At 46.1% G+C, this 55,626-nt stretch overlaps 2 protein-coding genes and 1 long non-coding RNA gene across 5 annotated transcripts; 1 reads left to right on the forward strand and 2 right to left on the reverse strand.

Annotated features, from left to right (window-relative positions):
• Positions 1 to 2,449: 2,449 nt before the first annotated feature.
• On the reverse strand, positions 2,450 to 4,367 carry LOC134159310 (uncharacterized). The gene is made up of 2 exons (XR_009963115.1): positions 2,856 to 4,367; positions 2,450 to 2,726 (listed from the first exon to the last, which is right to left on the reverse strand). It is a non-coding gene; the product is annotated as an uncharacterized LOC134159310 (long non-coding RNA).
• Positions 4,368 to 16,101: 11,734 nt separating this feature from the next.
• ACTR5 (actin related protein 5) lies at positions 16,102 to 27,557 on the reverse strand. 2 transcript variants are annotated; one of them, XM_062610094.1, is made up of 9 exons: positions 27,106 to 27,555; positions 25,582 to 25,811; positions 24,114 to 24,283; positions 23,073 to 23,290; positions 22,322 to 22,504; positions 19,680 to 19,802; positions 19,020 to 19,159; positions 17,986 to 18,118; positions 16,102 to 16,694 (listed from the first exon to the last, which is right to left on the reverse strand). In XM_062610094.1, the coding sequence occupies exons 1-9, from the start codon at positions 27,487 to 27,489 to the stop codon at positions 16,443 to 16,445; spliced, it is 1,833 nt and encodes a 610-aa protein (XP_062466078.1). In that variant the 5' UTR covers positions 27,490 to 27,555; the 3' UTR covers positions 16,102 to 16,442. The 2 variants fall into 2 exon arrangements, with proteins under 2 accessions (XP_062466078.1, XP_062466079.1); XM_062610095.1 differs by lacking the exon at positions 22,322 to 22,504 and having other exon boundaries at positions 27,106 to 27,557.
• Positions 27,558 to 27,733: 176 nt separating this feature from the next.
• ADIG (adipogenin) lies at positions 27,734 to 33,212 on the forward strand. Of its 2 annotated transcripts, XM_062610096.1 has the most exons (3): positions 27,734 to 28,964; positions 30,624 to 30,913; positions 32,136 to 33,212. In XM_062610096.1, exons 1-3 carry the CDS (start codon positions 28,838 to 28,840, stop codon positions 32,388 to 32,390), a joined length of 672 nt encoding a protein of 223 aa, XP_062466080.1. In that variant the 5' UTR covers positions 27,734 to 28,837; the 3' UTR covers positions 32,391 to 33,212. The 2 variants fall into 2 exon arrangements, 1 of the variants encoding a protein (XP_062466080.1); XR_009963116.1 differs by lacking the exons at positions 27,734 to 28,964; positions 30,624 to 30,913 and adding an exon at positions 31,125 to 31,622 and having other exon boundaries at positions 32,136 to 32,182.
• The last annotated feature ends 22,414 nt before the right edge of the window (positions 33,213 to 55,626 follow it).

Here is a 55,626-nt window from a genome sequence, read left to right on the forward strand (position 1 = left end):
CTGAAGATATGGAAAGGCTGCTCTCAGACATCTTACAGAAGGGCACGTAACCAGGGGCTGAAGGAAAAAAGAAAATTAGGTGAAGGAAATCAGTAAGCGAGAAAAGGACACAGAAGGGTACCAAGGGAAAGCTGAAAGCAGCAGCAGAAATATGGGACTAAAAGAGATGAGGGGTGTACCTGGGATCTTCATTTCAGTAGAAGGCTATGAAAGGAAATCAAAGATTAGATGAAGAATAAGCTAGGAGGCAAAGAGAGAGGGTACAACAGATCTGGCTCAAATCAGCAGAACAACAAAGTGCTGCAGCAAGAGAAGTCAAGAGTAACTCATCTTTCATTCTTGGGCATGGAATCAGTACAATAACAACTTTGCAAACGTTGGCAGGAGGGGCCTTGGCCTTGGGGACTGTTACTCCATCTGAGCTAAGAAAGTCTACACCAGCCTGGGCAGGAGGCACTAAACTGGCACGATGACTTCCCAACGCTCCAACAAGTTATCAAAGTGTATCCTCACCACCACAAAAACCAGCAAGACTTGGGGTGGTGCCGGTGGCAGTTTGTACCTTGTAAACACAGCGAAAGAAAAAAGATAATTGATCAACACCCACTGTTTGCACAGCTCACCCTTACCAAAGGCTGCTGTTCCTTCCTCCTCTTTCCTGGAAGCACAAAGGCAGCTCTCTGGAGGAAGGGTTGCTTTGGTGGCGGTTTCCTCCTCCCAGCTCCTCACACAGTGCAGCAGTTCAGAGTCCACTGGAGCAGCAGCAGCACCTTCAGTAACAAGGGCTTTAATCACAGAATTAATCCCTCCATTTTCTGTAGCGCTTCAAGTCCCCTGCCATGGCTCCTGCAGAGAAACCTGTGGGGTTGGTGCCACCTCCACAGGCTCTGGGGAAGAGCCTCTCAACAGCACAGCATTTCCTTCTGCCTGCAGTGTGGGGGCTGAAAATCGTTTCTGTTCTCACGGCTCTGCATCGCGTTTCTCTCCTCCAGCCCTGGGGTGGCAGCTGGTGCCTGGTGCTCCCCTTCCTCACAGCAGGTGGGGGAGATTCATCAGAAAGGTTGTCTCAAGGTGCAAACTTTGCATCTGGCTGCAGATGTTGAAGGTCAGAATTAAGCCGCTTTAACTCAACACCTTTGCACCTGTGGGAACCTTTGAGAAGATGTTCTGAGGCCTAGATGCAACTCGCATGCAAAACATAAAAGCACGGCACACTTCTGGTACCGCACAAGCTCCTTGCACTAACACATTATCAAGAGATGCTGTCTTAGTGAGTTTAGAAGTGACAGCAACTCAAGAAGAGGGGACCCTCAAAAAACAGCGTCCAAATGACTTTGAATCAGAAGTGAGACCCTCTGGCTACCTGAAAACAGGCGCTCATGGTCAGTCCTTGGGTCAGTGCTGAAGGCTTTTAGGAAATGATCGCATTAGGCAAAGTAAGAGTATCCTAAAAGATCTAAGCACTGGACTAAAGAATTGTTTAGCTTTTAGATAAGATGATGCTATTTCATTTGCAGTCACATCCACTTTCTTCTCTTTACGGAAATAAACCATCACTTCTGATAGTGTCCTTGAATTTGTTAATTTCTGGCCTTGAAGAAGTCATAGAATCCCAGGCTGGTTTGTGTTGAAAGAGACCTTGAAGCTCTTCCAGTTCCAACCCCTGCCACGGGCAGGGACCCCTTCCACTGGAGCAGGTTGCTCCGAGCCCCTGTGTCCAACCTGGCCTTGAACACTGCCAGCCCGTAATTCACCTGTGGAACAGGGGCTTCCTTCACATTGTATTTCACAAAGCTGAGAGAAATCTGGGAAATTCTTGCCATGCTCCTGCTGTCCAGCCTGGGCAGAGACCTGCACAGAAACCCAGATTGGAGCTGTGCTGGCAGGTCTGGTACAGCTGCAAAATGGGGTCTCCTGCATCCTAAGAGACACCCGCACCACGACATGTTTCTCTGGCCTCTGGTTTCTTCAATCCATTAAAAAAAGTAAATGTACGGAAATAGCCCAGACCCAAGAACATAGGCCCAGATCACAGGAGCCTGCGGTAAATACAGAAAGCAACACTTTTTGATTTTGATTTTGAAGGCAAATGCCAGTTTTTCAGAAGTCTGCAGCAGTTAGAGGGAAGGTCAGAGCACTACCAAAGGAGAAACATGACATTTTCTACCCACTATCACACACTGATCCCATTAAAGGGCCTTCTACCTTCTGTTGGACAGTCATTGGTTGGCGGCTAATTAAAATATCTCCTGTTGCCCTCCACTTGAAACTCATCAGTGACCGATCATCATCAGAGAGCTTTCTCCCAAGTTTAAGAAAATATTGTGCAATAATCTGGCTTACACCAAGTACACAGGGTATGTAGCCAAACAATCCTCTGTGCCATTCAGGTATTTGACAAGCTGAAGTGTTTAAGGGTGCACCTGGCGTTTCTGTTCAGATCCACAAGAGTTTAGTGTAGTTTTGAATCCAATCTCAGACAGAAACTTGGCCTCAGAGCCCTTTGGTACAGAAAAACTGGAGGCAGGTTTCCTGAATCCCAGGCACAAGCCCCTGGTTTGGTCTGACACTTGCATCACACAATCCTTGAGTTGAACCTGCCCTGCTACATCCTGAAGCCTGTTTAGTTCCCGGTTCTGCTGCCTAAGGAGCTTCATCTTCCATTTTCCAGATGAGTTTATTCATGGGGAGTTTCTCTCCATCTGTTCCCATGGCTGCAGTGCTTTCTTGCAGGTCCTGCTCCTCTCCTAAGGGTGACCACACACTGTTAGTTCCTTGGACCAGCACCCCAGTGAGCAGCCCATACCCAGCATAACCCCTGCTTGTCTCTGAGTCCTTCCATCAGTGTACCAGACAGCTGTACCTGGAAGGTCTGACTTCAGAGATGCTCCAAATTCATCAGGTCTTGTTTGTCAATGAAGTGAAAGAGCACAAGGCGATTGTTAATGCTGGAATTGCTGCTCAGAGCCCTGGGCAGAACATGTGCCTGCCCTGTCAGGAAACAGAGACACTGACGGCTCATGCATCTTTAATGATGCTGCTCAGCACAGTACACATTTGATAGCTGAAGGCATAAAAGACTCACCAGGAGCAGGAGTGTTAGAAGTCTTTGTCCATCTTTCAGGGCCGGATCTAGTTTCTACAGTTAATGAAAGTCCTTCCCATTAGTTTTAGCAGGGCTGGACCCAGAGCTGAGCAGCTACACACAAGGACAGCTATAGCTCAGACATAGAGCTGTGGGAATCAAGGACTGGGTTATAGGGATTTAAACACAGACGTTTCATGTTTAGGGCTTTCTCCTCCCTCAAAAGGGCAGCCTCAGTGTCAGGTGCCCTCACCGTGGTGTTACTCTACAGATGAAAGAGACTGGTGCAGCGGCACTCAGGTAACCAGGATTATGTTGTCAGCAGTATCAGTCTGTCCCATCACACATGCCCAGTTCCAAGTGAGGTTAAAATGCTTTTCCTCTTTAAACCCGTAAGTGAACATTTAAATAATCAGCAATTAGGAACAGTGGGAGCTAAGCAACACTAACGGAAACATCAGGAGACATGAGCAACTCAGCCCCTTATCAAAGTTACCTGACATTAGAAACGCAGACTCAAGGTTAAGGTATCTGGCCTTAACTGCATATTCCTTATTACACAACTCACATAACATCGGGATTTCTTTTTTTCCCTAGGCTGTTGAGAGCTGGTTTAATGATGTAGCAAGACAACAAACAGCAGAACACACTCAGAACAAGCCGTGTGTATAAACAGTTGGGGGAATGCACAGTCACTCCTACCACAAACCTGGGTTTTATTTTTGCAGCATCCCAGACTGTTCCCACTTTTAGTGAGCTTTTAGCAGAGCAGATGAATGTTTTCTCCTTGCTTAACGCATTGAGCAGTCAGTCCAGGCATGGCTCTACATCTGTTGCAGGCCAAGATCCTTCATATGTATTCCAGTTAATCAGCTTTGTTAATGACAGAGAATAAATGAAAGACCATCTTTCCATTGAGATCCAAGGGTAGACAAGACTGAAGATGACAGCTGTAACCAGAGAAGTGCTGCTGATGATGTACACTGTGCTGGAGTATTTACAATGAAAAAAAATGTTTCTAATCACTATTAATTGGGAGTTTCCTGTTCTGGGAGCTCGAGTGCTTATTAAGTGTGGCAGCAGCCAGCCTGATAACAGACATGACTCTCCTACAGTTTGTCTTTCTAATTTCTTTTGACACAAGGATAAACTTAGAGGAAAAATATATACTAAGAGAAAAAAGGAGCAAAGACCAAGACAATGCTGTTCACAGGTGAGTTCAGTTCACACACTCCTCCATTTCCTAAGAAAAAAGCTGTTATGTCCTAGTTCCAGATGAACGGTTTGCTGACTGATCAGGGAGACCACAGAGGGCTTCATTCCGTTTTTACCAATGTACCACGGCCCCTGTCCCTGAAGGGCACTTTGCTATTGCTGTTTACACAGTAACAGAGTTAGTATTGACCAGAGTTACTGTTGAGCAGAGCTGATACAAATGTGCCTGCATGGGTGAAAACTCACACCACTGCAGAGAAACACCCCAAACCCAAGCCTTTGCCACTTACATTACATAAACATCTGCAACATAAATGCCCATTTCAGTCTGAAAAAGTTCGAGGTGTTGGCTCAATAGCAAGGAAACAAGGAGGGAGCCATCACACTACTCAAGTTCCAGGAAGAGAGAAATGTAGAAGGATAGATGCATTATGAAAATATAAAAGGATATCGGGTGCAGTTATTGCAAAGCACATGAGAACTCTACATGTTGGTAACTGCTTAGCATTTAATTGCTCTTGCTTTTAATTCCACCCACAGGTAAAGGAATAAAGCCCAGTTTTTGAAATAAGTCCTCTCTGAAACACGCTGTGCAGAATCCCAGCAGAATTAATGGTGTAAGGACTCGGTGCTGGTTACCAGGACTTGACCTGGGGACTCAAGGCACTAAACACACCCAAAGGAAAGTGTGCCCAAGTAGTACCTGGTTGCCCCCTGTGCTCTGCAAGCCTAATGGAACCACCACCCCTAAACCCACTCATTTTCTAAGTGTTTTCAAGAAGGATTATTCTCGAGAGCCAGTGACTGTTTCTCATGGGCTTGGTGCCAGGAGGTCAGGGACCTGTTTGCTGGTAGTGCAGGTATGTTAAGGCTTGGGCTGAAACAGAGTATTTGGGACAAACAGGTTTAGTCAAGAATGCCAGTGACCTGAGCACGTCCCTTTAGAGTCCTGCCAGTTTTGGTGGGGACTCACAGAGCTGCATCTTGGTGGTGGAGGGACTGTCACTTTCCCTGGATGTGTGTGGAACCGGATGAGCTTTAAGGTCCCCTCCAGCCCAAACCATCCTCTGATGCTATGATTTTCCCCATGCTCAAACCCATCCCACTGAGCTGACCTCCTTCCTGCCCACGGCCAAGAGCTCAAACCCAGCAGACCATCAGACACCCAGAACAGCCAGAGCTGCACAGAATCACTTTTATTCGGCAAGGATTAGAACTGCTCCAGTCAAACGGGCCATGTAATTGCTGCAGTACTGTTAGAAAGCAAAGTGGAGGTGGGGAATAGCTCATGCACCATAGTTAGCGGCAGGTGATTAAGTTGCAGTGAAGTCACAGGGCTTTTTCTTCCTCTTTTTCTGTGAAAAATTCAATTTGCCTTCAGGCAGCTTTGGGAGCTGATACTGATCTAATCCCCCCACAGCCCAGACCTGCCCTGCTGCAAATTTCCACCTCTATCAAGAGCACAAAACCACATTCCTCTCCCCAACAATGCAATGGCCCTGGATCCACTTACCTCAGCCCCCGCTTAAACCCGGGCTGCAAAACACGTTATACAATTGTGAATCCGAAGTCAAATCCCTGTGAGGCCGCAGGTACAAACGCTGGAATGCTCTTTGCTGCTTTGACAAGCCCTAAAAAGCATCATCAATATTTTCTATAGTTCTATCTCTAAAGGCTCACAGCTTTTCCTTCTCCTCCCTGCTCTGCTGGGCTCTGGAACCCTTCCTGCTCAGTTTTCTTTTGTCCTGCTGGTGCTGAAATTGACATCTCTGTTCATGGCTCTTCCTCCCCTCCCAGCACACCTGAGTGACCACTGTTGGTAATAATGGCACAGAGATCCAGGAGGGAAACTTAATACCAAGTGCTTCTGGGGAATCAGCTCAGGGAGCAACCGGAGGCAGAAATTAGCCCGTATTTCCCCTGTCAGCACACATGCAGACGGCTGGAAGTGCACTCTCCTCCCTCTACATTCAGGAGTTTAAGCAAATAATTTGAAGGTCACATTTCTGAGCACGAGTTGTTTCAACAGCCTCTTGGTGACGCTTTGCTCGGCTGTGCTCTCCTGAGGGTACAACCTGAGTGTCAAAGTGGCCTTTTCCTCTGGAGGGGTGGAGGGTGGGTGTCAGCTGCAGCCACAAAGAAGGAAAAAAAACACAAACACATCTGTGTTGCACCAAAGACTGGGGATGGAGGCTGAGGGCTCAGTCATGAACCACTGATGTGAGGACAAGGCTATGGCACATCATATCAGGGTACGGATGAAGTATGTTCCAGCTGTGTAACTCTGCTCATACTGAATTTCAGGAGAAGATAAACGCTGTCAGGCTCAAGGCCTTGGTTGCAGAGGATGTGCTGTTCAGAAGATAAAGGGATGGGACACCATTACTGGGATTGTGAACTCTCTGGGATATACCAGGGCGTTGCAGGGATGGGCAATATTGCCAGCTGCGTGGGATGCTTCACCCATGGGCAGGGAAGTTGCCATGGAGGATGTCCCTGGCTTGTGCAAGTGCACATTATAAAGATGCACCAATGCACCTTTCCAGAGCATCCCCCATTTAGATGGCACCACTGGTGTGCTCAGCGCTGACAGGCAAGTACATTGAGGTGGGTGAGGATGGCTCTGTGCGCTCAGGCTCCCAACTTGTACATTCCTTTGCTGAGATGGTGCCACTCACACCAGCGATGAGCCCCTCTGAAAAGAACAAGCCATTGGACTGAGCGGGACAGCAGGGAGATTTCTACTTCTATACAGAGTTTCTGCTTCCCAAAGCGGTGAGTAAATGGAGCTTAGCCAAAAAAATGCGAGAGGTCAGTAAAAAACGGAGCATGTCTTCTGGAGAGCTCTGACAATCAAAGGCTTTTCTGTGTTTTCCATGAAACGGTGCTGGGAGAAGGAAAAGAAGCCACTCAGGAAACTCCCATTGCTTCTCCTGTGTCGTGTCTGCAAGGTGTGCTGATTTCGGCTAGAGTAGAGCTGGTTTTCTTCATAGTAGCTACTGTGGGGCTATGTTTTGGATCTGTGCTGAAGACAGTGTTGATAACACAGGGATGTGTTTGTTACTGCAAAGCAGTGCTCACACAGACAGAGCCAAGGCCTTTTCTGCTCCTCACCCCACCGCACAAGAGAGCAGGCTGGGGGGGCACAAGGAGCTGGGGGGACACAGCCCGAGCAGCTGGCCCTGACTGACCCCAGGGATATCCCACACCATATGGGGTCATGCTCAGTGTATAGAGCTTGGGAGGAGAAGAAGGAAGAAGGGATGTTGGGAGTGATGGCCTTTGTCTTCCCAAGTCACCCTTTTGTGTTATGGAGCCCTGGTGTCCTGGTGGCTGAACTCCTCCCTGACCATGGGAAGCGTGCACGGCATTTGCTTTACCTATCATCATAGAATTAGACTGGTGTGTGCTGGAAGGGACATAAAGCTCACCCAATTCAAACCCCTGCCATGGGCAGGGACCCCTTCCACCAGAGCAGCTTGCTCCAAGCCCCTGTGTCCAACCTGGCCTTGAACACTGCCAGGGATGGGGCAGCCACAGCTTCTCTGGGCACCCTGGGCCAGCGCCTCAGCACCCTCCCAGGGAAGAGCTTCTGCCTAAGAGCTCATCTCAGTCTCCCCTCTGGCAGGTTAAAGCCATTTCCCTTGGTCTGTCCCTACAGGCCCTTGTCCAAAGCCCCTCTCCAGGTTTCTTGTCTTAAAGTGCCTTTATCTCACCCCATGAGTTTTCCCACTTTTATGCTTCCAGTTCTCTCCCCCATCCCACCATGGGGGAGAGAAGTGGCTCAGTTGTGTGGGAGTCAGTTGCTAGCTGGGGTTAACCCACAATGGCAAAGGGCAATGGTGCAGGCACAGACCAACACTCCCTGGGATTCTCTCCCTGCATCACAAGCAATGCAGTTTGCATTCCATACATCCTGCTTTGATCCCAGCCAATGGCTTAAGCTTCTTTTTCCAAACCCAAAATTATTTAAAAACTCTTCCTGTTCAGTTATTTGAGGGAACTCCCTTTTCTCTGGAGAAATTATTTTACCTTATGATCAGTAAGGAAGAAATTAAACATGATCATATTAATTATGGTTCATCATATAAGATAAAACTGTAATCAAGTGGCTTATATGTCTAAAAAGTTGGGGCAGCAGTATTAAGAAATTAAGACATTAAAGGCCTCCACTGATTTTAAAATGTTTAAATTATACATCTCAGAAGAAACTGATGCCACATTTAGGGAGCTCCAACCCTTTTATTTTTGAAGTAGGAGCTGAAGGATGAAAACACTTTCAAAACAGACATAGTTTCATTTTTATTTCAAGAAAGCCTTAGGATGCTTATGGAAAAAACCCAAGGGGGAGCTGAGGGGAAGTTGGTTTCGGTTTGGGGTTGGTTTTGCCTAGATTTAAGCCAAGGTACCTTCTTTAAAAAGGAAGGGGCAGCCTGGCTTAAAATCCTCTAACAGAGCCCACGGAGCAAAAATATGCCAAGGAATGCAATCCGCCAAGCTGGAGCAAGAGAAATTGTCCGTTCTGGCAGGACCTGACTGCTGGGTTTCCACCAGCCTGGTGGGGACTGCTGGGATCTGTGGTTCCATGAAGTCAGGCTCAGGTCTGAGGACCCATGTCCTGAGCCAGAAAACCCTGGAGAATTCCTGTTTGCATTTCAGGAAAACACTTCCCCAGTTCAGGACCGGGAGCTGCTGAAACACGCTTCCAGGAAGGATTAAAATAGGGAATTGTCAGTGTAGCTTCTCAGAACACGGGGGGGGTGTTGTCCTCTGGAAACACCAGAGCGCTGTTCTGGATTCAAAATCAGAACAGTGGGATTTGGGGGGATACTTTTATGTTGCTGCTGTTTTCTCACTATCTGCTTCTCCCAGAACAGGGATGTTCACATCTGAACGAGCTCCACATTCCGCGTGGCTCAGTGGAGCAGTGTAGCTCGGTCCTGCTGCTGCTGCCCCGTGCAGGGAGGTATTGGAGGGCACTTGAGAGTTAAAGTTCTCCTTGAAACTGTGACCATCTACTTAAACGTTCCCTAAAGCCTAGAGTTTGAGATAAAACCCCTCTCAATGAGCCCTGCTTCCCCAGTTGTCAGGTTGTACTTTGATACCTGGCAGTCAGTTGTTCATGACTGCTGGCTCCTGTGACTCAAATGATGTCTGCTTGTAAAAATTGCCATCCATTGCTCACCCAGCTTGCAATTAAAGACTCATTTCCAAACCCTGTGAGGCACAACCAGTGCTTATACGTATATCAGATGCCAGCATGGAAGACAGCAGGATAGGTTGAAGGTGGTATCAGACCATCACAGAGTGGGCTGGGCTGGAAGGGACCTTAAAGCTCATCTAGTTCCAACTCCGTGCCACAGACAGGGATGCCTTCCACTAGAGCAGGTTTGTGGCCTCCTCTGGCCTCACTCCAACAGCTCCACGACCCTCTTGTGCTGTTGCCCCAGAGGTGGATCAGGACTGCAGGCGGGTCTCCCCAGAGTGCAGCAGAGGGGCAGGATCCCCTCCCTAAGCTGCTGCTCACGCTCTGGGGGTGCAGCCCAGGACACAGTATAATATTATAAAGTGCATTTTGAGTTGGGTAAACATTCTCAGGGGGGTTACAGCTCCTGGGAACAGTCTGCTGTCTGGGGAACCTGCTGTGCTGTGAAATACAGTATTTACTGTGATTTTTAAAATGCGTTTAAGAGAATAGGCTCAGGGGTATTGCGAACAGAAACTATCCTCTCCATTCCTGCATCCTTATTGAAGTTGTTTGCTTTCAATACCCAGAAGGATTTGGGCAGTGAAGGGCAGAAACAAAGCCTCCTGTGAATAGGATCTATTGCAAAAGGCATGGATATGTAAGTTTTACAGTACACTGGGAAGTGAAGCCCTCAGAAGCTCGGAATCATTCCTTCCTCAGTTGAGCCCAACAAGGCACTGGTGGAGCAGCCAGCAAACCCCCAGGATGCCAGGGGCAGGAAGATTGGGCAAAGCTCCCCAGATCACACGCTGGGCATCTCCCAGCTCTAACAGACACAGTTCTGCAGCCTGAACCCCATACAAAACCTCTGCAACCTCCTGGTTGCTCCCTTAGAAAAACATGACAAATCCCCACAAATGCCAGATTCTTCTTTGCATCTTTTCCACCCACTGGCAGTGCAGCACCATCCACTGCTCCAGCCTGGCCATAACCGCTGCTCACATGAGATGCTGCTGTGAAGGGGAAGAGGGCACAAGCCATCAGCCTGGCGACAGTCCATCATAGCATGTGACTGACTCATCTTCCCCAGGTGATGGGAAGTCGCATCCCAGCACGCTGCCACCATGGCAGGGCACCAGCCCTTCTTCTTCCCAGGCTGGAGCGCACTGGTATTCAGCCGGGCTCAACTCTTCCTGTTTCCAGCCAGAAGACGCCCCCGGGGCTGTGCATCAAAGTCCTCCTGCAAGCAATGTCAGCCAAAGTGCATAAACAAACGCTCAAGAGAGGTCGTGGCAGTTCTCACAACAAGAAGCTACCAGCTGTTAACAAAGGATAAAAGCAAAAAAAAAACGGAGCCCTGGCCTCCAGTTCCTTCCATCTGCACCACCCCTGAGCAGGAGGGTGTCCATCACTGAGGAAATCAAAGCCTTCCTCTCCATTGTTTCCCCAGCAGCAAGAATAGCCCGTGGCTATTTGCCACCATGGAGCTGGATGAAAGCAGCCTGGGGCTGTCATACAATAGGCCCAGAGCTGCTGCTGCCTTTGCACCTGCCCTGGGGGCTGCAGGGAAGCCCCTCTCCCAGAGCAGAGGCAGGGCTGGGCTTACCGGCCAGATGCAAGAGTCCTGTCCCAGCCCTTCTGGAGCACAGCTCGGGGCTATCACACCTGACCCACAATATCCACAGCACAGTGCTTCGAAGGGATGGTCACAGTCCAGCATGGTTTTGCTACTGAAAAATCCACATCAATGTGGACCTCTTGTAATTTGGATACCTTAACTTGTCCATTCAACACAACGAAGTCCTGCAATAGTGATGGATCCCATGGAAACAGGGGCTCCAGGAGGACCACATTCACATTTCACATGCCTTCCTGGGTATGCGGTGTTAACCAACTGGAATTATTTACAACCTTCTTCCTGGTTTACACACATGATCACTACTGCTCCTATTCTTATACTTCTCCCTCAACATCTCCTGGAGGTCACTACCAGGACAAGGCCAGAAGAACGTTTGATCCAACCAGGCAGCTTTGTGTTTATTAGTGTCAATTAATGACTGAGACTGAAGAAAACTATTTTGACTTAACAACCTTGCCTTGTCTATGGAGAGTGTGTCCACACTGTAGTGACTGGTAAAATCTCAAGTGCCAACAGCCCAGGAGTTCCGCTGGTGTCCCTACCTGTATTTGCAAGGATCTAAGCCTCTTCTGCTTCATCCACACTCTCAGGAGCTTGTTCCAACATGGTCTCCATCAACAGCAATACTTACAACAGGGCTGAAGAAGAATCAATGAACCATGGAATGGTTTGTGTTGGAAAGGACCTTAAAGCTCATTCAGTTCCAATCCCTGCCACGGGCAGGGACACCTTCCACTAGAGCAGCTTGCTCCAAGCCCCTGTGTCCAACCTGGCCTTGAACACTGCCAGGGATGGGGCAGCCACAGCTCCTCTGGGCACCCTGTGCCAGGCTGCTATTGGCATATATTTCATTTATGTTATATATATATATTGCAAAATGTTATGTTATATATATATTCCAAAATAGCTATTAAATGAGGACCTAAAAACTTTGTTCACCATTACCAGCTAAAGCAAGGTTTGCCATATGGGGACTCTCTTTCAGGGAGATTTGTATCCTAAATGGGGCTTTTCATGATAAATCCACTTAGTATTCCTCCAAAATTCCAGGAAGGCGAAATCCCCCACTCCATTTCATTAAGGATGAAGGAATGCCAGGTATGTGGCAGGAATGTGGGGTGAGAGGAGGAGTGGGGTGTATTTTAACTAAGCTGTAGTGTGGTAAAAAAAAAAAAAAAAAAAAGGACAATCTATGGATCAGGATTTGAAATGTATTTGTTCTTGTATTGCTTCCTGAGAAGCTACACCAGCCATGGCAATGCACATGCTTAACCCGAGGGAGACAAAACTCAGTTTAAAGATGCAAAAAAACCCAACCCTACCACATCCAGAAATCAGAGGTGCTTTCCTCAGGGCTAGCGAAGCTATGCAAGGTCTTATGCCAAGAAGCTCACTAATAGCTCAAGTGCACTGCCGGCAGATGGCATCTAGCTTGTGACAGCCCTCCTGTGCCCATGGTGGGTTCTCATGAACACTTCACTGTGGATACACCTAAGAAAGCAGTTTGTGACCTTCTTAAGGCTCATTTGTTGAGCCAGACCCGGCGAAAACAGTGCACTGAGCTTCCACAGGGGCGAGCTTCCTCTTGGTAAAACAGCCTGACTATGGCTACTGTGAGTCCAGGGAACTGGGTGCCCTCACAGAATCTCACTGGCAACATAAAAGATGCTGTCCCCATCAGCACAACGCATTTATTTCCAGACAGATGAAGAGAGAAGATGCTTCATACTTCATCTCAGCCCTGAAATAAATAAAAAGCTAAAAAACTAGCCCTGCTTAAACCCAGGAATTTTAACAGAGAGTACAAGCTTCTGAGTCAGACTATAAATCCAGCTTGCTTCATATTCTGACAGTGGTCAACAGCAACTGCTCCAAAAGAAAAGCACACCTGCATGGAGTGATACTGACCCTCCTATACACTTCTTCCACCTTCAGACACCTTCCACTTGGCCCATTGTGCATTAAGCATAGATGGGTCTATTCGCCTTCGTTTTACTTGACCTCCCCTCCTAACCCACAAGCCCCTTTCCAGCCTTCCCACCATCCTTAATGTCCTCTACAGTTAACTACACATTCTGCTAGTAGCACTCTTGGATTAGCTCTGCTGTTCCAGATGCTGAGGCACAGAACTGAGGTCAGAGCAAACAGCCACAATCTGTCACGAGTGAACAGACACAAAAATGGATGAAGGTCTCCTGACTCTGGGTGCAGTGCTCTCATCACAGTCTCTGCTGCATTAAGAAATGGAAACTGAGCCCACTGCTCAAAAAGTGGAAGGAAAGATCCTGAAGGAGGGAGCAAAAGGAGCCTGAAGAACTGGCAAACCATGTCAGGGGTTAAAACCAAGCAGCTTTGTTGAGGCTGATGCTCGGGGAGCAGCTTGCTGTCTGCACGAAGCAGTGGGAGTGAGCAATGGGAATCAGCACAGCTGCTTCATGCCTGACGTATGGAACCAGAGTAGAAATCCTACCATATGACTTTAGGGATAATGTTAAACCTGCTACAGCATTCTCCCCTCCCCTGCTCATCCCACACAAGCTTCAAAACTTCTGGTTTATGACTGCTAGAGGATCATTGCAGACTGTCTCTGGAGGGATAATCTTAAATTTCAAGTGACAGTTCATGGGCATCTTTTCTTTCTTCTGGAATGCTGCCTTACACAGCACATTAAGTATTTTGGAGATTAGTAACTGGAGCAAAGCATTCTAATCTTGGTGTCCTAGTGGAGATTTAGAAAAGAACAGTTCATGTTTGAAGTTGCTGTGGCACAGGAAACAGAAGAAGCCTTGAAGACCAAAAGCAAGGTTCGAATGCAGCTCAAATGGAAATCTGGGACATTAAACATGTGATCCATGTTTAGTCTCCAGGGCTTCTCTCTGACGTGGTGTTTCCACTCAGAGCAGGTCTTAGGGACACTGAAAGGTGGAACCCAATTTGAGCTCTCTTTCAGAATAAATAGACCAATGGCTGTTAAACTGAAAACTTGTACTTTTGTATTCTTTGACCTGAATTAGGTGATAAGTGAATTGTATAATAAGGTTACAAGTTGCTTTGAACTTAATATACTGAGGCTCAAATGGGAACCACTTGACTATCTCTGAACTGGCCTCTGCACGTTGCAGCTTTTAGGACACCAGCCACAATAAACACAGCACAGGCTCTGGAGCTGCCTGCACAGCAGCTCACTCAACAGCAGTCCTACCATCACCTGGCAAAGGCCCTCACAGCATCAGTTTAAGCTTTCTGTCCACAGAATAATCTTTGTGACAACTCCTCCTACTGCTCCTCACACAGCCTGAAGTCCCATTAAAAAGAGGCCAAGTATGGGCCTTAACTGGCCTGCTTCCCTCTCCCCCCTTCCTTTCTCTTTCCTTTTTTCTCCTTCCAGCACCAATGCTCAGGTAGCAAATCCTATGGGGCACCTGAACTTAAATGGCTAAAATTAATCCTGCAATGTTCACGCTTCTCATGGTGCTAATCCAAGGAACTGAATGACCACCAGCTCCTTCAGAACAGCCTGTGACTGATGACATTGTCCAAGTTCATTAGTTACTCCAGCTATTGTGGGGATAAAGTAACATACTAACAGCTAATATTTAGGAGATTATACAATTATGCTTCCTTGAAGCTGTTTAAGCAGCTGATCTGGCATCTCTGTACAGAATTATACAGCTCTGCTTTGAGTTAATGCAAGTGAAGTGATTGGCTCAATTTGGCTAAACATTTAAAAGTAATATAACCATTTGCAACAGATGCCCTTTTAGGCCTTCATTTTGGAACAGTTTTATGCACAACACCCTCTGATCTATTCAGCAACCAACACCAAGAATCCAGGTTTCTGTATCCCGAGTAGCCACTTGTGGCAATAGTTAAAGATGTGTCAGAAAGGGGTCAAACAACAATGGGATATCACATACTCCAGGCCACTGGTATTAGCAAAGACATGCTGGTGTTTCAGTACAGCATGTTTTTCCACATTCTTTACTACCCACAGAATTGTCGTAACAGTCCTGAAGGTTAGTATGCCTCCACGTAGGATCATTAGTCCAAAATTAAGGTTACCTGAAGGTAGCAAGCGGCCTTCTCCTCCTCTGCCCCTGCCCAGCAGCCTATTAGGACCAGGGCAGACATCCACCAAGACCTCTATACCTCCTGAGAGACAACTTACGTTGATGCTCTGCAGCCCCTGGAGACAGTAAGCCACCACCTCTTCACCTTTTTTATACAGTTATGGTCTGGGTATTTTCCCCATGTCCAGCCTAACAGTTCACAGCTTTTGCCAAAGTGATAAGAGTCTGCTCAGATTTCAGCTCACCATTTGGCACTGATTATTCTTCTGGGAAAGCAAGCAAGTTGTTCAGTGCACTAAATGAATCCTCAGTCAAATTTCAGCTCCAGTATGCTGTGCAGCAGGACTGGGGCCTGGCTGCAAACCTGCAAGGTACAACCCATCAAATACATCCATATTACTGGGGTCTGTAAAGAAGTCAAATCACTGAAACAGTAAGAGTAAAAAGTAAAGCAGAAAGTTTACTTAATTGCTAATGCAAATTTTGATCTAAAAGTCCCATCAGTCAAGAACTGCCTTGCTTAGCCACCACTTCTGTAAAGCCACTTAATGACTAACTGCACTTGGCCTGCACCTTATGGAGCATCCTGTCGTTACAGCTGGACAGTGCTTCACGTGACCAGCTCTACAGTTTCAACCAAGGCATCAATATTACTGACTTAATTTAAGTCAAAAGTATCTGAAATCACTGCTGATTCAGGGGTGGTTTAGCAGAAAGCCCGTAGCAGGCAGGAAATCAAAGCAGACAGGAGTGCAGGAGGCCTCACAAGGAAGGGATAGCTCAGCCCCACCAGCCTTCAGCAGCACCACATGTCCTGACAAACACCTGCTGGGTCAGGCACGGGGGCGCCTGCTGGGCTGACCGCTTGAGATGAGCACAGCTTCTGAATCATCCATGAAAGCACTATAAAACCAGAACATTTTAATTGAAAAAAAAAAGCTGTAAAACAGACTCTCAAAAAAAAAAACCCAACCTGGGTCTTGCTGTGAAAGTTTCTCAGATGGTGTTTCTCTCTGGAATGCACTTCTGGGGTGCTCCTCCTTGCTCTGTGCTGAGCATTGCAAGTGCCAGAACCACGCAGCTGACACCTCAGTGTGGCTCGTCCTCCTTGTTGAAGGGACTGGATGAGATGCTTGGGGCTCTCTGAGCTGCTGAGGCCTGTGCTTCATGCCGCACACCAGTAACTTCCTTTCCCAGTGCTGCTATCTCTGTCCAAGGGTCCATGACCAAGGCATGGTGCTAGGCCTACTCACAGGCATTGCCTGTGCTGGACGTCAGCACTCTGCTAGGTGCTAATGCCTCTGTTGTCCGTGGGGCCTGCTTTGGAAGGCGAATAGGCACATAAACATTTGAAGCACAGTGTTCCTTGAGGTATTCCCCCCCTTTTTCTTCGTAGTCTTTTCTGGTTATCCAGCCTTCATCACGAGTCATATATTCCACTGCCCAATCCCTAGCTCCATACCAGGCATCTAAAACAGGATTGGAAGCAAGGTGAACCTGGATGGAAGGAAAACAGAACAAAACTGATGTCAATTTAACACAGGAGAGAAAAGTCCTTTCTCTCCTACACCTGAGTATAGTGGTATACAACACAGACCACTGAATTTCAGAAGTCTGAGCTGATTATTCAGTGCCTCTGGGTAACAGTAATATTAGGAATGGGTTTGAAGTGTATTGTGACCTTGAGATCAATTCTCTATGAGGCTGTTTTGCTCCTACAGGTAGAGAAAGCAAATGGGCATATCACATTCCCAACCCACAGTTCTCTGGCAGCATTCAAGGCCCAGCTGGACAGAGCCTTGGGCAAAAGGGTCTAGGGTGAGGCATCACTGCCCATGGCAGGAGGGTTGGATCTGGATCATCTTAAGGTTCCTTCTAACCCAAACCAGTCTGTGAATCTATGATCCTAAGGCAAAGGTTAAGGAAAGCTACAGGTGCTCTTTCTGAAGACATCTGAGAGAGCAGGGTAGATGTCTTGGAAAAGGAAAACCTGCTTCAGTTAAAGGACCATGCATACACAGGTATGTTAGGGTAGAAATGTGCAGATTGGAACAGTTCCTATCTGGAACAAGTGACCTTTGTTAGGAGCAGGATCATCTCCTTCAACCTGCCAGTCATGCTCCTTTTAATTCAGCCCAGCAGACGGGTCAAGCGCATGCTGAAGTGGCTCATGTTCAGTTTCTCCTCACCCAACACCCCCAAGACCTTCTCCACCCAACCTGTAGCTGTGCCTGGGATTGCCTCGACCCAGGCATAAGACCTTGCACTTGGCTTGGTTAAACTTCATGAGGTTGGCATTGGCCATCTCTCTAGCATGTCCAGGTCCCTCTGCATCTTATCCCTTCCCTCCAGTGTATCAACCAAACCACACAGCTTGGTGTCATCAGCAGACTTTGCTGAGTGCTCGGTCCCGCTGTCCATGTCACCAACAAAGATGTTTAACAAGATCAGCCCCAACACCAACCCCTGAGGGACACCACTCATCCCTGGTCTCCAACAGGACATTGAGCCGCTGGCCACAACTCTCTGCCTCAGATGGAGTTTACCTCCTGCTTTGAGCTGCATTCCCAAGCAACGTGACTTTGAGAAGCCATAAGTCCAGCATGCCGGAGGGCTGGCCTCCCACCATCTGCCTTCTCAGGTCAAAAAAGCCGTTTGCAGCGTCTCATCATAAAACACTCTCCATTCCCATGCTCCAAGTCCACCTGCTCTGTACCTCTCCCAACCCAAACTACTTTTGAACACAGATGAACCGCGGTTCACACAAACATTGCGTCAATACACATACCTGAAAAGATGACTGGAATGGTCTCATCTCAAGGAGCTCCTTCTGGACCCTGGCTTTCAGTCCAGGGTACATTGTATTTCCACCAGTGAGAAAAACATTCTGGACAAGAATAGCTTGTTGTTCCTTTGGATACCTACCAGGAACAAAAATAAATGTTAGTCTCAGTCCCCCTCAAGGACATCTCTCCTAGGAACTGAACAGCTATCAGGAATGCCAATACCTTGTCTTCAGGATTCATTTTCAGAAACTTCCTTCACTTTGCTAGCATGGAAACCTGTGTTCATCTGTTTTGTGAAAAATCTGGGGTGGCAGGAGAAAATCCTTAAACACTCTGTGCACTGTGCGCCATAAATCGACAGCTCAGTAGAGCTGCAATTCTCACAGTTTAGAAAATGCAATCTCTATGTTCCCACAGCTCAGGAGGGACATTTTGCAAGTGCTAAGTTGTCTGGAAACAGCTGTCCAGCAAGCATGCTTATATCGTAACTTAACCCCCCCCCCCCCCCCGATTTTGGTCTCAGAAATGCAGAGGCTGCCAGCTCATTGTTTCGTTAGATGGATAATTACGAGGGTTTGCTGTCTCCCTCTGTAACAAATTTGGACCAGGGGTCTCCAAAGTGGGGTGTGGACAATTCATTGGGGTGCAGGAAGATGACTTTTTTGGTACCATTAATAAATAAACAAAAATAGTGTTTATTTCACTTTTATCTTGTCCTTCTTTAATTTCTGGTTTTGTGTACGCTTTAAAATGTACATAATAGTTCAGTAGTACTTGTGATTTATAAATACACATATATTGGAGGTACACACTGAGAAAGTTTTTACTGATGGGTAATCAATCAAAAAACTTTGGAGCCCACTGACTTAAGACAAGGAACAGGAAGACACGTCTAACCTGCACTGCTCAAACCCACCGGAAAAACTATTCAAACATATTGTCTCCAATTACTGCTAAGCGACCAGAATTGCAAAAGCTGGTATCAAAACAAGACTAGCTTGACTGAAGTGAGTGCCAAGCAGCTTCGTAAACTCACCTCTCAAGGACATATTGCATGGTTTCTGCTATACCAGCCTGGTCTTCTCCTATCAGGGAAGGCTGGAAAACAACCTCTGGAGCCCTGATTCTTTCAGTGCCAAGGAAAAGCTGGTGGTACTCTGCCAGGTTAAACACGGGCTTTGAAAAGATGAGATTGAAAAGTAGTAGGAACTTATGCTACAGAATAGTGACATTCTAGAATGAGCAATGTTTCCAAACAATGTGTACAAAAAACAGATTACTATGCTCTTGCAGAGGAAGTGCCATGCTGTAAAACGTTCCAAAAAGCCAAGGAAGCTGGACTTTTCCTATACTTCTTTCTGTTTGGTGCCCCAAGGCTCAATATCACAAGTTAAAGCTGTGTTCACAGCGATGCAACATTAGGCTATGGATCACACACAAAAACACTGTGGACTTTTTTTCCCTGATAACATGGCACTGCTAAACAGGCACTGCCTGCAGCGTGAGCCAAACCGTGTTCTAAACCATCAGCTAAGACTGCAAGGACTTCTCCTCTCTCAGTGTCCTGTTCAGATAAGCTTAAGCATCTCTTCAAAGAGCAGGTAAACCATGATCGCATTGGAGAAATGTTAGCAGGCTAGCTGTGCAACCAGGACGCAGCAACCTCTGGCATGAGGTGTAGACACAGAAATCAAACCTGCACTGCAGCAACAGGCTTCTCAACTTCAGGCTGTTCCTCAGCAAATAAAGGCTCAAACTCATTAACACTTTCCACATCCTCCAGTGACTGCTCACTCCCTAATGGATCCAAATCAGGAGTCTGGAAACAGAAGAAAATATATTACAAGAGGGTAGCTCAGGTGTGCTGAGCACAGGCAACTTCAATGCTAGTAACACACTTGGAAAATTCAATGCTGCTTTTCTCAAATCTCAATTTTTTAACATGCCTGAAACCAAACATGCTGCTCTCTAGCACTGAAGACAAAAATCAAAATGGTGTTCACCCCAGAAAGCAGATGTTAAGACAGACATTCACTCAAAGCATAAAAACATAACACCTTCAACAAATTTATCGTGATGCCAGCTGGGAAATGAAAGGCCTCAGTCAACAGGCTGACTGCCAGGCTCCCGGCCAGCCATGGCCTACACATAATAACATACTGAAAGTTATTAAAATAGCTTTTAAAATTAGTTAAAACTCAGTGCACTCACAGCACCTCTAACGGCTCTATAATTACCATTAAATTCCCTGCCTAGCTTGTATGGGACTGGAAAACAAATATTTGCTAGCTCAAAGCTGCCACACAATGTCTGACAGTTTCAGCTGCCTGGCATTTGAATATACCAAAAGCCCTTATATTTTACACAGAGGTGAAGGTGCTCCAAAAGCTCTTTCCTAAAGCATCACTCAAAATCCTAGAGTACTTTATGGTTGTGAAGTAAAAGCAGGGGTTTAATTACCTAATTTATTTTTGTGGTACAGTGTTACCTTAGGTATTTTGTTGCTAAAGATTTGGTTTTGTTATTTTAAACTTGTAAGGTTTGCTGCAATGTCTAGCAAGCAATACCAGGATGAGACAAAGCTCGGTCATCCAAGCATTCTTAAATATCTAGCTTACAACCACTTAAAAGCCAAGTAATTACTCAAACTGAAGTGTAAGCAGTGTTCCTCCTTACAGCAAACAAATCTTAAGTCACCTGAACTTATCTCCAACATTTATGCTTTGTTAAATCCCTTTCTTTTTATGTCTTAAAAAAAAAACTAACCAAGCAAACAGCAACACAAAGAAGCATAAAACTCAGCTAAAGACTTGGCACAGACCCCAGGACAACATAATTAGTTTTCAGACTCCTTTGCAGAGCCAGAGGGATGGCCCATCTTCACAAAAGGATTCAGTGATAACCATAGGTGCTCTCACAGAGCACTGACCTAACAAGAAGGATTTCCACTTGCTTCCAAGGCCTGAGGCTACACCTAGTAAAGAAGAGGAGCATGGGATATGTTGGAAAAGGGACATGTTGCAGTTTAGGCGCAACCACCAAGCAAAATTATAAAAACTAATAGTCTTTTGGTTATCTTTTTCTAAAACAATTTCTTTTGCCAGAGGGCAGAAAGACTCTTTACCACAATGGTAAGCTCATCATCTACTTCAATGTCCCTCAAACACTGTCATTCTGATTCTTACACAAGCTTTACTGATAAGGATAGGCAAAATACAACACCTAGAAGGTATCAGCTCACCAGTTCTGGCTACATTTCAAGCTCCATACAAGACATGAACTCCTGCACCTTGCACAACTCTCTGTGCTTCAATTTTCTGTTTTTCTGTCTGTTCCTAAGCAAACACTGATTTAACTAAGAAAGTTCTGTCTTATGTGACTTGAAAGGCAATTATAAGTAAATCCACAAGCAGCCTTAGACAATTTCTTAGAAGCAGCTGCTATGTGTTGGGTCTGTATTAGTCTGACAAAGCAGACAACTAAGCTTCTCATTTTCAACACAACCCAAAAATCAAGTGCAGCAATCCATCTTTCATTGTTAAGTAAACAAAATAGAATATACTGCTTAACTGCACCAAAGAAAGATAGCAAGAATAAAGGCCATAAAGTTCTCCGCACCTGAAAGGGAAGAACAGAAAGGAAAACTAATGCTTTTTCTAAAAAAAGCTTCATATGTTCTCCTATATCTTTAATAGATGGCTACTGACAATTGAGGCTGGTTGTCTTCGGATCATAACCACTTGCGGTTTAAGTACTTAAAATGACTTTAAGTCATTTTAATTGTCAGACACTTGTGGTGGAGAAAAAAAATCTTTAACATACCAGGCCCACTTATTTCACCAAAATTAATGCAAAAGAAGCTAGAGGTTGGTTTAAAGTATGAACAAAACCATTATGCTAGCTGCTGCATTTACAACCTCCTAGCAAGTCAAGCTTAAGTAACCAGAACTATTCTCTTGTCTCCTCCAAATCTTTAAAGATGTGCAAGAAATTTTTAAGGCAACTTATTGATTTCATATAGCTATACTTCAACTACTGTCAGGAAGCCTAGAGATTTTGCTTAGAACTCTATGGAATAAAACTCTAAATGTATGTATCAGAGCACAGTGCAGACCAGCACAAGGGTTACTGATCTTAGGCCTATGGAACTGTTATTTTCTGTACCTGCATAAGAAAGCTGGAAAAGAGAGAAGCAGTTGCCAAATTAACAATGAGTTGCAGTGTGTTAAAGGAAAAGCTTAGTTCATCAGTCAGAATCTGAAAGGGCACATTTTCAAGTGTAGAAACTTAAATCTCTCAAGACATAAGAGGAGGATTAACTTGGTGAAAACACCGTACCTCTGGCTTGCTGTCCACGACATCTACTTCAATACTGACTTCCGCCTGTAGGATTTTCTGCTTGGTTTGTTCAACAGACAGACTCAATTTGTTAATGTAAGACTGAAGTTCTTCTGCAGAGTCCATGTTCAGCTCCACCAAAGCTTTGTGGAATTGATCCATCTGACCATCTTCTAAAAGTTCCTACAGACAGAGTTAGCTGTGATGACAGGGCAACCAACTGTCTGTCAACTGTGCATGTACAGACACTTTGCCTTCATCACCAGATATTATGGTGGGCATGCTCTGGAAGCACTCAAAATAGTTCACAAAAGAATTGCTCAGAACCTGACAGCATCCTCTGCATCAGTAACCTCTCCCTTTTATCCTGCAAGTAAGCTTAAAAAGCTTCTATCAGAAAACACACAGAACAGTTGTAGCTTTAGAAGGGGAGATTAAGATGAGCTCTTAGGCAGTTCTTCCCTGTGAGGGTGCTGAGGTGCTGCCACAGGGTGCCCACAGAAGCAGTGGCTGTCCCATCCCTGGCAGTGTTCAAGGCCAGGTTGGACAGGGCTTGGAGCAACCTGCTCTAGTGGAAGGTGTCCCTGCCCGGGGCAGCAGTTCGGAACTGGATGGGCTTTAAGGTCCCTTCCAACCCAAACGGCTGTACGAGTCTATGATTCTTTACAGTGCTGCATGACATTCTGATAAGGCTCTGAAGGCAGCCTGCCCTCCTCCCAGAAGACAACACAGAAAACTCTGCCTTGATTACCTGTACGTACAGTAACCTGTCCAGCCTCTCTTGGTCAAGTTGTAGCTTCTCTTCTCGACGACGTGCATTGAGTTCTTGAAGTCTACGCAACTGCTGCTGCCGCCTCTCCTGCTTTTCCTCTGATGTCAGAGTGCTCCCCAGCAGTTTGTTAGAGAAAGGCAGCTGCATCTTGTGCATATTGTTCTCATAGTACTCTGGGGACTGCCACTTCCGTAGCTCTAAATGTTTTGAAAGCAAAATAACAGTTTATCCAGGCAGAAAACAACAATTTATACATTGCATGCAAGCCACGCTAAGCTCAGACTTGGAAGAAAGAAGGCAACAGTCCAGCCTAGGATTCTGTCACCTCTGGCCAGCTGCTCCAGTGTTTAGCTCCCCCGTCAGAGCACTACCACCAAGCCACATACCCAGTTCCCAAGGTTCTCAATGCTCTGATCTCCTGCATACCAGAGTGGGAAGTGCACACCAAAATCTTCTCTCTTCCCAGGTAAGGGCGAGTTTTCATACATGTCTAAGGATTTCTGCAGGCTCTTCCATAAGTGAAAAATTTAAGAAAACACTTTTCTTCAGGCACTAGTTATGATTACATTTACCATGGAAATTTTTAAAACTTCTTTAATTTACAAAAAGCCATGAGAATTGTCCTCTGCAATTTGGAAACCTTAAAGCAGATAAGAAACACACTCAGATGCTGGAATCATCCTAGGAAATTTAATGTTCTGTTGGAAGCATAACTAACAAAACAAACTCATTTTAAATTCTTTTTCTCTGAAATAATCACAGTTTTTATTCACAGAGAAATTCGAACTCATACAGCTTTTTTTTTTTGTAATTCAATTTTGTTTCTACCTTAATGTTAAATTTGAAACTCTTGTTGAAACTGTAATCTACCATGAGGTAATTGCCAGAAAGTTATAAAGAAAGCAAAACAGTAGTAGAGTATTTCTGCCAGAATGCTAGCCAACTTGAGAACAAGAGATACAGAAGAGAAAACTAAGTTTGGGTGAGCACTACCTAGTGGCAATTTACAGCTGGTTTTACCTTCTATATAGTCCTCTGCAACATAGCTATGCTCATGCAGTATTTCCTCCATGCGACTAAGAGTGATGGCAGCAAAATGCCCCGGGTATTTCAGCTGAAGGAGGCGTTGGAGATAGACAGCTGCTTGACACCCTCCAAGATTAATGCGTTTGCAGTTTTTAGCATCCAGTCTGAAAATGCAAAGATACACAAAGGACTGTGGAGAGATCCACAAGTTCAGCATAAAACAGACCTCCTGCTTCCCCTGGGGCTATTTACTTTCTGATACTGTCAAGTAGACATGAATATTCCCAAATATTTCAAGATTCAGTTACCAGAGGATCTAATACACCTGCTTTTCTCAGACAACAAGCATAATCATGGCTTTGTTTACTGCAAATACTTTCTGAAAGGCTCTGCTCTGCTTTAAATAATAATAAAAAAAGCATTAAATAATTTTGGCTACAGCAAGGAAACATTCATTTTTTAGAAGGCAAGTGATGGCTAGTGGAGCCGAAAGTATTTCCTTTAACTTCTGCAATATTTCATGACCATGACATACCTTCAGTGTGCTTTTAAGCCCAGAACTCCCCCTGTGTGCTGGGCTGCACCCCCAGAATGCAAGCAGCAGGTCGGGGAGGGGATTCTCCTCCTCTGCTGTGCTCTGGGGAGACACCCCTGCAGTCCTGATCCAGCTCTGGGGCAGCAGCACAAGAGGGATGTGGAGCTGCTGGAGTGAAGCCAGAGGAGGCCACGGAGATGCTGCGAGGGCTGGAGCAGCTCTGCTCTGGAGCCAGGCTGAGAGCGCTGGGCTGGGTCAGCCTGGACAAGAGAAGGCTCCTCAAGGGGAGACCTTAGAGCAGCTCCAGTGCCTAAAAGGACTACAAGAGACCTGGAGGGGGGCTTTGGACAAGGGCCTGTAGGGACAGGCCAAGGGGAATGGCTTTAACCTGCCAGAGGGGAGACTGAGATGAGCTCTTAGGCAGAAGCTCTTCCCTGGGAGGGTGCTGAGGCACTGGCACAGGGTGCCCAGAGAAGCTGTGGTTGCCCCATCCCTGGCAGTGTTCAAGGCCAGGTTGGACACAGGGGCTTGGAGCAAGCTGCTCTGGTGGAAGGGGTCCCTGCCCATGGCAGGGGTGGGAACCAGATGAGCTTTAAGGTCCCTTCAACCCAAACCATTCTGGGATACATTTTTTTAATGCCTGATCTTACTTGGAGTAGATACCCCCTTCTACTTTTGCAAGTAAAGATCTACACATGAATAATAACTAAACATACAACATGTACAGGGCCAGCACTGCTTCTTCAATTCAAAATTCAACAGAACTCAGCAAAATCCACAGACCTAGTTTTAACTCATCAGTATAAAGCCCTGATAAGAACTTCCACTGCAGGAGCTGGAATACTGAATGTTAGAGGAAAGGGTATCTGCATCACTTGAAGAGTCAACGGCTGACAAAGAAGGGCTGCACACCAAGAACTCACTCACCTGCCTTCCAAGACTGGCAAAATGTGGGTACACTGATAACCTGAAGATATCACCAAACCACTGCAGCGCCAGTTCTGACTTCTGTTTCGGTAAAAACTGTACAAGCTATCTATGCCATAGGACACTTTCGGCACTTGGTAACATTCAAAGAGCAGCTCTGACATCATTTGTCTCGAATAGAGAGGATTGCATACTGCTTCTGTCAGAACGATTGGATGATCAACACAACCCTGTAAGGGAGAAGAGAAAAATAATAAAGGTATGAAGGGAAAACCATAGAATCTTTAGGATTGGAACGGACCTTGATACCATCTAGTTCCAACACCCTGCCATGGGCAGGGACACCTCACCCCAAGAGCCCAAGGCTCTGTCCAACCTGGTCTTGAACACTACCAGGGATAGAGCATTTACCACTTCTCTGGACAACCTGTGCCAGACCTCACAGTAAAGAGCATCTTCTTTATATCTAACCTGAGCTTCCACTGTTTCAGTTTGAACCCACCACCCTTTGTCCTATTGCTACAGCCCCTGATGAAAAGACCGTCTCTGGCATCCTTGTAGCCCCCCTTCAGACACTGGAAGCTGCTCTGAGGTCTCCCTGCAGCCTTCTCTTCTCCAGGCTGAACAGCTCCAGTGTTCTCAGCCTGTCTCCATACAGAAGGTGCTCCAGCCCCTGATCATCCTCGTGGCCTCCTCTGGACTTGCTCCAACAGTCCTTATGCTGGGGACACCAGAACTGCACAGTGCGCCAAGTGGGGTCTCATGAGAGCAGAGTAGAGAAGCAGGATCACCGCCTTTGATATCCAGGGATACTTATCCTTGCTTCTCCTTTAAGCACCAGCAAGGATTCCTCCAAACCGCAACAGGAAAGGGTTTTCTGTGCAGGTTATAAATCATGTAAGTTAAATTATATCTAGTGCTAAAGGGGGCAAAAAAGAGCCCTTGTCTATATCAAGGCTTCCAATGTTCATTCAACCAAATAATAAACTCCTAAAGGTGGAGGAGAATGGATTTTTAAAGCATATGCAAATTATTAAAAATGTAAATCTATGCACTGAGAAGGTGAAGCACATGTGACAACTGGAGGAAAGCAGCTGAGCACCAGGCAAAGCTCAAAAAGGCAAAAGTCTTCATGATCTGAGGAGCAACTCTCTGTCCTCCTGGGGATACGAAACAAATAATCAAACCCAACAATCTTTAACGTCCCTCTCAAAAACCAGCCGTGGACACTGGCTCTTGGCCACAGCCTGACAAGATGCTGCAGTCCAAACCTCTCGTCCCGTAGCTCTAGCGTCCCACTCTCCTTTTATTACAAAGCTATGAAGCTCCGAGAACAGCGGAGCTCAAACGGCACCCCCGGGGCGCGCCGGGCCAGGATCACCACAGCAGGAGGCCGCCCAGGGCCGCGTGTCTGCCAGGAGGGGGCAACGCAGCGCCCCGGGACGCTCCGGAACCCGCACCCACGCAACCCGCCGCTGCCCCCCGCCCCGGCAGGGCTCCAGAACCTGCCCCGCCCGGCCCTACCTGCGAGCTGACGCCGAGGCGCTGGAAGACGTGGTCGAGGAGCAGCTCCTGCAGCTCCAGCTGCACGGGCACGTTGCGGTCGAAGGGCGAGCGGAGCAGCCAGCGCAGGGGCTCGGGGCTCCCCAGGTCGTTGCCCACCTGCGTCTCGGCTCCGGTCCCGCCGCGGGCCCCGCGGTTGCGCGCCGCCAGCGAGCGGAACCGCAGCAGCGGCTCGGCGGGGACGGCGGGGTCGGCGCAGGCCCAGCCTGCCCGCGTCTGGAAGGAGCCGTTGTCTATCACCAGCGGCACCGGCTGCGGCGTCCGCACAGCCGCGCCCGGGTCCAGCACCGGGTCCGGGGCCCAGCGCACGTCGCGGAAGCCGAACACTCGCGAGGCCGCCGCCATGGTGCGACTCCGGCTCCCTCCGGCCGGGAACGCGGACGCCGACACTCGTTCCGGGCGGGGCGAGGGGCCTCGGCGCGCTGTGACCCCGCCGCCTCTCACCGGAAGTCTGACACCGGCCTCGGGGGAGCGAGCGGCTGCGGCCGGGACAGCAACCGCGGCGTGCGCTGGCCCCGCGCCGCGGCACGAAGGGCGCCCCCTGCGGCCGGGGCGGAGCACGAGAGGCGAGCCAGAGCCAGAGCCTGCCCCGGGCCGCGGGGCACGGCGGGGGCAGGGCGGGCCGAGCCAGCCCCGACCTGAGGTCACCGCTGCCGGGTTGGGATCCGTTGTTGCTGCCGCTGCCCCTGGTGGTCAGAAGCGCCACCGAGACGCAGCCCCCGCTGCTGAAAGTGCGGCTGCAGGTACTCAGCCTTGTCGAGGCTCAGGGCGTTGATGGCTTTTCTTGTTTACCCAAGGCACAGAATAGGGTTAATAGCTGCTCTTATCACACAGCGATACTAAAGCGTTAGTAACGTGAGTTAACCAAAATTCGCAAAGTTCGTTTAGATCTTGGGGATTAAAAGTCTAATTTCAAGGGACTGCCGCCACTGCATAAAAACACACAGGTACACAAGCAAGGAATTAACTGCATGCAACTTATAATGTGCACTTAACATAGCTGCTCTCTTCTGAGGGGTACCAAGAGCTACAGAAAGGATTAATTTAGCTAAACAGCCACCTGTGAGGTGATAGATAATGGCTTTATTTTATTAAAGCAGAAACATTCTGATGAATGTCAAGTTACTGAAGTCATACTGTCAGTTCCTACTTTGATCGCCACTGAACTGCTTAATTATTCAGCAATACATTAGACACATATCCTGTAAAACATGCTAACTCGCCTTTCTTCAGGGAAGGGAGCTAGAAAGGCAATTAAAATACAGAGGTGTCACTGCCCGTGGCAGGGGCTGGAACTGGATGAGCTTTGAGTTCCTTCCAGCCCAGATCATTCCATGATTCTATGATAGCCGTCACTGCAGGGTTGATCCTGTTTTACCAACTTTTCAAAAGCAACCTTGGCTACCTAGTTTCAGAGTAGCTGAAGCACTTGGTTATCTCCCTTGTATAAACAGACCTTTAACTATTATTTTAACATAAGCCTTGAGAGCTTCCTAGCTTGTGTTTATCCTTTAAATAGCAGCCAAAGAAGGACAATCAAATCAGATGTTCTCTCAGTTGCTGTCCCTTTTGCTAACCATGCAGAGTATATCAGCTGTCTGCTTGTGATTAACACAGTGATGCAATGAGAGTTATTAAAAGATAAAGCAGAGCAGGCAAGCTAGTCTAAACTTAGTGTAACCTGAAGCAAGCAATGAAGTATCCTGTGGTTCCTTTGGTGAATGAGCTGACCTTTACTCTGCTTTTCTTCTGGTTTTGTTTGCCATTTGTAATGCTGTTGATCCTAATGATTATCTGGCTACAGTTTCTCCTTAATGAAGGTAAGTTCTGCAGCTGATCAGATAAAATGCTCCAGCATGCTTCATGTTCAAAGCACTCTGCTAGCTATTTTTAGACTAATGCCACTTGTCACAGAAGGAAAGTAAAGAGCTTTTTTAGTACTGTTGGTAGCAAATTCAAATTATTACGCTTTTCTGTTAAAAATGCTTATAAGACAAGCTGCTGCTGCTGTTCTTCCTTACCCTCTCCCTTCTTCTCACAGGTAATTTAAGAAAGCTAACCTCACCCTCTAACTTTGTGCACTTTCGTTACAGTTCTCTTCTAATTCTCTTTTGGGGGTGGGGGGTGGTACCAGGAGCTGTTAAGGGATTCTTTTATCAGTACTGATAGAAAATCTGTGGAGGGAGCAGGACATGCATCTTCATTTATTTGTGTATTTTGCTCCTCTTTCCTGTCCATCACTGATTCTTATTTCTAATATGTCCGTAACCGATAACAGGCTTTGGTTTAGGTTAATAATAGGCTTGTTGATGTACTCAGGAGGATAAAGCCTTACTAGCTTGCTCTGATACTGAAGCATTCTGGCTGAGGAATCAAACCTAAGTTCAAAAACAGTGATTCTGCCTTTGCAGAACAGCTGTACAAAGAAAAATAAAAATTAGAATTAAAATTAGAATTTTACTTTAGCAAGCTTTAACTTTATTTGGTGCCCTCTATTCTTAATAATGTGGTAGCCAGTCCTGTGATAGGTCACACAGTGAGGCACAGCAGAGCAGGAGGTACTCACCTCAGTAATGATTTGTACTCCTTCCTCCTTACCCATCCTGCATATGTGTTCACCATGGATTTTTTACTTTCAGCTCCCATTTTGCAGGTTTAGCAGACTGCTGATGCTATTAACTGCTCTGCTTCCTTTAGTAGTGAAGTATCTTCCCTCTACACTCTCACATGTGCCCTTGTGGCTAACCAAGAACAGTAATTAGAAGGTACAGGTTACAAGAGGCTGGGCAGTGTGCAAGCTACCCTGAGCAGCACAGGCATGGCTTACTGCTCACATCTGAAAAGCAGAATAAAATACCTATTTTGCATAGATAAAGGATAGCTATGCCACGTACGCTTCAGTGTCAGCTTTTTGCCTGGGCAGAGTAACTCTGGAATCTCTTGATGTTTTAAATAAGACTTTCAGGTTATGCTTAACTACGTTTACCTTCACATTTTCTGGCCCTATAGTGACTGTTATTAGCACCACACCTCCAACAATTTCTGTAAATGCTCTAAATTCCATTTGAATCAATAAAACTAAGCCCATTACTAGATTTTTACATAGTAGTGTGTTTACAGGATTAGAACATTATCATGTTTCTCAGTCACGCTTAAGAGAGAAAATTAAAATGGTGTCCTTTTTAATAGTTTCCTAATTAATTCAGTTATCTGCTTATTTTATGCTAGTTTACAGCAGGCACAAGTAAAAAGTGGTGCGTGTTTCAGCTCCTTTAACATAGTTGCTGATTAAGAAAATTAGTAAAAGTCAAACACTTGTACAGGCCTCTTAATGCCTACTTGGGTTTGGAAATCCTTTATTTCAGCTGAAAAAGATTCAGAAGAACCTTGCTGAGCTCCTAGATAGAACATGCAAGGCTGGCAGCTAGATTGAAGCCATGTGCAAGTATTTTACACGTCCTTTTTAAACCTCTTTCTAGCACAGATGCCCAGTGCAGAAGAAGTAAACAAACAGTCTTCTGATGAGCCTGATTCTAAATCTGAGGTTGAACCAACAGAGGAAGAAAACCAGAATGACACATCTAGTATAGAAATGGAAGAGGAGGTGCAATCATCTGCAGGAAAGTTGAGGTCTAAGCCTGTTTATCTGAGTTCAAATCCGGAAAGCCAAAAGCCAAGTCTTTTTGCTATAATCTCAGACAGCTGGTTTCACAGCCAGAAGATAAAATATTCCCATATTGAGAAGAGCAATTTCTGTAACACCATGATGGTGAGTAGGGTCACCAGACTACCTCTTTGTGTGTCTGCCACTTTTGTTTCTCAGCTGATTTTTTTCCACCGCTGCCTGACTCCCTGGCTTCTTGGGTAAGAGAAAGCTGCAAGATCAGTTTCTGCTTGCTTAATGACTAACAAGGAATTTCTTTTTGTCCTCCCAATTTGGAATTACTCTTGTCGTAGACAAAGTGAAGGTAACCCAGAATTCCACAAAATTGTGTGTACTGTATAAATATATGAATAAATATTTTTTAAAGTAATTGAGAATTGTATTTGAAACAGTGACAGTTGTTACCTGTTTCTCTAAAAGAAGAAGTTCAACTCAGCTGCATACAGAAACTTTCCTGGTACGTATGGCTGATATTAGCTGACATTGTGTACTCTTAAAAGCAGCTTTAGATTTCTTACAGTGGACTATGTGACTAAAAATGTATTTCACTTACTTAATAAGAGCTGAAGCCAGGAGTCACTTGGCAGACATGACAGTCCCAATCCTCTTAGGCTTTACACAAATCCCAGAAGATCTATTTGAAGCCATGGAGGAGCTTAGTGTCTTGTGTGTCGTCTTGTTCCCTGTGCCTTGACTGTATGTTCCTTTGCAGAAGGGTCTCAGAAGGGAAAGCTGGCCTGTGCCTCCACTGTCACTATTCACAGTCCTGTCTCCTCATTTACATTGCTGGGATTTTTGAATTGCAGCAACTGAGGTACTCGCATTTACTTCCACCAGTTGTGCTGGAGGGGTAACCTTTGTTAGGCCAGGATAGTGAAGGACTGGTATCACCTTAAATTGCTTCAGTTGTTTGACTAACCCTGAAGCTGAGCCTTAGCATGGAATCAGTAATTTCTCAAGTCAGAAGATTTTTGGTTCCATTAGCACCACCGTGGCAGTACCAGGTGAGTGTAGTAACACTGTTGTTTAAAACTGTTGATCAAAGGGTAGAGAAACAATGTTAAGAATGAGCCTGGACTTACCTAAGGTACCATTTGGTTCTTCTAGAGCTCTTTGTGCATACAAGTAAGGATTTGAACACAGCAGCTTGAAGAACTGGTATTTAAACTTGTCTCTTGTAGAACTTAATACTCATACTGAAAATCTTGCTTGGGTGGGTGAGGGAAGGGAACAAGCATTTCTCTCAAATCATTTATATCAGACTGAAAGCTGAACCTCCTAAAAATGTCACTGCCATGACAATTCTGTTCCTCTTTTTCTTCATCAGCTATTGTGTACCATGCTTTCTTCTCTCATCTGGAACTTTGTCTGCCAGTTGCTACAGATCTCTAACGTCCTGAGGATTCAAGTGCTGCCATCCTCTCTGATTATCTACATGGCTCAGCTGTTTGTTTTGCTGAGTCAAAAACTTGTGAAAACCCTGGGCTCCCTGAGGCTGAAGAGCAGGGGGCTGTTGGCTTCAGTCTTGGGGAGGAAACTGGAGCGCAGTGATGGTCGGAGAACCACCTCTGCACAGTATTGACTGATTAAATATTAAATGGATGACAGCATCCAGCCTCTTGGGCAGTGCTTGGGTATGTGCTCTGCTCCCCTCCCGCTTCACAGAAGGACGAGTTCCTCCTTTGTAAAGACTAGTAATGCTCTCACCACTATTAACCTTCCATTTCAAACAAGATCAAGGCAAGCGCTCTCACCAGCCGTTCTTACCCAAGCTTACATGCAGTACAGCTCAGTGATTACTCATGCCGCACTTTGCACTTTCCTGATCTCCAACTTGTCAGTTCTCAAAGTAGGAAACAAAGTTTCTAAGAAACGAAACACATTTACCTCCAATTAACAAGAAATAATTAAGCCCTTCGCAGGTACCGAGCATGCATTTCTTCTGTTTCTGTTTGGAATGGGCTTGGTTTTTCAGCGTAGCTGGCAGGCTGTGGTGAGTTTAGGTTACCGCTTGGAGGCACTTGACAACAACTTGATTTAAGGGACCACACTGTGGTTGGTGGGACAGGGATGAGCCGTAGTTTTGTGGCCTAAGGGTTTATCCAGTCATTGGGCTATGAACAGAGCAGCTCTGTGCACGCATTCAACAAACTTTGTTTAAGGAGGACCTGAATTAGGAGGTCACATCCCAGAGAGCACGTTACCACTCGTGACAGATACCTCTGCTCACCTCGTGAAGCAGTGTCCCTCACAAGGCTGGCTGTGTGACAGTAGCCGCCTGCACTGATGATGAAGCGTGCCTTCGTTATGTTTGCTCGTCTTTCCCTCCTCCTCCCCTGAATTCCACAGGTCCCAATACCCGTCCGGAGCTGTGTGCATTAAATAGAGCTTGTCCGCGGCTTTATTTTCGCAGGTCCTTTACGTAGGAAAAGCCCCTCGGACACAAAGGACGCAAGGACCGGTCCGCGCCTCCGCTTCTGCTCCCCCGCGGCGCTGCCCCGCAGGTAGGGGGGCGCTCGGCGGCGGGGACGGGCCGTGTCCCGGGCGCGGGTGCTGCCGCCGGAGGCGCTGCGAGCAGCGGGGCGGTTTGTTCCGGCGCAGCCGCCGCATCCCTGAGCTGTCCAAGCGCCCCCCGGAGCAGCGCTCGCTGGTAGCTGAGCGTTTCTCTTCCTTTCCCACCCGGTCCATGCGGACTTGCACGTGCGGCCACGAAGGACCTCACTTTGCAGCTGAACAGCTGGGGATGCCTCCTTTCTTTGCGGGTTTCGCTTGCTCAGGCTGCTCGAATGTGGAATCACAGACTGCTTTGGGTTGGAAGGGACCTTAAAGATCATCCAGTTCCAATCCCCTGCCACGGGCAGGGAAAACTTTGGTCTCTCTGTTAATCTCAGTTCAATCAGAAAGCTCATTATCTTGAGGCAGTTGCCAAAATGCTGCCGTTCAAGTTAAAAATGTCTTAATGAGGTTATCACTGCAGGGGAGTAGATGAACTGAGGTCAGTCAGTAAAACACCTAAAGGGCTAGTAGAATATTGCTTCTTGTATCGCATAGTGATGTCTTAAAGCCTGGTGGTACCAAAGTATACGCTTTGAGTTGTTTTTGTCTGTGCAAATACTCTTGGAATAGCTTTGGTTTGGCTGGGCTGGCCATTGCTTGCAGTGGCACTGTAACAGCAGCGAGTCTGGTGCCAGCATGTGAAACCTGCTTGAGAAACCTACTCCACGGATTAGCAGTTCCTGCAAAGTTCTTCAGTACCACAGATATGCTGATGGCAGGAGTGGTTTAAACCTGTTTTCCCCTTCTCTGAGCTGAGTTGTAATGCATGACTAAGTATTTACCTGTTGAAAATAAAACTTCTGTGTGGCGATTTGGCTAAAAGTAGCATAGGAAGGCTGTTTTGCCTCTGCTGTGGCTCCATACCTCTTGCAAGAGGTTGGTGATTGAGTCTGACCTGGTGAATGGGTCCTGATCTGCAGATGTAGGGACTCAGGTTGAGCCCTGTAGGCTTTCTGTTGTGGTCCACCTTTGTTAAAATACTTCTTTCCCTTGATCTAGCTGTGATGCCTGCCCTATGCTTGTCTTTGCTGAGCATTTGAAGCTCACAGTGTGGATGAAGATGACCTTTCAGCTGCCTTGTCATCTGCAAGCATTGAATAGCATCAGTGAGCTTTAATTCCCCTTAGCTGCTATGTGCAAAAGCTGTTTTCCGGGCATCAGCAGGAGCGTTAGAGCTTGCAGGTACTGTTTTAAAGCTCCTGCCAGTGTGGTTGTTTGCCCTGGTTACAAATAGATACAAAGTTGTTACAAAAGTTACAAATACTTTTTTGAAAGTTTTTTTGTGTGTTTTTTGTTTGTTCATTTTGTTGGGTTTGGGTGGGGTTTTTTGTTTTGTTTTGTTTTTTTGTGGTGAGAGCTGTGTTTTGATAGTCTCTTTTGGCTGAGATTAAGCCTCCTGGGAGGGGGCAGCCTGCATTTCTATGCACCTACCTGTACCATGGACGTTTTGTGATGTTTTGCACTGTCTTTTTCCTCATCTTACTTGTGAAGCATTTATGTTGCAGGCATGTTACAGGATTGGATTTTGCTGAATATTAAAGACTATTTGGAAGTATTGTACACTGAAAAATGTAGGTACCAGTTTTCTTCTCCTCTGAACTCAAAACTGTGGAACAAGTTGGTAAAAGACCCAAACTTTAGTATAAACTCCAGTGCCTTAATACATTCTGATGTATTTAAGTGACAAACATGTCTGAAAGTAGTATGTCAGAGCATAAGGATAAGGTCTCACAGCACTCTGGAATCCCTTAACGTGTCAGCAGGGCCTCTCTCAGTAACATCTGCATGAGCTGTGGCTGTTTACATCCTTCTCCTGGAGGAGTCATGGGATGATTTAACTTGGCTGACATCTGGTTTTAGTAAAGAGGAATTTGGGGTTCTTGGATCCAGCTGCATGTAGAAAAATAATGTTGAAGATTTGGCTCCTGGTCCTTTGTGCCCCAAGAGGGTGCAGCAGCAGCACCACAGCTCTTGTCTAACCAAGACATGGGTTTTGAGGTGGTGTTATTGATGCTGAAAGGAAAAACCCGTGGGTGTGGTTTTCCAGTTCATAGCATCTGTAATTAGTTGGTTGGAGAATTGTGTCATTTGTCAAAGCTTTATAAATTGAAATGGGTGATGGTCCAGTTCCCCTTAAGGAAAAATACCACTCTCTGTGAGTGCAGGGAGATGTTGAAATGGGGGCCCACAGATGCAGCGTCACCTCAGCCCTTTACAAAACCCAACTGGCCAAACCTCTCAGCATCCTGGCCTGAGTTCTGTTTTGTCCCTGCTTGTAAGGAGGTTGGATGAGATGGTGCCCTAACGAGCCCTTCACATGTTCTTGTGGTAGCACATGTAAACTGCTGAGGGAAACAGTGGCCTTCTCTGCATGGGAGTAAAGGACCTCCCAACCCTTTAGTGCCTGGTTAAAAACCACTGTGTGACTTGCACTGGGGTCTTCTGCTTTGGTTGAGTGAGGAGAGTACTAAACTTTATCCTTTAAAAGTGAGAGGCTACCAAGTATGACTAAGAATATGGTATATCCTAGCTTTGTATGTCTCAGTTCAGCAAAGTGTTTGCTTAATTTGGGATGTTATGGCCCATATGCTTCTATTCCAAGCAGTTTAAGTGCTTTCGGTTGGAGACGTAAAACTGCTTTAGTTGTGACGTGGTGTTTGAGCCTTCCTGCTGCAGATGTAAAATCCATATGGCAGTGAGACCTAATTGTAACCTGCTGGAGTTATTTTTCTCCTGCAACACATTATATGAAATATTCTTTATGCATCTGGCTTGAAAAGACTGCCCTTAATTTGATATTTCTAAACAATTATTGCCTGCTAAGATACATGATTTTGAGTTATATAAGGTGCTTCAGTTTGATATTCTACATATCAAATATGGCTTGTATGATTTATTTGTTATTTCATGCCACGGACTTTAGGTAGAAGCCACTGACTGCAGCATCATTCATGGTGTGGGTAAACCCTCCCAGGTGTGTTGTGTAGTGAAAAGCTTGGCTGAAATCAGAACTTGTTGCTTGAAAAGCTAGGTCTCTAAATAGGTTTTAGATTCAGATATTTATGAACTTTTTGGTATGTGTTGCTGTTTGGCAAGACCATTAGGTCAGTTTGCAGGGGAGCATGTTTTGTGAAGTTTGGAGAAAGAAATACAAAGCTGATGTAGTTTAAAGCATATTCCCCAAAGCAGATTACTCCAGGAGTCTGGAATGTGTTGGTGAGAGGCTTCAGTTTTAGTGAGATGTTGCTCCATTCCTGCAGGAGTCTTTCCCCTCCTAAATAATTATTTCCATCTGCATAGCTTATTCCATCAGGCCCTGGGCTGCTAGTGCCTGGACTCTTGAGCTGTCTGCAAAACATGGGTCTTCTGTGAACCAATGAGGATCTTTCTCACTAAATCCTCTGTGCTAGCAGGGCATGAAGGGACCTTTGCTGTTGTCATATAAAAACAAAATAGGGCAAACCTCAGTGAGGCATTAAAAACTGTTAAACTATTCTGGCCAGTCTTTCATGTCGTTTTCAATTTTTAGAGGGAGATATTTCAGGACCCTCACAATCTTCCTGTACAATGTCTGGCAAGCTCCTTATTCACTAATTGTCTGAGAGCTGTTTAATTTTTATATAATATGAACTTGAGTCCATCTGTGATACTTGCAACGTCCTTGGCTACTTGGGTGTGGTGGCCTATGGTCTGTGAGATGTCCACATGAACATATGTGCTTCCATCATACGATGGAGCCTGAGCGTTAAAAATGCAGCTAGGCACTGAATACAATAGTAGAGACCTCAGTGTTTCAGTGAACAGGCAGACCTCTAGTGTGTGAAGGCCTGTCGGTTGATTTTTTGGTGCTAATGGACTTATCTCTTTGTCCTGTTTTGCCCTTTCATAGAAGGTTCCTTCTAGGACAATGGACTTTGTTGGCAGTGGAGGTTGGAACTGCTACATGTTATGATGTGTGTTTTTGGAATGGACTGCCCAGAATCTGGTGAGAACAGTGGCAAGAGGCTGCTCGACTGTTGTGTGCTGGTGGTTTGGTAGCAGCTTCACAGACAGCCTGTGCATTGAGGAAGCACTGACAGCAGGCTCCTGGCCAAGAGTTAACATTTATACTTCTCAGTTATCCCCACCTGGGCCACTTAATGAGGTGGCATTGCTGGGGCATTGGAAGGACTGTTGTAGTACTGCTGGTTTGGGAAGGTGACTACTGCACGATGGCTCTGAAGCTTGTGCATGAGGCTGTCTTGCTGATGGGGATTTGCCATTCAACTACTCTCAAAACCTTTTCACTGCTGTTGCCAAATTAATGGTTATGCTGGAGTCTGGCAGCTCAGATTTCTCAGCGTCTCTGTATGTACGCAACTGAGCATGCTCCAGTGCTTGAGCCCCCATCTTTCCTGCTTGATCATAGTCCTGACAGCCCTAAGCAAGTGACCAACACTGGAAATGGAAGCAGTATTTCTTGCATCAAAGGTTTGTGGAAGCTCTTGAGTGAACAGAGTGTGTAACTCTTGCAAGGTCCATAGCAGGTGGCCAATATATAATGGAACTGGAAGGATATCCTCTTCAGGCAATGAATAAATACAGCCTTGCTGATGAAAGTTGTTTTTCTCGGTCAAGGTAAAGCCCAAACAATGTTAATGTTTGAAAATGGCAGGGCTAACAGTGGAAGGAAATCCCTGCATGCCTCATAGCGGAAGGCAGACATGAGGCTGTAATATATACATCCCTGCAGCTGATCTGTGATACCCTTGTTTTGGTCAAATATTCCAGAGTCCTGGACTCACTCCAGCTTGTGCATAAGAAGGGTAAAAGTGGATAAAGGTAACGGCTGTATTTAGACACAGTATTTCCTTTGACTAATGGGAGAGGAAGGATGCCTCGTGGGAGTAGTCCTAACGATACCTCAAATCCAAGAGTTGCAGAGTTCATTCATTTTGTGCTTCCTACGCTCTCTTGGCTGGCATAAAGCAGGAGTGAAGCTGCCGGATGTTTGCAGGCCAGGAAGTGTGGAGCAAGCGCAGAGCTGCCAGGTCAGCTGGGAAAATTCAAGGCAAAAACTACCAACACACACCATGGAAAAAACTTCTTGGAGAAGGGCTTTTGGGAAGTTCATTCTAGTTGCAGCTCTGTGTTAGCTGGGATTAAAGCTAACTTGGGTGGGAGAGGCACATGATAGGTGAAACTGACCTGCACTGATGAAATACCTTCACAGTCTCTTTTCTAGACTAAACAGGCACAGCTCCTGCAATCCCTCCTCATAAGAGAGATGGTACATAATATGTATAATATAGTTGCTATTGTTCACTGATTGTGTAACTATCCTTAGTTTTATGAAATCTTTGTAATTTTCAGCGTACCTATGAATCCAAATTCATTTCTGCTTCTTTAACTTGCTGGATTCAAAAGTGCCTATCTGGGGGGATGATGTAGGAGATGTCATCTTTTTGCATTTGCAATAGCACTGCATTACTCTGCGCTTGCACACCAGGTGTAAAGTGAAGAATAAAAATCTATCTTGCAGCATCTCTTGACATTGATACCTGAGACTTCAGTGTCCCATCTCCTGCTGTTAGGGCAGGGGGGGTTTCATACAAGAGATAACAGCATGCAGGGATTTACAGGCACTGCTCTAGTCCCCAGCCAATCTTTGAGATGATCTTACACCACTGAGCTCACCTGCCCTGTGTTTTTATTCCTTTAAATTCTGCACTACGAAGCTGTTTAGGAATGTCTGTATCAAACTCTTTCATCCTGTGGTTTGGTCCTAGATCATGCCTGAAATCTCCCAATCCTGGTTTTCATGAAGACTTGTCTAATAAAAGTTCATCATGCATGTTTTGAAAAAACAAGCCCTCTCTAATGACTTGACAAACTCCTGACTACTAATAGCTCTGTAAGAGTCAGTGAGCTGTATTGTGCAATCGGGTTCAGCATCTCAACCAGTTTTGTTTCAGCTGTTGCATGATTTATAGGTGAAAATAGTACAAACAAGCTCTGTGTGGTGACTTCAGAGCAGGGTGCCAGCACAGCAAAACTAGTGACAGCTGACTGACTGCTCAGCCTTTAAAGCAGGGACGCATCCTGTTTCTATCCCAGCTCTCTTCTAAAAGACAAACAAGGAGAATGTCAATAAATATAAATTATGGGCAATTTGTAATCTGTCCACACACAGAGAAGTTTGGATTCCTCCTGATGGACCTGTTGCTGCTAAAGAGATGATAAAGTAGGATGGAAGCCTGTTAGGATAAATGATGCCAGTTATGTGTACAAGCACAACTTGCTTATGAGTAGAATAATTGGCACTTACTATTGCCTGACTGCTCAATAAAAGCTTCTGCTACTGGGCTGTGTTAGATTTTCTTTTTATTTTGGAAATCGCTGATTGGGCAGTTGGGCTCTGTAAAAGTGCTGCTCCTGATGAGAGGCAGGAATAGTCACATTCTCCTGCTCAGAGGCTGATGGATGATGTCCTACCCACAAATGAGCACAGCGACATTGCATTCCCAAGTAAATGCCTTATATCCACATATGTAGAGACAATGTGTGGGGACCTATTGGATAAATATTTTTCTCTAGATCTTGAATTTGGAGTATTTAGGTAAATGGATTTAGTTTTTCTTGTAATCATTCAACAGGACAAGCTTCAATACACAGAGAGGAGTGTTCTAGCCTTATCTCTTGAAATGGTTTCAGTTAGTTTGACCCAATATAAAAACTTCTGGGGAGGTTTCTAAAACTATAAGATACTGAAATCTATCAAAACAACCCCAAACAACATGTGAAATGAGATATTGCTTTGAAAACTGCTTTTATACTTTGTCCATACTCTGGTCCTTAGATGTTTCACTTTTAATCATCTTAATAACTAGCTTAGTTGTGTACCTGGGATCAGGTCACTCCTACTCTTACCCTCCCCTTGTCTTACCATCCTTGCTAAAACTCCAGCTTATCTGAGTCAAGCTATGAGTAGCTCTTGTTCAGTTGCCTCATAACCTTGGTAGTTCTGAACCATTTGCTCTGCTCTGACTGTAGGGCTGTGCCATGTGCATGACTTCTCCTCTTTCAGGAGTGGATGTTTGGCATTCTTTGGGCAGTAACTCTTGTGGGATGCCCAAAAACATACTGACTCATGGCGAGTTCAGTCTGTGGAGCCCATCCTGCTGCTTGTGATTATGGTGAAGGAAATAAACAAGATGACAACCTAATTTATCATGTCTTTGGTCTGAGAACTGAGACAGCAGAATAAGGTAGTCCATTTCTGACACTCTTCCTCTTTGTAGCTCTGCCCCATACATTTCCCAGGAGGGATCAGAAAATCCAGCTTGAAGAAATCAGAATGAGATTTGTAAAGCAGGCGGGGATGTGAACTGGGGAGCGCGAGCAGCCGGTAGGTGTCAGGCGTGTGAGTAGGGAGGTAAAGAAGGTCATCCTCGGAAACCTGATAAGTCTTCTAATTTTATGTGGTCTGAAAATGCCCAGGAAGCAGAAACGTACTCAATTTAAATTAGGAAGCAAGTCTTGGTTATTCATCAGAACAAGTGTTTTTGAGTATTAAGAATAGCTGGTGTGTCTTAGCGCTTCCTCCTATTGTTGTAGCTCTTCCTTGAGCAGTACAAATATTTTGGCTGGTTTAAATTACCTTTACAGTACTAATTAGGTTAAAACAACCTTACAGTTCACTTATCTGAATATGCATCTGTGTCTAACTAGTGATGATCTTAGATTTTTCCCCTCCTCCTTTGCTCCCCCAAGCCATGACATTGTCAAACGCAACTGGAGGCAGCCACGTACGCAACCACTGGCCTGTGTCTTGTCGAGATCCCTGCTCACAGCTGCTGCTTCTGATAGTAACGTGATAAAATGGCTCTGGCGTCAACTGCCTACTGGTCCTGCTCTTCTACAGCATTGCATCCTGCCAGATATCAGGGGTTCCTCCTTCGCCCGGTGTTGTTTTCTGTTTATTTCTTAAACATGAGATTAATAGTCATCTGCATACAAACAGTCTCAGCTGAGGAAGCATCTGTTGTTGCTATCTGTCTGTTGCCTGAAGTCATAATCCTGTTTCTTACAGCTCTTGGTTGCAAAAAAGCAGGTTGTGTGCTCTGACGTACAGCTGTGGCTGCAGGCAGGTTGGGTTTTACAGTAAGCGAGGTCTGACTGTTCATCATTGGGTCTGAGCCACACAATGTGTGAATAGAGCAGGAAGGGTCAAGGGTGTGATGCTGGGCAGTTGGGGAAGGTGTCGCTTTACCTCTCCGCTTGCACTGGGTTGGTATTCCTGCTCCTGTGGCCATGCTTGTATCTCTCCCTGGTAGGATCAGAATCGTGGAATGGTTTGGGTTGGAAGGGACCTTAAAGCTCATCCAGTTTCAGCCCCCTCACACAGGCAGGGACGCCTTCCACTAGAGCAGGTGGGATGGGGCAGCCACAGCTTCTCTGGGCACCCTGTGCCAGCGCCTCAGCACCCTCCCAGGGAAGAGCTTCTGCCTAAGAGCTCATCTCAGTCTCCCCTCTGGCAGGTTCAAGCCATTCCCCTTGCCCTGTCCCTGCAGGCCCTTGTCCCAAGCCCCTCTCCAGGTCTCTTGTAGCCCCTTCAGGCACTGGAGCTGCTCTCAGGTCTCCCCTTGAGGAGCCTTCTCTTGTCCAGGCTGACCCAGCCCAGCTCTCTCAGCCTGGCTCCAGAGCAGAGCTGCTCCAGCCCTCGCAGCATCTCCATGGCCTCCTCTGGACTCTCTCCAGCAGCTCCATGAGGAAGAGCCCCCAGGATGACAAATTAGGTCTCATCTCATGAAGTAAAGTCTTGAGCAGAAGCACTTTGTAGGGCCTGAGTGTTGCCGTGGCCACTTGACGCTGTTCTGCTGAGGGGTGCTGGTTTGCTCCCCCAGCTCGGGCAGTACAGGCCTGGCTGCTGGGGGCCACACTGCTTACCCAGACCCACAGGCTGGGTCCTACCTCCCCTACAGGCTGCCAGCACGCTGGTACTTGGATAATCTCCCTGCCTCGGTGGCTCCAGAAGCTGTAATGGTCTCTTGATCTTAATGGGTCCATGTGACAGATGAGTAACACTACTTGAGGATTTTCTTGGGATGTGATTGGGTTGAAAGGGGATAAATATTTTCAAACCTTCCTAGCATTATTCAGTATTTTCTAATATTTCACTCTGTAAAAACAAACCTGTGAAGAAAAAAGAATTATTTGTTATGTCCAGGTTTTTCCAGTCTACTTCATGTTGCAGTGCCTTTTGCTCACATCTGATTTTCATGATCACACATTATTTTGGGAGTGCTTGAAGATCATAATGCTGCAGGATCTTGGGGTGCAGCTTGTGAACATTGTGTTCAAGCTAACCTGAAGGCTCTGATGCCAAGTACTGGCTTGCAGTGTTCAGGGGCAGGTCTCCCAGGCTGGTGATCTGGCAGAGGATTCCTGGAGTCTTCTCATCTCCGGCCTGAAATTCCAGCCCAGCTGAACTTCCCAGTTTTCCAAAAGGATGTTGGATGCTTTTCCCCCCTCCTTTTTGATTCCAGAAAAGTTGTGTTTTCTGAGCAAGCCAAGTCATGTCAGTCTGTCAGGGTGTGTAGATACCTTCAGAAATAACTCGTGCATGAAACCTGTGATGATGACAGTGCTGGCCCTGTACCAGTGATTCATTTGAGTAAAGTGGCTGCTGAGAGCACCTATATGTCTCTCTGTCTCCGTATTTGAGTAAGATTCAGCTCCTGTGATCTAGATGATGACATCTGATGATCTAGATGATGACATTGGCTCATCTCTAATGATGCCAGAAAGACTGTCCTAGGGCATGAAACATGCTGGAGAGCTCGAAACTAGAATGGAAATATTTATCCTGAATCACGCTGGCTGAAAATGCAGACCCAGCTGGTCTCCTATCTTATTCCTCCACATATTTTCTCACAAGCTAGGAAATAAATTTGCTGATTATTCTTTCTAATACCATGAATAACCAAAGTCCAGGCAAGAGTGAGTGTGTGAAAGGCTGTAGCTGGTAGTGCAGCTGTTATCCACAGAGATCTTAAACCTTCAGTAATGCTTGTGTAGTGCTTTATACGAGTAATCAAACCTGAATGTACTAAGAAAGAATGCTGTCTTCATTCTGGATACTTTAAATTTGCCTCAGTTGTGCAACAACCCCAGCTGAATTGTTCCTCCTGTGTTAGAAACCCCTACTGTGAAGCTCACTTGTACAAGTGACTGGCAGCCTATCAGATCTGCCAGTCAAAAAGGGCAGGCAGATGGCTGAAGGAAATGTAAGGAGAAGGAACTCACTACCTGAGGATAAAAGAAATGTAGTTGTGGGCTGATGTGCCCATCTACTTGCAGTACTGGCAGCTTAGGTGTGCTTTTGTGTACAGGAGAAAGAATTGCTTGAAACCCAGCTACTAGTTTGAGAGCAAGGTTCATGTGGTGACAAGCGCTTTGGAAAGGCTCGGTGCTCCCTGGGGAGAAACAACACTTTCCTGAGTGTCAAACCAGTAAAGTTTATGGCAGCCACATCTCCTCTCATGGATGTTTTTGTTGTCCCTCCTTACTCTCCCATGTCTCAAATCCTGGGCAGTTTGCATGGGCACATATGATGGTCTACGCTTCTATCCAGTGTGGCTTTGCAGCAGCTGTTGTCTGCAGACCTGAATAAGAGCATCAGAACTGTTTTTGACTTGCTCTGTGCACATTGCGAAGGACTTTATTACATAAATTTATATAATTAGATCTGTTGTGGTTTAAAACCAGGCAGAGGGCTCGTTCACTCACTCCCCCCCTTCTTTCCCTCTCCCTACTCCCAGAGGGACGGAGAGGAGAATCAAAAAGAATGCAACTCCCACGGGTTGAGATAAGAACAGTTTAGTAACTAAGGTATAACACAAATCACTGCTGCTACCACCCATAATAACAATGATAAAGGAAATAACAAGGGAAGAGAATACATCATCTCACCACCAACCAACCGATAACTCGCCCCCCCAGCCCGACCAAGCACTGACCGATACCTCCTCCAACCCTGCAGTCTCCCAGCCCTTCCAGCTAACTCCCAGTTACATCCTGGGCATGACGTGCTGTGGTATGGAATACCTCTTTGGTCAGTTTGGGTCAGGTGTCCTGTCTCTGCTTCCTCCCAGCTTCCCCTCCTCCCTGGCAGAGCATGAGGCTCACAAAGTCCTTGGCCAAACCAAAACATACTTGTTATCAGCTCTGTTCCCAGGCTGAAAGTCAAAACACTGCACTGCACCAGCTACCAAGAAGGAGTAAAATGACTGCTACTGCTGAACCCAGGACAGATCTTAGGCAGAAGCTCTTCCCTGGGAGGGTGCTGAGGCGCTGGCACAGGGTGCCCAGAGAAGCTGTGGCTGCCCCATCCCTGGCAGTGTTCAAGGCCAGGTTGGACACAGGGGCTTGGAGCAAGCTGCTCTAGTGGAAGGGGTCCCTGCCCGTGACAGGGGTTGGAGCTGGATGGGCTTTAAGGTCCCTTCCAACACAAATCAGTCTGTGTTATGCTGCCTATGTATAATTTGGTGCTGTTGTAAAAGCTGCGGCTCATGGGTGGGTTTGGTTATAACTGTGGATATCACAAGCTGGCGCATCCTGCAGTTTGTCTTGCTTTGGAGCTGATGGAGGAGGAGCTATATGCATAACCTAAACTTGGAATTGTATCCCTTATAATTCTCATTAGTACCACTTGTAGTGAATAAGCTAAATAAGAAATATGAAACACTTTGTATGCATGCCTTGTGGCTTTACTGGGAGCCGGAGGGAGCCAGGAGAAGCTGGCTCTGACTCCGGTGTGCAGTGCTTTCCCACAGGCACCTTCAGTTACCTGGAGGTTACCCTCCTTCCGCAGGGTGGTTACTCCTCACTAAGAGGGCTCTCCTCCTGCTTTCCTTCGTGGTGTTTAAAATTCTGGGGGGAGGAGTAAAGTTCTGCAGGAATTAGGGGTAGGAAAGGAAAGAGAGGGGAGGAAAGGATCCCCATGCATATTTTGGCATACTGAGTGTGAGGAGTTGTGAGCGTTCCAGACCAAATATCCTTCCCCCTACCTGCCCCCATGGGCTGAAGTTTGGGATCGGACAGCATTCCTTCTGCAGCAAATTGCCTGCACATTCAGAAGGTGGGGTGGAAGTGGCTGGACTACAGCAGTTGCTGGAAATTGGCTGTGTCAATGGATAAGAACAAACCTGAGCTGGCCTCTTTGTGTTGGTTTTAAGAGGAATTGTCTCTAAAATACTGTTGCTGCCTTTGAAGCTGTTGGGGCAGAGGAGACTGAGCTATAGATCCAGTCTTACTGGGAATATCAGAAACCTGGAGAGGGAATATTACTTGTGCTGGAGAAGCTTTACCTGCCTTCGCTGAAGAGGCTTTAAATGAATTACTTGTCTCTTTAACTATGGAATCAGGAATAGTGTTAGAAGAAAGGGAAGTTACAGAAACACTGTGAAAGGAGGCTTGGTGGAGAAAATAACAAGGAAAGAACAAAACCTGTTGTGGATGGCTCCAAGAATTTGATTGCTTTCACCCTTTCTGTGTTGCTTGTTGATGAGATTTTAAAGGAGGTTCTGGATCTTGCAAAATACTCCCTGTGGGTGTTCTGGTTTGTGCTGCTCTTTCAACACCAGTGCCTGCACACAGCTGGGATTTACTCATTGCTCAGGAAACGCTGAATTTACTTGGTAAAAAAGCACGTGGCTGAGGCTTGAGTTAATGTTTAGCAAGCCTTAGCTTCAGCCTGGCCTTGGCAATAACTCGTCGCTATTCCAAGCTCGCTCGGAGCGCTGGAGGCGGGCTGTGGGGCTGTCCCCTTCACCGCGTCCCGGCGGCCGCCACCGCCTGGCTCACCTCGGGCCCCGCTACCCTGAAGGCTGAGCGGCGTTGAGCGGCCCGCCCGGAGGAAGGACGGGATGCTCGCGACCCCCCGGCCGGCACCTCGCGGGTGACACGGGGCAGCTCCCGTCCGGAGGGGAGCGGGGGACTGAGCCGCTCTGCTCCCGGATGGACAGGGCTGAGCGCGGCTCGGCCGGCTCCGGCGTAGCCTGCAGCGGGGGCCCCGGACCCCGGGACGTGCTGGCGCCTGCCTGGCTCGGCAGGTACGGGCAGGGCGGTAGCGGGGTACGGGGCGGTCGCTGCTCCTCTTCGTCCCCCGGGCAGGGCGCAGAGGTAAGGCAGCACCGGGGGCAGGACGGATGGAAGCCAGGTGGTTTCCGAGAGGTGAGCAGGCTACAATATGATCTTTAAACCGGTGCTTGGACTGTCTTCACCCTGAAATGAGGCCTGTTACCAGCCCTCTGTTCTTTTTTATTTTCAGTTAACTCTGTAACTGGGAGGAGTGCCCGTGGCAGGGGCTGGAGCTGGAGGAGCTTTAAGGTCCCTTCCAACCCAAACCAGCCTGGGATTCTATGAGTGCAGCAAGCTGTGGAAGTGGGACTGGGGGTAGGGGATCTAAAATGCAGACTGTGTTCCCTTGAGATTCAGTGGTAATGCTGCCCTGCCAGCCAGTGGGGCTTGAGGGCTGTTCAGTGATTTGCAGAGCTGTATGAAGGCAAGAACTGCTTATTTATAAATACAATGGAAAGCATGTGTACTAAAGGCTAGAACTGAAATTTTAACTACTTTGCTTGACAAACACCATACTCTTTGTGTGCTTACTGGACGTTAAAGGACTTAAGGCTTCATCTAATGTATACTTGTATCAGCTTAGGAATTGCATTAAGCTTCAAAACCTTTCCACGCTGCAGTAAGCGAAATCTGTTTGTTTTGTGTGAACGTACTCACAGTCATTCTGTTTCTAACCATAGCTCACATTTTCATGTTTCTGTCTGACTTGTCATTTTTCCCAGTCTGCTCTGACCTCGTGTGTAGAAGTAAGAAAGGATTTGAAAGATCCCAGGAAAAGTTTGAGATTAAAAAAAAAAAAAAAAATTAATCTTATGGGCGCTGGCACAGGAATAATATGATAACTTACTTTAAAATGACTCGTGTAAGACAACAGGACTAAATGCTTGAGTATTGAAGGGCTTCTTTTGTAAAAATCAAAATATTCAGTAACAACATCTGGTTTTGCTAAACCAGTTTGTTGAGTTCCAGTGTCTGTGCTGGTGCCAAACACTTCTGTGGTCAGGTACAGAGAGGTGCTACAGCAGGAACCCCAAGCTTGCTCACTAACTTTGACCAAAACGTTAACTCTTGCCAAGTGGCAAGTCCCATCTGTGCATTCGGGACCTGCCAGCAGGTGAAGTGTCCTGTGTGTATGTGTATAACAAATCCTTTCTGCTAGGATTGACCTGAAACATGCCTGTACACCATGCTGTACACTGCCCATCCTGGTCTGCTAATTCATTGACTTCAGTGTTTATTTTTGCAGCAGTAACTGTGGCATTCTCACTGGGCTCCCAGGAAGGCACCTACCTGCTTATCCAGCCCTGGTGGTGTTGTGCCTCCAAAACAGTTGAGAAAAAGCTATAGCCAAGCCAGCTCTTCCTCCCTCGTGCTTCTCCTCACAGTTTTGTAAAGCTTTGGTACCTGAGGTGGCTTGTGGCTGGGCTTGGAGGCACCGCTCCAGTATGAGCTACAGACTTAGTTATAAATCACAGCCAAGGGCAGACTTTTCATGGCAATGTAATAGCGAAGCACTTTGTTTTTTAATAAATCTTACCCTGTGAAATCCAAACAAGGAGATTATGACTGTGCTTCCTGTCTTCCTGCATCCTTAAGCCTCTCATGTGTGAAGCATATCTGGATTCCAGCACATCTATCAACCCCTCCTTACTTTGTGCTGGTCAGCAAGTTAATTGTGTGACTTTTCAGTGCCTAAAGGGGCTGCAGGAAAGCTGGAGAGGGGCTTCAGATAAGAGCCTGTAGGGACAGGCCAAGGGGAATGGCTTGAACCTGCCAGAGGGGAGACTGAGATGAGCTCTTAGGCAGAAGCTCTTCCCTGGGAGGGTGCTGAGGCGCTGGCACAGGGTGCCCAGAGAAGCTGTGGCTGCCCCATCCCTGGCAGTGTTCAAGGGCAGGTTGGACACAGGGGCTTGGAGCAAGCTGCTCGAGTGGAAGGGGTCCCTGCCCGTGGCAGGGGTTGGAGCTGGATAAGCCTTAAGGTACCTTCAACCAAAACCACTCTGGGATTCTATGATGATTCCATCGTCTGTGGGGTTTGGCATCTGATGTCATTCTGATAGGTGCAAGCTGGAAGGCAGAGCAGTACCTTGTTACTGCTGGCTGAATACAGTTGCTTTTGTGTTTAGATGAGCATGGTTTCTGTGGAGTGTGTGAGAATGGAAATAGGGATGGGAATGCCACCTGTTTGTTAATAACTTTCACCCAATCATCCCAAAGATCATGCTTATCAATTCATAATTGCATAAAGGATTGCAGCACTACTAAAGCTTTGCTTTGGACACCTATCCGTTTCTCACAACCTTTTCCTGTTTGGCTTTCCATGCTAACACAGGGAAAGTGAACAACGGGCTCATTGGCAGCGACCTTGCAGTGAAAAAAAAACCATGTACAGAGAGCATAGCTTATGTCTTCTGAGGCCAAAACAAACCCTATTGTGATGGGGCAGACACCTGGCTAATAGACTAAACTAAACATGGCTTTGAACATTTTTAATTTGGCTGTATCTGCATGGGTTTATCAATTTGCTGTTTGTCCTGCTCTGAGCTTTGGTCGAGACACCTCTAGGCAGATCGGTAATTACAGGCAACTTTCACTAGTCCTTAGCTTGCTTGTTTAGGCCCTTTCTAGACAAAGTGGAAGCAAATCTATTCCAAATGAAGGCCTGAGATACAGATGTTGAGATGGAGTTTCTTTGCCCTTAAATACTTCAATAGAAACCCTTTCTGTCAGGTAAGTTATAACTTAAGTTTTATTAAGGAATTCCAGTGCTGTGGTGGAGGTGATGTCTGGAGTTTGCTTCCAGCACAGAAAGTGGTGGAGGTATTAAGGCAGAGCAGGGGGTTACACACAAGTGTCTTTCACTCCACATAGCACTGGGTGAAGGATCCCTGTTCTGTCTTTCTGATGGCACTAGGGATGCCAGGACAGGAGCATCTTGTGGAGTGGGGGAGGCTGGAGTGAAGGACTCCACACATGCAGAGCTGCCTGGCACGTCCTCTATCACTTGCAGAACAGGCTTCTTCAAAACAACCTGAAGTGACGCTGCTCCCAGAGCTGCTTGCATAATGAAGATTTGATGAACTGATTGCTGTGTTACTGAAAACAAGCTGTAATCTTATTAGTAAGCTGTAGGAGTGACATCTTAGCTATTCTTGCTGGTGCTATAGAGACAGACCTTCAAACATGCTGTCCTATGGGTGCGAATTCCTTGGTAAAATGCTTTAATTCGAACAGGACTGGTGGTTGGCAGCACTGCCATTGAAAATAGCCCGGGCTAAAGGTCTTGTGACTTCTTTTAGGGGGATGTTCTGTGAAACTGCTGGGTGTATGACCAGGTCCCTTATGGTTAGAAGTATGCAAAGACGTATGTCAGCAGGGGCAGCCTGTTTCTACAATCACTTTAATTCTGGCTCTTTAGCTGCTATGGTTTATGGTAAAAGTGTATGGGGTAAGTTACTGTTCATTGCTGCCACAGTAATTTGAGAATCAGTCTGTCACTGCACTTACGGTCTGGTCCAAGGAATTTGAGCCAGCCATATGCTTTTCATTTTCTCCTTGGAGTAAACTTCAGTTGTGCTTTTCTGCTTCTTGCTCTAGGGAGAAGGGAGGAACTGGTAGTGTTTGTGTACAGAACTGAGGTCAGCAAAGCCAGGCTTTAAAGATTTGCAGTAGAGCTTTCTTCAGACCTCTGGGAGAAAAGTTATGGAGCATTTGTCCACAAGGCCTCTCCTGGATAAATTTGCTATCTGTGTTGGGAATAGTGGTTTATGTAATTCTGTGTGTATGAATGAGGTAGCTGATTCTGCATATTACATGCAAGATTTTGATAATAAACAGATTTAAGTCTTCTATATGGGGACCTGTTCTTGTATTAGCATTGACAGCTTTGAAAGACTGAGGTTTAAACTTCCAATACTTACAGTAAGCAAGAAATATCTATGTTGTATGTAGATACAGCTATAGACATGTGACTTACTGCTTCAGGATTTTATCCAGTTTTTCAAATACTCCTCTCTGTTGTTTCTGATGTCTTTACCCGACTACATGATTTTAAGCAATATAACCTGGGATGTTATGAACCGTGGTGTTCTGATCTTCAGGTGATTCTTTCTTTTCAGTGTGAGCTACACAGTTCTTCATTAGGTCTTAAACTGCTTGCTTAGGGTAGGAACTTGGAAGCAATGTGAAGAGGGGCCATTTCCTGCATGGGCTTTTTTTGTTTGTTTTAATATTGTGCTTTTGTACCCAACAGTTATTTTTGACCTTGAAGTGTGTTTAAAGATGGGGAGACTTGTGATGTGATGCTGACGTGGTTTTTATTCTTTGACTTTGTGTCTTTATCTGTTGAAATACTGCAACCAGTTGATAAAATGATGTCCCACTTTTCATTCAAAAGAGCTTGTGTTTCATGGGACTGGGCTGGGCTGCTGTGATGCTGTGACTTGGTGTGCTTCTCCTAACTTGCTCATGAGGTTAATTGAGAACTCACTCCGTCTGTTTCTGTGTTTGGTGTGTCCCTTTGTGCTTGCTCTAGATCATTGGAAATGTCTTTAAAAAGTCTAGGTGCTTGTGTGGAAGGGCTGGGGCTGGCTTGTGTAACTTAATTCTTCTGCCCTTGTTGCCTCCTTCTCATCTTAGTTCTGGAAACTCTCATACAGGAATTCCATTTTCTTGGCTTACACTTGTTGCCTCATGTTCTGTTTTAAATGCTTGAGAAGGAACCTCTTTATTTATTCATCTGCTAGAGAGGTATTTTAATGAGGGAAGGATGTTGAGCAAGCAGTGAAGTAGTTGAGGCAGCTCCAGATCCTTTCAGAAGCTCTCCGGTGGGAATGATTCAAGCTTGGAATGAACAGATGCATAGCAACAGTGTTTATTTTATTTTGATACTCAAGAGGCCTGAGAGTTGCATGAGTGTTTGCAATATATTTGTCATGCGTCGACAGCATCTAGGAACAGATCAAAAACTACCCTGAGACTAGATTCTAGCCTGGTGAGCTACCATTGCTTAGAGTCAGCACTGTGCAGGATGCAGAGCTTGTCCAGGGCTACCAGCACTCTGCATGGAGGGGATTTATAGAAGCAACAATAAGAAAATGAACTGTGTAAGGTCCATGACAGCCTAATTTCTTGCAACTCTGTTAATCCTGTTAAGTCAGGGTTAGACTGACGGTGTTAGGTAAGTCGGCTGAATGGATCTCAAGCCCCATTAAAACTGGCTCTGCTCTTAAAAAAGAGGAGAAGGTTGCATTATTGCAGGAGGGTGGTCACTCTTTCCACAGAGTAATCTTTATGGTTGTCCTTAACCAGATCTTTCTGCCAGTTTGCTTTTTGTTGGGTTAATTTTTAAAACTTTATAATCTTAAGCTTTCTGTTGTGGTGACAGTGCAGCTGAGTGAACTTGATTATTCCACCTACTTTTTGCCCAGTTGCAACTGAGCAATTAACATTTTAAGCCAACAATCTACACTTCCAATCTAAACTGTTGCTGCATTTATACGTCACAGATTGCCCTCTGGTGACTTGGGAATGCAATGAGGAAGAACAATCTTTCAGGTGCACTGTATCTAAAATTAACCTTCCACCTGGGCAGTTGGATTTCTGAAGCACCGTGTTCAAGAGAAAAGAACATTTAGACCAGAAAATAAATAATTTTCTAACTGTAAAGGCCTGACTTAGCTTTGTTGGTGTCCAGTGAAGCAGGAACAGCAGTGCTAGCTTAGTGTTGAGCTGCTGTGTGACATTAGCATCCTGCACCTTGTCGAAATAGAGTTTAGTGCATCAGTATCTGGGGGTTGTTGAGGGAAAAAGCTGGGATGGCTTTCAGCTGTTCAGATATGGCTCTCCTAGTGTAGGCATATAGTGTGACTGTGGTGGAGCTTTTTGGTGCAAGCACTACTAGATCATCTATATTTCCAGCTGTGAAAGGAAGCAAAATACCTGTGGGCGATATGGAGGCATGAGTCAGAGTGGGATAGGATACAGCAGTTCACTGTTGTCTGGCAAAACTATGTCCTTGCAGCAGTACTCCTTGTCTTGATGTAGACTGAAGGTGCTGGTAGATCAAAACAAGCTGTTTGCAGGTCTATGGTCTGAAGCCAGGACTGTAAGGATGTTGGGATCCTTCTCAAATGTACACCAGGAATATGCCTTAAATAAGTATTACTCCACTTGGTTGTAGTATCTCCAGGGCTAAAACTTGCATTCAGAACCTGGTATCTGGGTAAGTCTCACAGAACATCAAAGTCAAGAGTTGCTCTTTTTGAAAGACCTGAAGACGCTGTTTATGTTGGCTTAACATTTTGGGTTATTTTTCCAGGCAGGCATGTGGCAGGTGTGGGGCAAGACTGTCATAGCTGTGTGTGACACAGGCTTGCTGCAGACCTCTGCTGCTCAGGTCTAGGGTAGGTTCTGCTGGATCTGCAAATCTATGTTCTGTTTTGGTGTGAAGCCAGGGAGATTTCAGTAAGCTGTGTTAGATGAGCCAGCTTTCAACCAAGCTGAACATGAAGGAAAGGTACATGTCAGAGCTGCTCTGGTCAGGACCTAGATCCCCAGTAGGTCTAGGGCAGTAACTTAGGGCAAGAAGAGTAGTTGTGTGCCTTCAGTAGGGCAATTAAGAGAGCCTGTTCCTTAGCCTGTGTAATGTTGTGTGCTGTGAGACTGCTCTTCAGTGCAAGTTTGGCTCTAGTGTTTCTGGCACTGATATTGCCAAAGCCTAATCCCTCAATGTAACGTAAAATCCTCTTCCTACTTCATTTCATGTTGCAAGTGATGATTTCTGTTGACTGGTGTGTAACAGAATTCTAGTGAGATGTCATGGCCAGGTATTAAATGTCTTTTTGATGCTAGCAAGGTAGCTTTGTTTAAAGCATATGTGAGAAAATGGAGAGGGGTACTAAAGATGAAGAGTTAATGTGAGGGATGTGATCTAAATTTTTAACTCCTAGTGGGTAAAGATACAAATAAAAAGTTGAAAGGATAAACAATGATTTGAGATGGTAACTATAGTAGAACTGAGGGAGGTGGGCATAAACTCTGCATGTAGAAAAAAAAACCCAGATCTTAGATTGACTTTGTGAGTCCTCAACCAGGCTATAAAGTGGCATCTCACCTGGAGGCCTGCTATTTGGATAGCCAGGAATAGGAAAGTGGGGTGGTGGGAAAAGTGGGGGTGGCTGCTAAGAAAGCAGATTTCCTCTACCCTTATCAGAGGTGGACTGGGTGGTGTAATAGCTCTTTTCAATCTTTCACTTTTGTGTTCCTCTAAAACAAACAAACAAACCCTCCTTATTCTTGTTCTCAGTGATGTGGCTGGCTCCTGATATCCCTGGAATGATGCTTTTTGCTTTACTTCTGACCTTTAGAAGGGAAGGGCTGCCTATGTGCATGTTGTAAGAGGGTATGAGCATAGTATACATGCACGTGTGTAAACACAAGTGCAGAATATCCTACAACACATGTCTGTTAGTTTTTAGATCTTCAAATTTAGTCCTTTATGAGTTGAAATGAGTCAGCAGTGTATGCTTGCAGTCCAGAAAGCCAACCATATGCTGGCCTACATCAGCATATAAAAAGGTGATGCTGGGCTGCATCACCTTGGAGAAGCAAAGGCTCCAGAGAGACCTCAAAGCAACTTTGAGTGCCTAAAGGGGGTGCAGGAAAGCTGGAGAGGGGCTTTGGACAAGGGCCTGCAGGGACAGGCCAAGGGGAATGGCTTTAACCTGCCAGAGGGGAGACTGAGATGAGCTCTTAGGCAGAAGCTCTTCCCTGGGAGGGTGCTGAGGCGCTGGCACAGGGTGCCCAGAGAAGCTGTGGCTGCCCCATCCCTGGCAGTGTTCAAGGCCAGGTTGGACACAGGGGCTTGGAGCAAGCTGCTCTGGTGGAAGGGGTCCCTGCCCCTGGCAGGGGCTGGAGCTGGGTGAGCTTTAAGGTCCCTTCCAACCCAAACCAGTCTGGGATTCTGTGAAATGTTTCTTATAACAAGGAAGTTAGAGCCAGAACTGCTAATAATGGCTTTCTGCAATGGAGGGAGAGAAAATTTTGCAGATACTTTGCCATCTCTTTCTAAGCCCTTCCAGAGGTAGGAGCTAAATTGCTGTAGGTGCTTTGTTGTAGTTTACATTTTTTACTTCTTTTAAGTCTTTGAAAAAGCTATTTCACCAGATGGAGCTGCGTTTAAATGGCTTGGAGCCCTTTGAAGAAAATTAAAATTCATTTTAGGAGAGGTATTATTTTATGGACGGATGACAACCTCACAACTTTCTGCACAGAGGGTGAAAGCTGAATGAGACCAGTCTGGGACTTCGGCTGCCCATGAATTAATCAGCAGGGTGGTACGAAAATTCTGTCTGTTGGGGTTTCACAGGTGAAAAACTGGTGTGGGCAGGAAAAGAGGGCCTCAAACATCCAACTTTTTTGAATGATCTGTGATGCAGGAGAGGGAGCTGTGACGGGTTTTGCTAGTGGGTTCAGTCCACTGTGTCTGGGAGTTGTCGCTTGCTGTGTGTGTCAGATAACCAGAGCACGAGTGCACCAAGCTTGAAGCATCTTGGTTTACTCTGGATGTTGAGGGTATCTGTGCAAGTTTACAAAGAAGTCTTGGAAGCCAGTGTTGGAGTTGTTGTCTTGAAGGTCACTGCAATGACAGCATTGGAAAACCCGTGTTGATGCTGCATCCTTTCACATGTTTGGACAGCAGTTTTTCCCATTCTCTAGGGAATTTGATCCCAACCTTGTCTGTTATTGCAAAATGCTAAACAAAGGAAGTCTGGCACTTACCTGTGTTTGGCTTTTATTGCAGTCATTAATCAATGAAGGCTGCTGTATTGTGAATGCCATGTGTGAATACATAGAATCATAGAGTAGTTAGGGTTGGAAAGGACCTTAAGATCATCTAGTTCCAACCCCTCTGCCTCACACTAAACCATGCCACCCAAGGCTGTGTCCCACCTGGCCTTGAACACTGCCAGGGATGGAGTATTCACAACTTCCTTGGGCAACCTCTTCCAGTAAAGAACCCTTACAGTAAAGAACTTCCTCCCTATATCCAATCTAAACTTCCCCTGTTTAAGTTTAAACCTTGTCCTATCACTCCAGTCCCTAATGAAGAGTCTCTTCCCAGCATCCCTACAGGCCCC

This window comes from Pezoporus occidentalis, unplaced genomic scaffold (assembly GCF_034315485.1).
Source record: "Pezoporus occidentalis ecotype Australia unplaced genomic scaffold, CSIRO_AGI_Poc_V1 ctg144, whole genome shotgun sequence".
Lineage (NCBI taxonomy): Eukaryota > Metazoa > Chordata > Aves > Psittaciformes > Psittacidae > Pezoporus > Pezoporus occidentalis.

Excerpts from the sequence above, each read along its gene's own strand:
- ACTR5 (XM_062610094.1), bottom strand. The coding sequence starts at position 27,489 with ATGGCGGCGGCCTCGCGAGTGTTCGGCTTCCGCGACGTGCGCTGGGCC. Across the intron at positions 25,812-27,105 it reads GCCTCGGCGTCAGCTCGCAG|GGTTGTGTTGATCATCCAAT; the intron begins GTAGGGCCGGGC and ends TCTCCCTTACAG. Across the intron at positions 18,119-19,019 it reads ATGCAATATGTCCTTGAGAG|GTATCCAAAGGAACAACAAG; the intron begins GTGAGTTTACGA and ends TGTTCCTGGTAG.
- ADIG (XM_062610096.1), top strand. The coding sequence starts at position 28,838 with ATGAAGTATCCTGTGGTTCCTTTGGTGAATGAGCTGACCTTTACTCTG. Across the intron at positions 28,965-30,623 it reads ACAGTTTCTCCTTAATGAAG|CACAGATGCCCAGTGCAGAA; the intron begins GTAAGTTCTGCA and ends ACCTCTTTCTAG. Across the intron at positions 30,914-32,135 it reads ATTTCTGTAACACCATGATG|CTATTGTGTACCATGCTTTC; the intron begins GTGAGTAGGGTC and ends TTTCTTCATCAG.